We start from the raw sequence: 72,089 nt of genomic DNA, 5'->3' as shown, positions 1-72,089 counted from the left end.
ATGGAGATGATTCTGGGGAATATAAACCAGCAGTAGATACCTCATCTAAAACTGGCTCCCTGACAATACAGCCTACAGTGTCTGATTCTGCCATCTACTACTGTGCAATAGAACCAGCAGAGTGATACCAAGCAGCACCCGACCCATACAAAAACCCTGGAGTGTTGAGAGGCTGGTGATTACAATGCTGATGGCATTTCCAGTGAGCTCTTCTGTGTAGAAGGGTAACCGCGGTTCACATTATAATGTGGTGAGTGCTGGATTTCCTGAGTTCTTGGAAGGTTAATTGGAAAGTGAGTAGGGCGACTGCAGTTAGTCAATGAAGAGTTGAAACCTCTTTGACTTGCATCCAGTTAACTGCTAATGAAGGTTCTGATAAAACAAGATGGTAACCACAACTATGAACCGCAGAGTTACATGATTACATCACATTTACATCACATGTTTCTGTTTCTCTTTGCTGATTGGTTACAGACACTTGACGTTCAAAACTTCTAAGCAGAATATTTCAGAGCAGCATTGTGAAGAGAAAAGCACCAGAATCAACACAGAGACAGAACCATTCTATTCTATTCTTAAAGAAATCAGCACTGAGCTAAAATGGATACATTAATCATGTGTATGTTTATTATCCTGCCAGGTAATTTCAACACAACAATTATTATTATTATTATTATTATTATTATTATTATTATTATTATTATTATTATTATTATTATTATTATTATCTTTCTATTAAATGTTCTTTTTCTTCCTCAATGTTCAGTCATGACAAGCGGGGATTCCATCAGTCCTCGGCAGACAGCAGAGTCACGTACAGAAGGAGAGTCAGTAACGCTCAGCTGCTCTTATACTGCAGATAGCCAATACATTTACCTCTTCTGGTATCGACAGAACTCAAACCGAGCCCCGGAATACATACTGTTTAAAGGAGCCCGCTCATGGAGTAGCTATTCCCACACTGCAGACTTTGCCAAAAGCCGGTTCACTTCTACAGCAGACAGCTCTTCCACTACAATCACCATTTCCAAACTTGCTCTGAGCGACACAGCAATCTATCACTGTGCTCTGTTGGTAGCACAGTGTGAAAACTCATTGGGGTGTTGTACAAAAACTCTCTCATCACTAACTGTAACCATGACCTGGTAAAAGATGAAAGAAAGTCATGCTGAACTGCTTCCACACACTATCATTGGCATGAGTCCATTATAAAGGAAGTGGTTTCAGTGCTGGCAAACTGTTTGCATTCTGATTCACTTTCTTCTCTGCACTCTTTGGAAATGTGTTCCCTGTTCACAGAATTGGAATAAGAGAGCAGGTTATGGTTAACCACAATGAACAATATAATATAATAAATAAGTGTTTGATACAGGACTTCATTAACGTATAAAAGTGCTGTGAAGGCACCGGATGCGAAGACTCCACTGAACACAACTCTGAGCTGAACACTCTGCAAATGCTCCACCTCAATCATTCCCTGACTTGTGATCTTAGTTCTGAGAATAACAAGAGCAAGAAACCATATATTATAGCTTACCACATCACATGGATCCACATCAATAGAATGTGCTATACCAGTAAATAAAGAGAACAAACACTGCAATCTTATTGCAACACTGATGATTATTTCTTCAGTTATTTTTCTGTTGTAATGGAGGGGTTGTTTTTGTGGAAGTTATTTTGTCAAGTTATTTTTTCTTCACTCTTCATTCAACCAATCAGCATCTCTGACAATCCACTTTGAAGACAATCCTGACCCCTACAGGCACGACAGTGAAACTACTGCTATTGTTTCATTGTGAGCCTTCATTTGAAATAATATATACAGGGAGACATTGCCCTTTGCAATACAGTGTTGAAAACATTCACAGAAGAGCAGTCAAGCTGTATCAATACAACAATAATGCATTGATCCTTTCATTCAATGTTGTGAGGCTGGACCCTCACTCGGACTGCAGCCCGCTGACTTGTCTGTGTGATGAGCTGTCGTCCGGTCACTTGAATACTCACCTGTCCCTGAAAACAAAGATGTAAAGAACTAAAAAGAAATTGTACTTCATTGTATTTCAATGTTCCACAGCCAGGAATTGCTGTTAATTAATCAGGTGATGCGAGAAAAGAAAACAAGATAATTATTGTTAACTTTTCAATTCTGATAATTTGTGTTTTGTTCAGTACGTTAAATTGACAATTGTTAGTAAATATGGCTATCACACACACACAAACATATTCTCAAGGTTGGGATGCCAAATATAAATAAAGCGTGAAGCACGTCACTCAGAGTGGATCAGATTGCTATGAAAATAACTACCTCATGGAGCTGGACTCACAATCAACACAATGGCATTCTATTATCATTCTACTAATTTCAAATAGTGGTATTATTTGGTAAAGTATTCCTGCTTCTACCGCAGCTGCCTCAAGTGCACATCACTCGTGTCGTTTTATATCATCATGACTCCAGTGAACATTCCAGTGTGGAATAGTTCTCATCTGCATCATTGGTCACGTGTGCAGCTTCTGTCTCATCTTCCAACACTGCAGTTCTTGAGCTCTTCTCATTCTGCACTCACACAGGCACCTAGCATGGGGTGAGGAAATCAGCAGCACAGTGTTCTCACTACAGCTCTTCTCACAACCATGTGGAGTCTGGAGCCCGGCATGATCATCTCTCATTTATCTGTGATTCGGTGGTACAAACACATTGATAAATTACCATAGCGAGACTGAGGGAGTGTTGTGGGTGAGGAATCGCATCGTCATAAAGAACTGTCGGTGTGTAGCAGCTGCAAGCCTGTCACGTGCCAGTACTGGTGCACGTGCCCCACGTTGAAAGCCCCTGCTTTAGACAATACGAACAGAACCGTTAGTGTGTATTTACAACATTTATTTATTTACAATGATTTACAACAAATCGGTTATTGTGTTAAATGAATAAAGCATTGAGTTAAACATCATTCTGAATATGAAAATCAAACAACATACACTGACATTCATTTACATTCCGTCCGTTATAACTGCTCGGAAAAAAAGAAAAACACATGTTACATGATTAAAAGGTTTCAATAACACCGGGTATCATTGCTGGTACTAAAATAAACACAGTTATAAAAATGTCATGTTTGACCCGTTTAAAACAACAAAACAGCAGAACTTTATAACTCTAGTTGAACTATACAGTACCAGAATGCAGAGCTCATCTTACTCTCCTACCCCGCCCACTCCTGCCATTTCCAACACACGAAGTAGAAATGATCGATTTAATCCAGAGGTCTGAACGACAGTTCAAGGGAATCCCACCAGGGGGCGGTGTAGGACAATCATTTGTTAAACGCTCATTCACAGTCAGCTCCCACTCGCCATATCTCCCGATGGAGCTGCTTTCCAACACTACCTGTATGAAAACAGTATGAGAATGACACCCCCGCTCACAGCATGAAGAAACAATGTCAGATAAGCGGTGTTACATTGTGTTGTTCCGTTTCAGTAACAACGTTGACAGAGGGCAGCGCGGGATCATGGGTTCTGATTGGACATCAGAGAAACATCCCACCACACTGTGTGTTTTGTCAAACTGCACTGCTTGGAATCTTGTTCCAGAATTGAGAGCTTTGATCAAAATTACAATGTGCTGCTGGTCCTGTCATATCAAACAGCACTGCTCGGTTATAAGCAATACATAAATAAACCAATACATCTTCTTGAATATACTTTGTTTTGGCATTTTTTTTTTTAAAATATATATATATATCATATATATATATATATATATATATATATATATATATATATATATATAAATATATATATATATATATATATATATATATTATATATATAGTGTAGCGTGCATGGGGGAAGACAGCAGCAGGGCTGGTAGGTGACGTAATCACAAACAGAGACATAAGCCTGATAAACTTTCCTTGCAAAGGAGCCAGCTCTTTTGTACAGCGGTATCGGCGCTATGCTGGAGTGCGAGAGGTCTCGGGTTCGCCCCTGCCCTCCGCCTGTGCGTGCATTGCCTCGCGCTTTTATATGCGCTGGCGTGCATTTGCATGTGTTTTATATTAGGCTCATTAAAATATTTAAAATATCTGTTTAGGATGATTACTTAAAGTGTAGGATATTTTCATAAACTATATACCTCTGTATTTTTCAGTTGGTTTGACATTGTCTTTCTTTATGATCTTTTCTTTTTTAAATAAATGAACAAATCAATAAATTATCTCTGTCATGCTTAACCATCAGCCTTCGATAAGAGACAAAGGGCTGAACTACACTGGTAAATTTACAATACAATCCGGTACATACAGGTCTTGCGAGAGCCATCACAGGTAATAGAAAACTGGGATGCTGTACGAGGTGTAGGTTTGTGTAAGGGACGGGTCGACTCTTTCTCTTCTACAGATGCATTCTTCACATTGTTTTCAGATGCAAATGTAACCAAAGGGTGGAGGGAGGTTTGAGGTTAAAATCAACGAACACAATAAAGAAAAGCGGAGTGAATATTGTGTTGTGGGTATAATTACTAGAAGGATCTCCTATAGCAGACAGGAGATTGTGTTCCTCTGAATCTGCTGTTTATTTCTTGTTTTTCATTATAAGTGTTCCAAGCAGATATAATAACTCGGTCTTAAGAAAAATATATGCTTAATTAATTCCTGTACAATGTCGTGTATTGGGCTTAGAAACTACCCGCATTAAACAGCACACATCGTTCTGTAAACTGGTTGATAAACTCAGTCAATATATGACAACAAATAAGCAATGGATACATTCAACTCAGAGATACTTTTTATTTGCGTTTCGTATCTGACACATTCAGAACTGCAGACAGCATCAACTTTATCTGCATTGAACTTATTCAAGTATCGATAACACCAACCTTTAATTATTCATATCGTAGAGATTACATGGAACAAATGGCTGAATGGAAAAGCATTGCATGTAGCAGGTACCTTGATTGAGCAGGACCCTGCTCTCCGCACCTCTCACACAGGTCAGCACAGTGAGCTCTATTCATCAATCTGTCACTCCCAGCATCCCTTATTAAGGAGGCCTTACAGATTTCCCCCGAAGGTTTATGATACATCAAAGCCTTCTTTTCCCTTTTTGACTGCATTATCGAGTCCTTAACAAGAAATACAGAAGGTTTTCAAAACTCCAAATAATTGTTAACCCCCCCCCCCCCCCCCCCCCATTTTAATGGAAACTTTTCCTTGACATATTTTCACAGGAGTTTTCCTAATCCCTTCCCAGAGATAATCGATTGATGAGGAAATGACTTTCTGCATCTCGGATTTTGAAAAAGGAAATACTATGAATCGCTTGCACTGTTTGAAAACGCAAAACCTACACATTGCTGAATGCAACCCATTGTCACATCTTCAGGCCCTGTGCAGAATATGCGAGGTACTATTAAACACTGATGCGATCAGTAATTCATTCAAGACTCTATTCTCACCTGGTTTAAGTGCTTCTTCCAGCGCATACATAACAAAAGAATAGTCCCTTAAACACGATCTGAACTGCAACCTTTCTATATGTATTTTAAATGTATTTATTTTAGTTTACTTTTTGCTAAACTACAAATTAACTTTTGTAATTTATAGATTACTCATACATAAAAATCTGAGACATGCTTCAATGTAAATGTTAGTACAATATTTCCAATCCAATTGAAAGCAATGGTCCCCATTACAATAGAATGCTATGACAACACCTCTGTGATATAATGTTGTTCTCCAGATTCCTTTGTATGTGACTTGTGGTTTTTTTTTTATTGTCCGAGACTGAATTAGGGTGACACAGTGGCATAGTGTTTAGCACTGCTGCCCCATAGCACCAGGGTCCTGGGTTCAAATCTGGTCTAGGGGTCTGCTTGGAGTTTGCATGTTCTCCCCCTATTTGCGTGGGTTTTCTCCGGGTACTCCGCTTTCCTCCCACTGTCCAAGGAAGTGCTGGTCAGGTTGATTGGTCTCTGTAAATTGTCCTGTCTGTGTGGCATTCCATCCAGAGTGTAGCCCTGCCTTGTGCACTGTGTCTGCTGGGTTATATACCATATAGGACATTTTGAACTGTTTTCAGTTTTTTTTTTTTTTATTTTATTCTATGCTTCTCTTGCTAAGTAACACAAAAGCTGCTGAAATTAATCAGCCCATCATTGTATTTTCATACACAGGAGAGAAGATTGCCCTGAGATGTAACCACAGCATTGCAAACTTTCAGAATATGCACTGGTATCTACAGCGACCCAGTAAGGCACCTGAAGTTCTGATTTACGGGTACATTTCGGCTGAGCCTAAGGGACGTTTCTCAATGGTTTTCTACAGGGAAAATCGCTCAACTGAATTTCACATCAGTAACACTGAGAAGTCAGATGCTGTGATGTATTACTGTGCTGTGCAGCCCACAGTGGGGAAGGCTGTGAGTGCCTCAATAAAAGAACACAGTGAAGTGTTCACACCCAATTAAACAGGATACTGTCAAAGAGCTCATCTATAATAGACAAGAGGTGCATGAATAGCTTTCCCTTTATTTACATGGAAAACAATTCAAGCAAGCAAGTCTACAAAATGGTGCAATTGCAATATAGAAAATGTATGTCATGATTGTTTTATATGTAACTGTACGGTTCTCTGTTATCTTTTAATTCTAAGTCTATTGTCTTTAGAGCAGGTATTTAAAAGCTGTAACAGTGACCTTGGATAAGCTGCATCTGCTAAATGTCTGCAATAATTCTAATGATATTTACGGTGGGTGCAAGTCTAGTTAAACTCAACACCAACAATGCCATTGATGTGCTGCAGGCTATTTGATGTGGGGAGAGTGATGACGAGTAATTTAAAAACTCCTTTGTCTCTATTCTTTTTTTACTCTTGATGATTGGTTAAATTAACTTGCAATAGTACTCTTAATTAACCCTTAGATCACCCTTAGTGCCAAATCAGAATAAAAAGAAATGATTAAATGATGCCCCCCTCCCCCACATGCACACACATATAGAGTAAACAAACAAACAAACCAAAAAAGCAGTGCCTTACCCGACTAGACCTATACATGCTTCCTTTGTTCCTTCTTACTCTGATTTATTAAATATATGACATAATGATCTACTGTCTGGTTTCCCAGAGGAGTACAGGATGAATTCCATCAGAGCCCAGTGATTTGTTCATTTTAGGTGATGCTAGTTCCCTCAGTATGTCCTTCTTTTTTATAACCCACTCTGGTAGCAATGTTTGTGTGTTTTCTGTTACTTTTGGACTGAATGGACTGACTTTTGGAGCTTCCATAAATCCAAAATAATATGAATAATACAATCTCAATACCTACTTTCTATTCTTGATTAACAGGTATCTATGTTTTTATCTGGTTATACCACATAACCCCTGCCTGCCCCTCCAATCATGTGAGCTGAATGAGTGACATGTTCAGAGCGTGAGCACAGAGCATGTTTGTTCTGCAGCATCATCACTGTTACTGGCAGTTCAGATTCACTTCCAGCTCAAGTCGAGTTTCAATGAAGCCTTCGAGAGGCACTAACCAGACGAGACTTACTCTTGACTACTAAAGACAAGCAGCATGTTTAAAAGGCAAATCTACTGCTGGGCAACTGCAGCATGTCTGCCATGTAAGTATAGAACAAGAAGAAAGAAACAACAACTTCAAACATTAAAGACACACTCAGATGGATGCACACAATCTACTTGCCCATGATAGAATTGTATTCTTGTCTCTTTCAGTGCTGATTCTTGGAAACACAATTCAATCAGAACATTCAGAGGTCTCTGATGAAGAAGGATCTTCAATAACTCTGAAGTGCACTTACTCAACCAGTGATACAGGATCATATTTATACTGGTACAGACAGTTTCCTAACAGGGCTCCTCAATACCTGGTGATGAGAGGAACTGGAACATCGAGAACAGTGAAGACTGAGAGTGGATTATTCACAGAGAGACACTCAACAAATGCTGATAAGGAATCTACCAACCTGACAATCTCCAGACTGGAAGTAGGCGATGCAGCGACGTATCACTGTGCACTGCAGCCTCACAGTGCTTCAGAACCACGGCACAGCTGAGCAAAAACTGACCTCACCCTCTACTGCCAGTTGATACAGACACAGAGAATGTATTTCTGTATGTGCTTGTCACAGAGACTGCCGAAGTGGGCGGCGTCAGAACCAGGAAAGGTAATGCAATACACAAAACACAGGACGGATGAAATGAAATGATGAAGACGCCTGTTGGCGCCGGTTTAATACAAAATAAAAGGTTTACAAACACGAAAAACACAGGACACGGCACTCTACGCCAAAATAAATAGACAAACAAAAACAGACTAAACTTAACAAAACGGTGCACGGACAGACACTGACAAACACGGTGAGCGGATACTTTCTCCTCTTATTATTATTATTATTATTATTATTATTATTATTATTACTACTACTACTACTACTACTACTGCTGCTGCTGCTGCTGCTGCTTATTTCCTCCGTCTCCAATCCCGTTCTCCGCTCACCGAACACCCAACCCCAGTATGTGACAACGTGCATCTATATATACTATTGTGCTGGGATTCAATTACCAATTAATTATTCACTTGAATCCCAGCACGTGAATTAATAAAGTGCAATTCCCCGTGCTCACATATTACTACATTTTACTTGCACGTGAAGTGCTGTGCAATCCTCGTGCCTAAATACACATATACATTTTTAAACACTCGTGTTACAGACCCGTTTATATCCCGTGTACCAATGTCTATACACCAACATTTAAACACACCACACGCAACACATAACAGATAATATACACAGGGGCGGGCACTTTGTTACAGTGCTATATATATATATATATATATACAGTACTGTGCAAAAGTTTTAGGCAGGTGTGAAAAAATGCTGTAAAGTAAGAATGCTTTCAAAATAGTACTATTCTGTGGAATTAGGCAGCCTCAGTTGCTTCTCTCTCTTCATGTAATCCCAGACAGACTCGATGATGTTGAGATCAGGGCTCTGTGGGGGTCATACCATCACTTCCAGGACTCCTTGTTCTTCTTTATGCTGAAGATAGTTCTTAATGAATTTCACTGTGTGTTTTGGGTCGTTGTCATGCTGCAAAATAAATTTGGGGCCAATCAGATGCCTCCCTGATGATATTGCATGATGGATAAGTATCTGCCTGTACTTCTCAGCATTGAGGAGACCATTAATTCTGATCAAATCCCCAACTCCATTTGTAGAAATGCAGTCCCAAACTTGCAAGGAACCTCCACCATGCTTCATTGTTGCCTGCCTCATTCGTGTACCGCTCTCCAGCCCTTCGGCGAACAAACTGTCTTCTGATACTGCCAAATATTTCAAATTTTGACTCATCAGTTCAAGCACCTGCTACCATTTTTCTGCACCCCAGTTCCTGTGTTTTCGTGCATAGTTGAAGTTGCTTGGCTTTGTTTCCACGTAAGAGGTATGGCTTTTTGACAGCAAGTCTTCCATGAAGACCACTTCTGACCAGACTTCTCCGGACAGTAGATGAGTTTACCAGGGTCCCACTGTTTTCTGCCAATTCTGAGCTGATGGCATTGCTGGACATCTTCCGATTGCGAAGGGAAGTAAGCATGATGTGTCTTTCATCCACTGCAGTAAGTTTCCTTGGCCGACCACTGCGTCTACGGTCCTCAATGTTGCCCGTTTCTTTGTGCTTCTTCAAAAGAGCTTGGACAGCACATCTGGAAACCCTTGTCTACCTTTGGAGAGACCTTGCTGATGCAGTATAACTACCTTGTGTCTTGTTGCTGTGCTCAGTAAACTGTCTTCAGCAACCTCACCTTGTTAGCTGAGTTTGGCTGTTCCTCACCCAGTTCTATTCCTCCTACACAGCTGTTTCTTTTTCAGTTAATGATTGTGTTTCAATCTATATATAGAATTGATGATCATTAGCACCTGTTTGGTATAATTGTTTAATCATACACCTGACTATATGCCTACAAAATCCCTGACTTTGTGGAAGTGTAGCCAGAAGAACTGATGCTGTTTTGAAGGCAAAGGGTGGTCACACCAAATATGGATTTGATTTAGATTTTATTTCTGTTCAATCACTTTGCATTTAGTTAATTGATAAATTTAATCTATTAACATGTCTATTTTTAAAGCATTCTTACTTTACAGCATTTTTTCAAACCTGCCTAAAACTTTTGAACAGTACTGTATATATATATAGTAAAAAATGAGTGAATTAAAGCAACCCTCACAATTCATAATGTTACCTGAATTACCTTTTTGATGTCTTCTCAATCCATTGTATACAACATGATATCAAAAGTTAGTTAATTTCTTATTTTCCCACTAAATATCAAGCAAACATACTAATAATCTTTATTATATCCTCTCCTATTTAGGCTCTTTGCTTATGAATTTACATCAATTTGCACTCATAGACCAGTAATGATGCACTCAAATTTGAACCACTAGATGGCAGTGTTTACACACAGACTTTATTAGTATTTCTTCAGTGTCTCAGTATGATTCCTCACACAGCTATCCCCACTGTAGACCCAGGAACTCTGTGCTGGTGAGAATCTGGAGCCAGCCCAGTGGGAGTCCATAAACCAGCAGAGTCATTGTTATGAGATGAAGTGAAGAAGTCCTTCCTGATTATACCACCCTGTCCCATCAGTGCTCCCTATAGGATCCCTGGACCAGACTAAGCAATGGGGCACAGCCAGGACTCAAACCTGCCTTTCCCTGACTGAACCACTCCTCTGCACACCATGTGCACTTTACTCTATCAAGAGAACACTTCTCTTTCTTCTTCATTGTAGAGCAGCTGATCAAATATATCCGCACCACAATTTGAATGGGAAAAAGGGTAACTAAAAGCCATACACCATCATTTACATTTTACACAGAACTCATTTAATAATATTGGTACTAGAGGAAACTTTGATAAAACTTTTCAACAGGAAGTGAGTGTCAATGTTCTATTTAAACAACAACAACACAATAAAACCAATATATGTTCTAACTATTGATGAGTTGTTAGGTTTCATATCACCAAGCCAGTGATTCCCTGTGCTTAAGACAGATCAACCAATCACTGCCTCATTCTGAGGTGACGTTGTGCATGGCTTACCAACAGCTCAGGCTATCTGTCCACTTCTACCACTGGATGGAACAATTCAAGAATGATTACCATGTGTGGATCTTTTCTTCTGCTTGTCTTTCGTCTGGGAGAGTGATATTCACAAACACACTGGAGATACATACCACTGAAAACAGGGTCTCAATGCGGGCTAGCACAGAGACATCATTATTATTGAGAAACACAAAAATAATTTAATCTTCCTTTCTTACAACTGTCTATGGAGATTCATAGATTCATCAGACTCCACATGTTTATTCAACTGAAGGACAGACCATTGAAATGAACTGTAATCACAGTGTTACTAACTACCAGAGTATGCAGTGGTATAAACAGCCCAGGCATAATATTGTCTGCTTACAATGCAAATGAAACCTTGGGGCGATTCACTATGACTGTGAACAAAGAGAACCTCTCCACCGCTCTAACCGTCAATGCTGTTGAGCTGCTGGATTGAGAAGTTGTGTATTATTGTGCTGTGAGTGCACAGTGAGAGAGGGAGTGGAGAGACCTGGAGAGACCTACTCTCAGGGGCAGCACCACTTAACTGGACATGTGCTTTATGTTTTATAATGTAACTTTGGGGCAGGATTGTATCATTGAAAATGATGTGCAAAAGTTAATATTGATCCATTAGTGTACACCATGAATCAGAAACAGATGCACATATATAACATTCATTATTGATAAAGATGAGGTATATGTAAAGTGAGATACCAGTCCTTTACCACCAGGGGTGCTGTGTGATTAAGATTAATCAGCATTACTCAACAGAGAGGAGACAGGATTACGCTCATCTTTCAACTGCAGGACAGTGTAAAAGCACAGCACTTACACGACACTAACTGGCTTGTGTCTAAACTCATAAACCCCATGGCTGTAACTGCAGCCTTGCCTCCTGGCATTGGCTTGTGAGAGGATTCGTCCACAGTATGTGGCACATGTGACATTGTTACTTTTTAATTTGTATTGTAAACATGATCTAGAGCTTTCAAACCCCAGTTACCATCTAGAATAGACTGCACTGTGCATAATATACAGGGCTGCAGAGCCTGTGCTTGCCATGTGTGTGTGTATTTCTTCCAACAGTAGACATAATACAAGCTTTATCAACAACAAATTATATATATTTTTAAGATGATCATTTATAAAACATATTACTGTAGCTGCAAGTAAATCTAACCTTGTGATAATGAAGCTTACTGGAGCAAAGACAGCCAATCATGAGAGTGTTGTTATGTTCTGAAAACGAGGGTCTTGTGAGAATGATCTCATACTCGTGACATGAAGAATAATGTCCTTGATTTTCATATCAGCCATTTCATTTAAAAAGCATTATAGATTCCCTATCACTACAATAAACAGCTGAATCTAGAACAAGGGGGATGCTTTGTTACCACAAGTTGCTGCAGCACATATGCTTTGAAGAACAGGAAATAGCGAAACAAACCCCACTGTGGGTTCATCCACGTGATCTCAAGGGTAGGCTGGTACAGTATGAAGACAAACTTTCATATCCATATATTTTTTGTTTCTTTCTTCAAATGCACACAACTTACTCTAGAGTTCTAATATGACAAGACAGAGATGTTTCATTCATTGCATGATTCTATCAGGTGTGTTCTTAAATTAGCCATGATCAACACCTTGCTTGTTAGTTTGTTTGTGTGTTTCTCATTTATCTGTGTTCATTATTTTCTGTTGTTTTGTTTCAGGTGCACACAGTGAAGAGCAGGTGACTCAAAGCCCTGATTCACAGCGAGTTTCAGAAGGAGATTCAATCCATATAAACTGTCAATATACAACAAGCAGCTTTTATTCAATGCATTGGTACAAACAAGAGCCTCACCAGGGTTTACAATACATAAATCAAGCCACAGGCTCAGGAACAGATGGAGACGATTCTGGGAAATATAAACCAATAGTAGACACCTCATGTAAAACTGGCTCCCTGACAATACAGCCTCCCTGACTAACAGTCAGGATCTTCAGGTAGGACAGAGAGCTTCTTTGATTGCATATTATCTCTGCTCAGGATTTTATACAATGTTATAGAAGAACTCTCAGGGAATGGCTGAAAGAGGCGTGTCTCCCAGGAATGAGAAAAACAGAGAAAAGATGATCAGAAAGAAAATGACTTCAGATGATGTAAAGGTCAAGGTTCTTATAGCATTGCCTTACTGTCGACTCAACATGGACTGCAGCCGATACACACAGCAGCTGTATTGAAATCTTTTAGTCAAGTGTTTGCTCATTGGCTTACAAATATGCGACGTCTGAAACCACAAGTAACCACCCACACAGAGTGGCACCAGCATCAGAATAAACATCTTCACACAGATAGTACCCTTCAACCCTGTCCTCATACAAACAGTGAACTACAATGGCAAAACTAAGAGGATTCTTCATTGCATTCATTACACTGCCAGGTATTATTATTATTATTAACTACTGTCTGTCCTTCATCAGCTATTACTTTAAGATTGTCATTTAATTTATTATGGCTCTTCTAGTATTTCAATTTGTTCTATGTTAGACCAGCAGGTAGTAATATTGTCTCACAAGAAGTGTTTTTGAGTTTATGAGTTAGCTTGAATGACAAGTGTATCTCTGTTTAAATATATTATTATTTATTATTGACTATCTTTGATTTTCATTTTCTTCCTCAATGTTCAGCCCTGACAAGAGGTGATTCCATCAGTCCTCAGCAGGCAGCAGTCTCTGGTACAGAAGGAGAGTCAGTAATACTCAGCTGCTCTTATACTGCAGATAGCCAAAACATTTACCTCTTCTGGTATCGGCAGAACTCAAACCGAGCCCTGGAATACATACTGCAGAAAGGAGCCAGATCAAGCAGTAGCTATTCCCACACTGCCGACTTTGCCAAAAGCCGGTTCACTTCTACAGCAGACAGCTCTTCTACTGCAATCACCATTTCCAAACTTGCTCTGAGCGACACAGCAATCTATCACTGTGCTCTGAGGATAGCACAGTGTGAAAACTCATTGGGACGCTGTACAAAAACTCTGTCAGCACTAACTGACACACGCCCGTCACCTGGTAAAAGATGAAAGAAAGCATGTTGAACTACTTCCACACACTATCATTGGCATGAGTCCATTATAAAGGAAGTGGTTTCACAGGCAAACTGTTTGCACTTTGATGCTTTTTCTTCTGTGAAATCTTTGAAAACATGTTCTCTGTTGAGAGAAATTAAATTAGAAAGCAGGGTCTGGTTAACCACAATGAACTGCAAAAATATAATGAATACATGCTTGAACAGGGACTCCCTTAATGAGTGAAACCAGAGCAAACATTACAACTCAATCATTACCTGACATGTAGTCCTAGTTCTAAGTATTATAGTTTACATGATGTTTTCACACAAAGACAATTACTTGTTATGTGTGCGGCAGCTTTAGAATGAATTACTTTGTCTTCTTTCAATCCAATTTTCACACAGTGATGCTCTGAAACACTGAGTGGTGACCTCTGCAATAATGGGAGTGTGAAAAGCAGATGGTGATATTGTTTGAATTGACACTCTTTAAAGAATGGAAAGGATGAGAGAGAAAGAATGTGTCAATGTTTCTCATTTTAAAGAAGATGATGATGTATGTTCTGGAATGGCCTTCTCAGTCTCCAAATCTTAACTTTATTGAAATGCTGTGGACTGATTTAAAAAGAAAGGTAGCAGAACACAATCCAACCAGCCTGTCCAATCTGTAGGAAATCTGCAAGCAGGACTGGTCCAGAATATCATAAGAAAGGTTTGAATACCTGGTAAAAATGACCCAAATTGACTTAAAGCTTTGATTAATGGTAAAGGTGTCCATAGAAGGCATTCATCGTGGTGATGCAATACCTTAGTCACAGAGCGGTTACATTTAAGACATATTGTTTGTTAAATTAGATCTACTTGTTCAATGGCACCTCTTCTAAGCTATTTCAACACTCATTCTTACTAGAACATAAAGGTTAACATGTTCCAATGTTTTTACTTATTGCAGGTATAGGCTGCCAATGCCTAGGTCTACAAATGTATAGAATATGTGGATGATTGATAATTATTATTATTACAATGAATACAAACCCGCACCATTTCTTTATATATATATGATATATATCTATATTATATATATATAGATAATATAATATATATATCTATATATACTGAATGATTTCTTTTTTTTATATATCTACACATCCTACCCATAACTTCAAAGTGAAAAATATAACATCACACAAGAAATTTGTATAAAATGTCATGAGAAAATAAAAACGACTGATATAAAGGCTTAGTTGGATATGTGTTGGATTAGCGAAAGTTGTCAGGTACTTGGAATCGCCACTGAAAAGCAACACCCCAAGTTCAGAGCTGCTGACTACTGAGAACTTCCACAGTACAAAGTTGTAGTTTCACTGGATTTGTACTAACAAACTCTTCAACTGCTCGTCCAATTTATTTTACATTAACGGTCCCTATACCATTGCTGTGAATCAAAGGGGAGGTGATACACCAAGATTAGCTCAGGTGTATAACCAATCGCCTTATATATATATATATATGATTTATATTTAGGCACAATCTATATATATATCAAAGCAAAGAATATATACTATGAAAGGCACAGATCAGGGGATGATTGATATATCACAGCTGCATAAATATATGTTTTCACTACACTCGGGGTTGTGTCACACTGTACTCCCCGCCACTACTTGTGTCTGTAAATTTACACGACTCTTTGGAGCATTTATGTGGCAACGTGTCCCGCCCCTGTCTTAAATATGGCAATTAATCATATCTTAACATTTGAACATATAGTCATTGGTACATGGGATATAATGTAACACGAGTGTTTATAATGTATTTATTGTTAGGCACAAGGATTGCTACAGCACTTCACATGCAAGTAAAATGTAATGTATGTGAGCACAGGGAATTGTACTTTATTAATACTGCGAATCCAATTGAATGATTGATTAGCAATCAAGTCTTGGTACAGCTGCATAAAAGCAGCATGTTTTCACTCACTCGGGGTTGTGTGTTCTGTGAGTGGAGAACAGGATTGGAGACAGAGGTAATAATAATAACAATAATAATAATAATAATATAATCAAAATAATAATATATTAATACTGCATAATAAGAATAATAATAGTTAAAATAGAAGCTCACATGTTTTATTGTCAGTTTTGTTTGTCATAACACATTTTGGCTAAAGTGCCATGTCCTGAAAAAAATATTTACAACCTTTTTTTATATTAAATAAAGGTTGATTGAACAATACAATATAAAAGAAAATTCCCCGTCATCTCTTTTAAAAATCTAGTATTGGTGGCAGAGCTTTCAGTTACATGGCCCCTAAATTATGGAACAATTTGCCAATTTCTGTAAGGGAAGCACCAACAGTTGCAGCTTATTAAAATAAGACTATCTTTTTAGATGAAAAAATAGAATGTTTCACTTTATTTTAGATGAAAACAAATCTTTATTTACACACAAAGACAGACAATTCATACACTTTGCGAACTAAACCCGGAACGAAACACTTTATGGAGATAATTCTTATTTCGAACTAACTTTTTTATGTTATATTTCTTTTAAGGGGCACTCCGTAGTGAAAAGTTCGCTGTGAAAGACTGTAGAATAATATAAAAGAAAATTCCCCGTCATCTCTTTTCCAGAGTATCATCTGACATCTTCCTGCAGGGGGCGACATTGTCACAAGCGCAGACTGTGAAAGTACTGTGACACGCCGGCACATCTGGGAGGAGACTCGGGAGAGGCTTGAAGAGTTTCAGTCCTCTGTAAAAAGAACATTGTTAAGCATTGCCGGAGGGTGAATTCACTGTTCAGCTGTATATAATGGCCTGTAATATTCTGTTTATTGTGACTACAGTACATTGGATTGGTAAGATATTTCATGTATTCATTTATTTGTTTAATCATTGATTTATTTCATTTGTGTCTATGTTTGAATCTTTCTTTTCAGGTTGCATCGCTGAAGACATGGTGAATCAGTCTCCCGACAATCTGAATGTTACGAAGGGGCAAACAATTGAACTTGGCTGCCATTACAGATCTAGTAGCAATTCTCCTGACTTTGTCTGGTACATACAATACCCAAATGAGTTTCCAAGGTACATCCTTCAAGGGATGTGTTTGGTTACAAGGATAATGCCACCAGATTCAAACAGCTTTTTAACACCACTGTCAACAAAACCTCCTAAAGTATCCCTTTAACAATACAGCAGTCAGAGCTGTCTCACTCTGCCATGTATTACTGTGCGCTGAGGCCCGCAGTGACAATGAACAACTGCAGAGCTCCACAAAAACACAGGAGACATATGATGTAATGGTTCCTGTGTTTACAAATATATAGCTAATAACTAGGTGTTCTGATTTTAGGGTTTTCCCCGATTGAACCCAATTCTGGACTTTAACCACTGGACCACACTGCCTCTAATGCATAGAGAAAGAGCTGTTGCCAGTGATGGTAATTACATTTTTACCCAATTCTACCCAAATATTTATTCTTAATTATATATTTAAAAATCATCCGATTTCACATGATTTTTTCATTAAATAATAATTTCCATCCAATTTTTAAAATACACTCACCGGAGTTCAGAAAAAAAATAACTTGAAATTCGAACCCCTGCTAATAGCTAGAGTTGTAGTCGAGTCCTCAAACCTGGAGAGGAGTGGAGTCAATCACGAGTCCTGGATGTTGGATGACTAAATGTATCATTATTGCCATGTGTCCTGTGTTTTCTGCTGCTCTCTCACTATCTCTGTGTGTTTATGCTGCTCTGTTTTTCTTCAGATTAGTTTCTAGTCTATGGGGATATTTTGGGGTACAGTGACAGAGGAAGCAGGCTTTCTTCAGGGTTATACTTCTCTCATTGCTGTTCTAATAAGGAGCAATAATTGAGCTTTAGTTTTTGTATTAAACTGCTTTGTTTGGATGTTTGCATATTGCTGGTTTTCTTTTGTGTTTGCTTTCTTTATTAATGCACAGCATATTTCTAGATTTGCAAAGTGGCTGCAGCATACTGTAATATGAAAGCAAATCTCAAAGCACATATTTGCAAAGAGTTCTCATACAACAGGCCTGCAGTCCTTTATCCAGATAATGGCCCTATTGCCCTCTTATACAGATGCTGGTACCAGTCATTTCTCCTATTGCTTATTATTCCTTTTTTATTATTAAATTCAGCATTTATTTATTTCAATGGTTTTCAACCAGTGGGTGGTGAGGCATGCTTAGTTGGGTCACCACAATTTGGCCGTTCAGAAGATTGCATTTAACAATTATTACTAACATATAATGATAACATTTCATGGCATCCCCAGACTCTGCATTAGGAGTAACTTCTGCACTAATCCTTGTTGCTCTGAGCCACAGCGCTGTTATTATTATTCATGTTCCCTTTAGTCTGCTGTACAGACTTTGGGTCACATTCAACAGAATGAAAGACTTCTGAAGTAACATTTTATCATTAGTCAAAGTTAAAATGGGTTGCATTCTATTTTTTCTTGTGGGTGGGTCATTGGGTTCAAAAGGTTGAAAACTACTGATTTATATTATTATTATTATTATTATTATTATTATTATTATTATTATTATTATTATTATTATTATTATTATTATTATTATTATGATTATTGTTGTTGTTGTTGTTGTTGTTTATGAATTCGTAATCACAGACCTCATTACAAAATGATCATATCATTAAACAAAGTAATCCCATATTAAAGAATATTAAACATTAAATATGTTTCAAAATCAATCAGGTATAACCTGATGATAGATTTGATCCTCCAGCCTGCCAGTCAGCACAAAGCGATGTGTAAACAGTTCTCATTGAAATAGTAACTCATTTGTAAATAAGGCAGGGAAACACAGCTCTGAATCTTCACTCCACACTGGTGGGAGGGGTTACTGTACTGCACTGGCACAATAAGAAGCTGCTTCACAGCTCTGAATCTTCACTCCACACTTGTGGGAGGGGTTACTGTACTGCACTGGCACAATAAGAAACTGCTTCACCGCTGCTTTAATCTTTTTTTCTTTCTGATCACTCCAACAGCCCCCATCATGAGCACAAAGTCTGGATTCTTATACCTACTGATAAACACACTGGTTTATTTACACTGTGAGTATCTGAGGATGTATTACTGTTCATTTCCCCTGTATTGGGTTCTATACATTTGTATCTAGGGCTTGTCATTATGTACAAATGCTGCTCAATTCTGACATGAAAGTAATATGCATGTAATACATCTTTACCAATATTATTATACTACTGACATATGAGATGTGAAAGAAACCAGACAAAATGTACAGGGAATTCGACAGCTGACTCTTCAAGTTGTCTCTTCTTTTTAAACTTGTTTCTGCAGGTGTGAGATCTCAGGATCAAATATCTCAGACACCACCATCACTGACTGTGAGTGAAGGGGAGACTGCAACCCTTCACTGCATCTACACAGCTTCTAATTTCAGGAGTCTTCAATGGTATAGACAGAGGTCAAACAGAAGCCCAGAGAATGTGATGATTTTGTTTTCAGACCCAGTGAAAGACTCACAGTTCAGTGGGTCGCTGGACAAGGTGAAGAGCTCTGGGGTTTTTAATGTGAGCAATTCAAAATCAGAAGAATCTGTGACCTATTACTGTGCAGTGGAGGCACAGTGTTTGAAAGCTGTGAGAGTACCTGACAGAAACACAGAGTGGAACTGAAGAGCCTGCATCTGGTGGATCTGCATACGAAGCAGGACAACAGCCCTTTAATTGGACATTAGACATTAGTGACACATACATTTTGTTAACAAATAAATAAATACATGGATAAGAAATCAAAACATGAACAAAATGTTGGCACTTGTTTGTATAACATGTTATTTTGTTAAAAATTCAAATAACAATGTTAAAATGATCAGAAATTACCAACCACTCTCAATATGTTCTGCGCAATTATGTTTCCACATGGATTTACCATGGTACATATTGCAACTAAATAAAAAAATAAATAAATGAGTCAAGAAGCTGAGAGAGGAGAAGGGAGACAGGTCATTCCATGAGAAATCAGTCACTATAGAATACAACACATATATAATAATAATAATAATAATAATAATAATAATAATAATAATAATAATAATAATAATAATAATAATAATAATACATGTTTTTTCTTCTATATGATTTGATAATTGTTCAAAGATTAAGAAAGAAAAGTTGTAGAAATGTTTGCACCTGTAACACACTCTTACCGAAGCCTCGGTGCCAAACCCAACAAAGATACAATTAAAACATGAATTGTTGTAAAAGTAGAATAGACAATTGAAATTCAACTCGATGATGTAAATAAATACGATTCCCAACATAGAGACGGACGTACTACCGGCACAGAACTTTCTTATTTCTTGACTAATTCATATATTAAATGTATACTGCAGACTCAGGATATCATGGAAAATGAAATGTTTTGTTACAAAATATTCCTCAGCTAGACATTTACTTATTTATGATCAATGTGCTTTACAGTTGATGATTTCAAAGATTTCAGGGATAAAGTGTGCTCAATTGGGTTAGTTTAGATCTTAAGTGGGACAAAACCCAGAAAACCGTTTAACTTGGGCAAAGGAGTTCATACATACATACATACATATTCAGCCAACTTTTTCCTGGCCTTGCCTCTTGGTGGGAATTTTGGTCTCCCAGAGACACTGGAAATAACTGAGGTACGGGGTGAGGGCAATGTTGTTCAAAGTATATATAACTATATAACTATATATATATAGTTATATTAGACTTGTTAAAATATTTAAAATATCTGTTTAGGATGATTATTTAAAGGATATGATATTTTCATAAAACATTTACCTCCGTTGTTTTATTATTAATCAAAAGTGCACTCTTTATTATCTTTTTTTTTTTTTTTTAAATAAATTTAGTAATCAATAAATAATAATCAATAAATATGTCTCGCTGAGTAGAGTGCAGGTGGATAATTACAGCAGATAGAGATTCATGTGTCCTGTTTTCTCTAGTAGAGTGCAGGGGGATAGTTAGAAACAAGTATAAAAAAATGACATGATTGTATACTGTAACAACCCTGGCGATGGCAGCATCCTGGACGTTGTGTTTGTCTTGTTTGTTATGTCCTGTTAATGTCTCGTGTATTGTGAGGGTACGGGGCACGGCCGTTATTGTGTGTGTGTGTGTGTGTGTGTGTGTGTGTGGGCATAATAATAGGAGCATGCTATAGACCGCCAGATTCAGACGGTGAGCAAAATAATCTGTTATACAATGACATTAGAAATGCGTGTAGCAAAGGAGAAGCCATACTAATGGTGGATTTCAACTTCCCCCAGATAAAATGGGAAAACCCGATGGGTAGCACGAAGGATAAAATAGAAATGGTGGAAATGACAAATGACTGCTTCCTAACACAATTTGTCAAGGCACCGACTAGAGGGGAGGCATGTCTTGATTTAGTCTTTTCAAATAACGAAGATAGAATAACTAAAACAGAGTTCAGAGAACCACTGGCAAACTCAGACCACAACATGGTCTCATTTGAAGTGTTTTTTAAATCCCCAAAAGTAATGACTAAAGGTAAGGTTTACAATTTTAGAAAAGCAAACTATGAAGGTATGAAATGGAGACTAACAGAAGTAGATTGGAGTAAAATAGAGAAAACACCCACAGAAGGAGGATGGTTGTTCTTCAAAAATGTAGTACTAGAGGCGCAAAACAATTATATCCCTCAAGTAGACAAATCTAAATGTAAAACTAAATTGCCAAAATGGTTTAATAGATCAATTAAAAAAAATATTCAGCAAAAAAAGGCACTTTACAGAGCATTAAAAAAGGACCAAAAAGAAAGTACGCAGAAAGAGTACACAGAACTGCAAACGCAAGTCAAAAAGGAAGTTAGAAAGGCCAAGAGAGAAATAGAAATGAACATTGCTAAGGGAGCTAAAACCAATTCCAAAATGTTTTTCCAATATTACAACAGCAAGAGAACATTCAAAGAGGAGATTAAATGTTTAAGAGATACAAATGGCAAAATCGTAGAGGAAGAAAAAAAAATAGCAAATATGTTAAATGATTACTTTTCACAAGTTTTTACAAAGGAAGATACTGACAACATGCCCCACATGTCATCCAGTTCCTATCCAGTTTTAAATAACTTTAGCATAACTGAGGCAGAAGTGTTAAAGGGACTAGGAGCTCTTAAAATAAACAAATCCCCTGGGCCGGATGAGATCCTCCCAGTAGTACTCAAAGAAATGAAAGAAGTAATTTACAAACCGCTAACCAAGATCATGCAGCAGTCTCTTGACACAGGGGTGGTACCGACAGACTGGAAAATTGCAAACGTAATACCGATCCACAAAAAGGGAAACAAAACTGAACCAGGTAACTACAGACCAGTAAGCCTGACTTCTATTATATGCAAACTTATGGAAACTATAATAAGATCCAAAATGGAAAATTACCTATATGGTAACAGGGTCCTGGGAGACAGTCAACATGGTTTTAGGAAAGGGAGATCGTGCCTAACTAACTTGCTTGATTTTTTTGAGGATGCAACATCGATAATGGATAATTGCAAAGCATATGACATGGTTTATTTAGATTTCCAGAAAGCTTTTGACAAAGTCCCGCACAAAAGATTAATTCTCAAACTGAACGCAGTTGGGATTCAAGGAAACACATGTACATGGATTAGGGAGTGGTTAACATGTAGAAAACAGAAAGTACTGATTAGAGGAAAAACCTCAGAATGGAGTGTGGTAACCAGCGGTGTACCACAGGGATCAGTATTAGGTCCTCTGCTATTCCTAATCTACATTAATGATTTAGATTCTGGTATAGTAAGCAAACTTGTTAAATTTGCAGACGACACAAAAGTAGGAGGAGTGGCAAACACTGTTGCAGCAGCAAAGGTCATTCAAAATGATCTAGACAAGATTCAGAACTGGGCAGACACATGGCAAATGACATTTAATAGAGAAAAGTGTAAGGTACTGCACGCAGGAAATAAAAATATACATTATAAATATCATATGGGAGATACTGAAATTGGAGAAGGAATCTATGAAAAAGACCTAGGAGTTTTTGTTGACTCAGAAATGTCTTCATCTAGACAATGTGGGGAAGCTATAAAAAAGGCTAACAAGATGCTCGGATACATTGTGAAAAGTGTTCAATTTAAATCAAGGGAAGTAATGTTAAAACTGTACAATGTACTAGTAAGACCTCATCTTGAATATTGTGTGCAGTTCTGGTCACCTCGCTATAAAAAAAGATATTGCTGCTCTAGAAAGAGTGCAAAGAAGAGCGACCAGAATTATTCTGGGCTTAAAAGGCATGTCATATGCAGACAGGCTAAAAGAATTGAATCTGTTCAGTCTTGAACAAAGAAGACTACGTGGCGACCTAATTCAAGCATTCAAAATTCTAAAAGGTATTGACAGTGTCGACCAAAGGGACTTTTTCAGCCTGAAAAAAGAAACAAGGACCAGGGGTCACAAATGGAGTTTAGACAAAGGGTCATTTTTTTGTTTTTGTTTTTGTTTTGCTTTTTTGCAGGTGGATAATTACAGCAGATACAGATTCATGTGTGCTGTTTTCTCTAGTAGAGTGCAGGTGGATAATTACAGCAGATACAGATTCATGTGTGCTGTTTTCTCTAGTAGAGTGCAGGGGGAGAGTTAGAAACAAGTATAAAAAATGACATGATTGCATACTGTAACGACCCTGGCGATGGCAGCATCCTGGACGTTGTGTTTGTCTTGTTTGTTACATCCTGTTAATGTCCCGTGTATTGTGAGGGTACGGGGCACGCCGTGTGTGTGTGTGTGTGTGTGTGTGTGTGTGTGTGTGTGTGTGTGTGTGTGTGTGTGTGTGTGTGTGCGTGTGTGTGTGTGTGTGCGCGTGCATGCAAAATGAGGTCTTGAAGCGTTTCTCTAACTTTTGATAACCGTTCTTTTAAATGTTATTCTGAACATATTCACACTGAGTGTAACATAAATTCAACTGACACCTACATCTCACTCTCTTCAGTGCTGAAAGGGTAACTTAATATCCTTATTTAAAGTTTGAAGACTTATTTGTAAACATAGCCTACTAATTTGCATTCGACGTGCATTATTATAATTATAGACAAATAAAGAAGGACGACAAATTAATATTATGTAAGAAAAACCAATAAAATAACAGAGAATTATAACTGTAGTTGAACTATGCAGTACCAGAATGCAGCGTTGCTCTTACTCTCAATGCTCATTCACAGTAAGCTCCCAATTCGCCTGGTGCAGCTGCTTTCCAACACTACCTGTATGAGAACAGTATGAGAATGCCCCCATTCCGCCCGTCCGTCCCCGTCCCCGTCCCCGTCCCCGTCCCCGTCCCCGTCCCCGTCCCCGTCCCCGTCCCCCCTCACACAGCATGAAGAAATGATGTCAGATAAGCGGTGTTACATTGTGTTCTTCCGTCTCAGTAACAACAAGGACCTCGGCCAATCTGTGTGAATGCAGCCCGTGTATTGAGGTATATGCAGGCAATGTGTGTTGATAATGAATACACTGTACACAGAATCAGATACATTAAGAGACAAAAAAAAAAAAAAAAAAAAAAAAAAAAAACTGAACACAATGTTGTGACTCTCACGAAATTCTACTGAACTTTTATACCGGGAATAAAAGGCTATTTATTTATTTATTTTTTTAAACCGTTTCCAGCGCTCTGCAGAATCCACTGTGTTACTGTGTAATCCTAATGCGCTCCCTGCTTGGATCTGTCTGTCTGTGTTAAACAGTATTGGAACACAACTCATGACATGAAAGAACCTCGTTCTGGTGCTTCACTGCGTAATGAAGTTACTGCGTTCATGGGTTCTGATTGGACAGCAGAGAAAGATCCCGAAACACGGAAGAAACGCCCACTGATCCGCTCGGAGGTGCGGCTGCAGACTGGCATTCAGTACTGAACAGAAACCAGCAGAACAGAGACGGAGAACTCATTCAAACTGAATGAACAGCGATAACCATGCTGTATGCAGGTCTCCTCACTGCAGTCTTCTATTTAACCTTTGGTAAAGATGTATTTTATTGTAATAACAGTTTTGTGGATTCAGCTGCAGTTACTAAATCGTGCATTATTATTATTATTATTATTATTATTATTATTATTATTATTATTATTATTATTATTACGTTGTTGTTTGTTTGTTTGTATTTACAGACTGCAGTCGTGGAGATGAAATTAATCAACTCAATGACACGATTACCTCGAAAGTTAGCAGCGACACGAGGATATTCTGTAATTACTCCCTGAGCAGTAGCGTTAGCACTGAGAATCTGTTCTGGTACAAGCAGACTCCAGGCAGCTCTCCTCGATATCTGCTTCATCGCATGAAAGTTTCTACTGAAGAACTCCGATCAGATAAAACTGAGGCCAGGTTTTCCAGTCAGTTGGACACATCGCAGAAGATGACTAGTTTAACAATCGTGAACACGCAGCTGTGTGATTCTGCAGTGTACCTGTGTGCGCTGAGTACCACGGTGCTGTCTTTACATTACTGCCTTCTACAATAACACAGCCCATTCAGAGCGCACTAATGAACCCCTTCACTGGAAAAACACACAAACAACATCACATGTTTGTTTTATTTGTGCTGTTGCGGGTAAAACATCTCAGTTACAATGTGAGTGTACAGTATGTTATTATTCGGTTTTTAAGAGAGTGAGGCGTTTATATCAGCAGTCGAATAACTGGGAATATTGATAAAAAATAATCGTAAAAAGAACTTAAATTAAATAAAATAATGTCTTATTTCTTAAGATAAATGTACGCTTTTATTACTATTTATTTAATTTGTATTGATTGTATTTATTTTTTAGCTTGTTGCTAGTGTTGTAGTTTCGAAGTTAGAAGCCACATTACAATGTGCTGTTGGTCCTGGCATATCACACACACACACACACACACACACACACACACACACACACACACACACACACACACACACACACACACACACACACACACACACACACACACACACACACACACACTGTCGATTCCCTTTAACCCGTAGTGGCAAACTAGGCATGGATGGGACTGGCAGAAAGGAGAGTCAAATATTAGATTTATTTGTTTTCTGTGCTATCAGCAGTAAATGGCTCTTAACAAACACAGATCTAACCTACAAAAATAAACATTACATTGTACAGGAAACTCAACCTATACAAAATCTAGTGAACAACCTAACAATGCGCACATATCTGCGCTTCAATACAACGTCAAACAGGTTCATGCTTGTATCAATATAAGGGAATCGATTCACGTTTAATCACAGGTACGGATATCCGGATTCAAAGAGGTTTGCTTTTCGTTCATTTTATACACGCTGGGGTGCGTTTACATCTGTTTTATTCAACAGCAGATTCGATTTGCAGTTAGGCTCAGAAAACATATTTGAAATGTCAATTTAAATTTATGGGATATTTTCATAATATTCTCCACCGTGCTTTTATCAACATTGCAATTGGTTCGACATATTCCTTCTTTCTCCTGTTTTTAAACTAAATGAATAAATACAGAAATCATCCCTGTCCTGCTTAACCCTCAGCCCTCTACAGTGGTAAAGTTACAACACAGTGCGGTTTGAGGTTAAAATCGATGAAGAATATTCTGTTTTGGGTATCATTATTACAAGGGTCTCCAATAGCAACCACGAGATTTTGTTCCTCTCAATCTGCTATTTTTATTTAATTGGAAATGTCGCAAGCAGACATAATAACTCAGTCTTAAAAAAACAAACAAAAAAAACAAAAAAACAAATGCCATTTGCGTTTCGTGCCTGACCAGTTCAGCACCGCGGACAGTGTCCTTTATCCTTTTTGAATTTGATCAAACCTCTATTTACCCATATCACAGAAGTTGAATTGGACAATGGCTGAATGGAAAAGTATTGCATGTAGCAGGTACCTTGATTCAGCAGGACGCTGCACACTGCACATCTCACACAAGTCAGCACAGTGAGCTCTATTCATCAATGTGTCGGTCCCAGCAGTCCTTATTAATGGAGGGCTTAGAGCTGTTTCCTGGAAATTTTTGATACAGCAAACTTTTCTTTTACATTTTTGACTGTACTGTCAAGTATTTTGAAAAATAAAGAAGGTTTTCAAAACTCCAAAGAATTGCTAAAAAGAATCCCGCTATTTTTCTGGTTAAAACACTTAAACTCAAAACCTACTCATTGCTGAATTAAGCCCATTGTCACGCCATCACGCCCTGTGCTGAATATTCGAGATCTTACTGAACACTGATGCGCTCAGTAGTTAATTCAGGGCTCTATTCTCACCTGGTTTAAGTGCTTCTCCCAGCGCGTAAATAACACAAGAATAGGTTCCTTAAAGATCAACCTGCACAAGATCTGAACTGCAACGTTCAGTTCAACATCATCCGAATGCAAATGAACTGAAGAACCAGCAGGTGGCAATGGAGGACAGCATCTACACCGTGCAGGGGGAGGGGCACTGGTTTCCATGACATCGCCTCTATATAAACACATGTTCCACAGTTTCAGCTTCAGATTGCACAAAAGAGTAGATGGAGGTTTGTCGTGTTGAGAATGGAACAGGAACGTACTTGGGTTATTGTGCTGCTGTTCTGTTTAAGCATAAGTAGGTTCATGTATACATACTGGTTATGCAATTTGTCAAACACGTGTGTCAGTCTATTATACGATATCTACGATATAAAAATGAAATGGATTTTAAAGTCGTACAGTTTTGTATGGCAATACAGAAATGGAGATTTATATTATACAGTCAACAATGCAGTTGGTATCAAATGATTATTGGAAAAAGCAAAGTGAGTTCAAATCATTGACACACATGTAGAAGGGAGTTCACATTATCTATAGGTGGATGCTATCATGCCATGTTTTATATGTTTGTAAGTATGCTTTCCTATAATCTTTTTCATTCTGTTTTTTGTCTTTTCTTTTAGAAACGACCCGAGCAGACTCAGTGACTCAACCTTCACATCCAATTGTTCTTAAACAGAGAGAGAGCACCATTATTCAGTGCAAGTATGAAGCAGCAGTAGCTAATGGTCTCTTCTGGTACAATCAGGATCACAATCAAGCCCCGCAGCTCATACTCAGTGGATATTTTCAGGCAGAGGACATTCCACCAAGGTTTCGAAATCGTTTTTCTGCATCTCCTAACAAGACAGAGAAGACCTTTCATCTGAATATCACTGCGGCTGTGTTGTCTGACTCTGCCACGTACTTCTGTGCTCTGAGTCCCACACTGTGAGAGTCTGTATATCACTTCATACAAAAACCTCCTGCTGCCTGCCGAGTGAGTCTCGCTGGTGAAGATGGCAGTACAGCCTGTGTTCTGTGTAGAAGCTACTCAGAGACATTCTTCTTAATGTTCCCCCGCACACTCTTACGGTCTGATAGTGTAACATGTCATTTGTACGATGTTTGCGATTAATAATAAATAAATAATAACTTTCATAGAATTCATTTATAAAGAACAACAATGTGCTAGATGTTTACATGCATTTAATCTGTCATAAAGACAAACAACTTTTAATAAACATGTATATAAAGCGTTATATAAATACATTTTAACGAACTGTCTAGCCCCCATATACACGTGCACTCAACACGTGCAACTCACCATTAACAATATTCACATTATTTTTGGAAATATCTGCCTTGCTACCTCAGTGTTTTCAGATACTGTGTCAAGATTGATGGATTGTTTTTTTTTTTAGTTTCTTATTTAACAGGACTGCTAATTTGTAGGCTTCGTTGACTATTATATAATCTCTCTCTAACCTTGCAGTTCAAAGGAACCCCCACTAGTGTGGAATGTAGTACAATGAATTGTTATTGTTTGAAGCTCAATATTCACAATCAGACAATGTTTCTTCCATTAATCAACAAGGCACATACCAGGCAATAAGGAGATGACAATGCATTAATAGCACATAATGTGGAATACATTCAGAGATACATCCCTCAAGCCCTTTAGCCCAATGCAGTTCCATGTCAGACCAGTTGAGTCCCTTGAACAGCAACGTGCACAGCTCCCTGCTGAAAGCATTCAATGTGAATCTATTGAACCCTCCTATTAATTTCAGAATGTAGGTACAGCTGGTATTTTTCAGTCATATTGACCCACTGCAATTTCAAATCAACATGTGTTCATTATATAGCTTTTACTCTTTAAAATAAAATCTTTTAAATGAATGTAAACTCTTATAATAAATTCAAATAAATATTAATTGCATCATAACATTATATAACCATGTTTATTACACAGAAACCAAAAATGTTTGAAGCTTAATATCTGGAGAAGGGAATGAAATAAGCTTGAGCATAATGCAAAATTTCAAGTATTTAACAACAAAAAAGTGATGTGATGTTGCAAAACACCCATATTGAAGACAACATGATATTGAAATGTATTCAAAATGAAGAAGATTATGGAATTGGACATGGATCTGGAATACTAAGTGAGCACAAACATTATACTGAGATGTGTAAGCATCTTGGAAACCATGCAGAGGCAAGTAATTAAGAGCTGTATAAAAGCACACACCTGCAGGGACCTGTCACTGGCTCAGGAGGGCTCCTGTTTGCACTTCCTGTTGCGGCGACGCTTGGCTCTTGCTGAGGACAGACAGGGAAATCTTCAGAGAAGAACAAGACAGAGAAAACCTGCATATTCAAGCCAGAGTCACTTTGTTTGGGATGCCGGATAATGCAGTGGCATTATCGTCTCACTTCACAGATCATCCTAGAACTAACAACTGAATTTCACCTTTTCATCACCTGGTTGACTGTCCTCCTGGTAACATGACAGCATTAACTTTCTCCACTATAGAGGACCAGATGACCTCTTTAGTAGCATAACTAATGTTGGTTGAGGCTTTTCCAAATAACTCAATTTCATGCTGAGTGACTCAGCTGTAAGATCACCTTTTCCTCAGAAAACCTTTTCTTTTCCGTGCACCAAGAGGAATTTCTTGCCCTTCCTCTGACGTATATAGTTTTTTTTATTTGATTTTATTGCTCAACAAATCTCATACAATGCTTACTGCTCTCTGGACTCTGAACTCACCTCAGCTCTGAGCTGTGAGTGGGGCCACTAAAACAACCCGATGCACAGGCAGCACTCACTGTGACCCTCATTATCATGATTGCAGATCATTATTTGTGTGTGTTGAGTTATATGCAATGCTTAGAAAGCAATTTGGATTTTGCAGCCACAATGGTTTGCATTACATTTATCCTTACATCAGCCCAAATGTACAGAAAAATAAACAAGCTTTCTTTCTTTCTTTCTTTCTTTCTTTCTTTTTCTGTCCATCAATGAATCCACTGTCATGAAATGAAGTGAGGAGGTCCTTCAAGATTAGAAGGATGTTCAGCACTATTACAGTAAGGGTATGTTCTAACTATTGATATTCTGTTGCTGACTTTCAGTAGCTTTAAACCAATGCTTCCCTGGGCTCCAGACAGACCAAGCAATCAGTGCCTTACTCTGATGTGACATTGTGCAGGGCTCCACCCATAGCTCAGGCTATCTGGCTGTCAGAAGCATTTCTACTTGTGGACGGAACAATTCAAGAATGAGGAACACGTGTGGAACTTTTCTTCTGCTTTGCTTTTGTCTTGGTGAGTGATATTCACAAACACACTTGCGAACAAACAGGTTTTCAATTTCATTATCATTCATAAAAAAAATAAAATCATTATATCATCTTGCTATCTTGCAGTTGACTATGGAAGTTCCCAGATTCATCATACTCCACATGCTTATTCAACTGAAGGAGGGAGTGCTGAAATGAATTGCAATCACAGTGTTTCTAACTACAACAGCATGCAGTGGTATAAACAGCAACATGGTCAAAGACCTGACATCATACTGTCTGCTTATATTACAAATGAAACCTTGGGACGATTCACCATGACTGTGAATAAAGAGAAGCTCTCCACCACTCTAACCATCAATGCTGTTGAGCTGCTGGATTGTGAAGCAGTGTATTGTTGTGCAGTGATGGCACAGTGAGAGAGGGAGTGGAGACACCTGCACAATATCCTGCTCTCAGGGGCAGCTCCACTCAGCTTCACATGTGCTTTATGTTTTATAATGTAACTTTGGGGCAATATCTTGACATTGAAAATTATGTTTTACCATTTATATTAAATGTTTTAATATACACACCGACTTCATGTCGCATTCATGAATATTGAAACATGCTTTGAAAGGGAGAGGCAGCATTTGTTGCATTTGCAACCATGTGGAGTCTGGAGTCTTGCATCTTTCATTTATCTGTGTTTCAGTGGTACAAACACATTAATCAATTACCATAGTGAGACTGAGGGAGTGTTGTGGGTGAGGAATCACATCGTCATAAAGAACTGTCGCTGTGTGGAGGCTGCAAGCCTGCCACGTGCCAGTACAGGTGCACGTGCCCCAGGTTGAAAGCCACGGCTTTAGACAATATGAATAGAACAATCAGTGTGTATTTACAACATATTAAACAAAGCGGTTATTGTGTTAAATGAATATGAAAATCAAACAACATACACTGACATTCATTTGCATTCCATCCATTATATCTGCTTGAAAAAAAGAAAAACACATGTTACATGATTAAAAGGTTTCATTAACACTGGAAAAAGCCTGCCTGGCACGTATCATTACATAGCTGGTACTAAAACAGAGTTATAAAAATGTGATGTTTTAACCTTTTAAAACAACAAAAACAGCAGAACTTTATAGCACTAGTTGAACTATACAGTACCAGAATGCAGAGCTCGTCTTACTCTCCTGCCCTGCCCACTCATTGCCATTTCCCGCACACGAAGTAGAAATGATCAATTTCACCTAGGTCTGTACGACAGTTCAAGGGAATCCCACCAGGGGGCGGTGTAGGACAATCATGTGTTCAATGCTCATTCACAGTCAGCTCCGACTCGCCATGTCTCCTGGTGCAGCTGCTGTCTAACACTACCTGTATGAAAACAGTATGAGAATGACACCCCCGCTCACAGCATGAAGAAATGATGTCAGATAAGCGGTGTTACATTGTGTTCTTCCGTCTCAGTAACAACGAGGACAGAGCTCAGCGCGGGTTCATTGTTTTGCCAAACAGCACCTCTTGGAATCTTGTTCCGGATTTGAGAGCTTTGATCAAAATTACAATGTGCTGCTGGTCCTGTCATATCAGACAGCACTGCTCGGTTATAAGCAGTACATAAATAAACCAATACATCTTCATTGAATACACTTTGTTTTAGCATTTAAAAAAAAAAATATATATATATATATATATATATATATATATATATATATATATATATATACACACACACACACACACACACACACACACACATACACACACACACACACACACACACACACTTACTGTGCTTTCTAATAAAGGATTTGTCACAAACATACATCTAAACTACAATAATAAATATCAGATTGTACAGGAAACTCAACATGTACAAGACCTAGTGAACAACCAAATAATGCGCACATACCTGCACTTCAAAATGAAGGCGGACAAGGACGTGCTTGTATCAATTTAAAGGGAATCGATTCACGTTTAGTGACAGTTACGGATATCCCGGATTCAAAGAGGTTTGCCTTCTGTTAATTTTATACTCGCGGGCGTGCGTTTGCATGTGTTTTATATTAGGCTCATTAAAATATTTTAAATATCTGTTTAGGACGATTACATAAAGTATAAAATATTTTCATGAAGTATATACCTCCGTTTTTTTCAGTTGGTTTGACATTGTCCTTCTTTATGATCTTTTTTTTTTTTTTTAAATAAACGAACAAATCAATAAATAATCACTGTCATGCTTAACCCTCAGCCGTGGATAAGAGACACAGCGCAGAACTACTCTGCTAAAATTACCATACAGTCCCGTACTCCCTGAGCAGCCCTTCAGCCCTGGATAAGAGACACAACGCTGAACTACACTGGTAAAGTTACAATACAGTCCGGTACATACATGTCTGGCAGAAAACGGGGATGCTATGCGAGCTGCAGGTTTGCGTAAGGGACGGGTCGACACTTTCTCTTCTACAGATGCATTGTTCACATTGTTTTCAGATGCAATTGTAACCAAAGGGTGGAGCGAGGTTTGAGGTGAAAATCGACGAACACAATAAAGAAAAGCGGAGTGAATATTGTGTTTTGGGTATAATTATGACAAAGATCTCCTATAGCAGTCAAGAGATTGTGTTCCTCTAAGTCTGCTGTTTGTTTCTTTTCTTTCATTATAAATGTTCCAAGCAGATATAATAACTATGTCTTAAGAAAAAAAAAAAAAAAAAAAAAAAAAAGCTTAATAAATTCCTCTACACTATCGTGTATTGCGTTTAGAAACTACCCGCATTAAACAGCACACATCGTTCTGTAAACTGGTTGATAAACTCAGTCAATATTGCATGACAACAAATAAGCAATGGATACATTCAACTCAGAGAGACTTTTCATTTGCGTTTCGTATCTGACACATTCAGAACCGCGGATAGCGTCAACTTTATCCGCATTGAATTTATTCAAGTATAGATAATACAAACCTTTATTTATCCATACCATAGAGATTACATGGAACAAATGGCTGAATGGAAAAGCATTGCATGTAGCAGGTACCTTGATTGAGCAGGACCCTGCTCACCGCACCTCTCACACAGGTCAGCACAGTGAGCTCTATTCATCAATGTGTCCCACACAACATTCCGAAGGTTTATGATAACGAAGGTTTTCAAAACTCCAAAGAATTACTAATAAAAACCCTGTATTATTCCTAGTTTACACATCATTAACTCCGTCAATTAGTGTAGCTATAATTCATCATTGTCTAATACATTTTAATGAAAACTTTTTCATGACATTTTTTCAAAGGGTTTTCCCAGAGATAATTAATTCACGAGAAAATGACTTTCTGCATCTCGGTTTTTGAAAAAGGAAATATTATGAATCCGCCACTGTTCGAAAAAGAGAAATACACCTTGATGAATACAGCCCATTGTCACGTGAACACGCCCTGTGCAGAATACGCGAGGTACTACTGAACACTGATGCGATCAGTAATTCATTCAGGGCTTTATTCTCACCTGGTTTAAGCGCTTCTTCCAGCGTATAAATAACATAAGAATAGGTCCCTTAAAGATCAGCCTGCACAAGATCTGAACTGCAACGTGCAGCTCAACACCATCCCAATGCAAATGAACTGGAAAACCAGAAGGTGGCAATGGAGGAGAGCATCGACACCCTGTAGGGGAGGGGCACTGGTTTCCATGACATCGCCTTTATAGAAACACACGGTTCACAGTGCCAGCTTCAGATTGCACAAAAGAGTAGAGGGAGGTTTGTCGTGTTGAGAATGGAACAGGAACGTACTTGGGTTACTGTGCTGCTGTTCTGTTTCAGAATAAGTAGGTCCATGTATACATACTGGTTATGCAATTTGTCAAACACGTGTGTCAGTCTATTATAAGATATCGTACAAGTACAATACGAGGCTTTCTTATTTTAAAGACTTAAAATTAAATGAAGTTTAAAGTCTTAGTGGTTAGGAATAAATTTCAAACAGAAATAGTGATTTATATTACACAATTGGTTATTGGAAAATGCGAAGTGAGTTCAAATCATTGACACATAGAAAGGAGTTCATATTATCTATAGCTGTGATATCATATCTTGTTTTATATGTTTGTCAGTATGCTACCATACAATCTTATTAATCATTTGTTCCGTCTTTTCTTTTAGAAATGACCCAAGCAGATTCAGTGATTCAACCTTCACATCTAATTGTTCTTGAACAGAGAGAGGGCGCCACTATTCAGTGCGCTTATGAAACAGCAACCACTCCAGAAGCTCTCTTCTGGTACATCCAGGACCCCAGTCAAGCTCCACTGGTCATACTGAATGCATATTCTCAGGCAAAGGACATTCCACCAAGGTTTCAAAATCGTTTCTCTGCATTTCATGACAAGACAAAGAAAACCTTTCATCTGAATATCACTGCAGCTGTGCTGTCTGACTCTGCCACGTACTTCTGTGCTCTGAAGCCCACACTGTGAGAGTCTCTATATCACTTCATACAAAAACCTCCTGCTGCCTGCCGAGTGAGTCTCGCTGGTGAATATGGCAGTGCAGCCTGTGTTCTGTGAAGAAACTACTAGAGAAAACAGCACACATGAATCTGTACCTGCTGGTAACTATCGCCCGCACTTTACAAGATTAAACAGCACACATGTATCTGTACCTGATGGTAACTATCCCCCTGCACTCTACTAGAGAAAGCAGCACACATTAATCTGTACCTGCCGGTAACTGTCACCCTGCACATCAACAGGTATTGTACTGTATATAGCCTCAATATACACAGGCACACCCCACCTGGTGCACAAACACCTGCAGGGTATAAACACAGCAACAAGAATCACATAACTTCCTGTGCAGAGTGCAGAGCACAGACTGGGAGCCCCACGCACAATGGAGAATAATCTACTGCTACACATACTCCTGGGTGCCTTCATACAATGCACGAGATAAGAGTTCATTTAACGAACCTGCACTGGTTGAGCTCTATACAACAGCATCTCAGCTTGTCTCTATATCCAGCTTAAACTCACACTATTAACAAGTACCATAGCTTTGCTATTTATATAAACCAGTAATGGAACTAGAGGCAGACAATTAGGTGAGCCCGACATCAACCATAACTCACAAAATAAGAATAAAATACCTATTATTTTAAATGTCTTTATTTTAGTTTAGTTTTTGCTAATATAGAAATTAACCTTCATAATCTATAGATTACAATTACATAAAATCCTGAAACATGCGTCATTGTAAATGTCAGTACAATATTTACAATCCAATTGAAAGCAATGTTCCCCATTACAATATAATGCTATGACAACACCTCTGTGATACAATTTTGTTTACCAGATTCCTTTATATGTGAGTTGTGTTCTTTTTAATTGTCTGAGACAACTAATCTGAATGAGGATCTTTCTTTACCTGCAGTTTCCATTGTGGTCTCGAAAGCTTGTGTATTTTATAGACATATTCAACTGATCAAAATAAATCTTTGTTGCACTTCTGAGATAGAACATACTAACCGTGAACGAAACAGAGTGATGACGCAATAAAGCGTTGCACTGTGTAAGGGGCGGGGCACTGGTTTCATGACATCACTGCTATAGAAACGCGCTCTTCACAGTTTCAGCTGCAGATTGAAGCAAACGGTGGAGGGAGATTTGTCGTTAGAAAGTTTTGACAATGGAAAAGGAATGCGGTGTTTTCAGTTTAATGCTTCTCTGTTTAATCCCAGGTAATTAAAATGCTACACAATTAGACACAGCGTTTGACAAGATCGTGGCAATGTCTTTCGTGCTACTTTATCTGGAGTCTGTTCCAGCATTTTACAGTTTGTTAACATATAGAAAGCATAGCTATGTATTTCCTTTGTGGTTGTAATGATTACTTATCTGTCTATTTACTGTAAGGCAGCTTGTATCTGGAGTCTATTTCATTCTAATTTCATAGTGATTATCTTTCTGTCTCCTCATTTAGAAATGATCCAGGGAGATACAGTGACTCAACCTTCAAATTCAGCTCTTGTTGAAGAAGCAGAGGACACCACTATACACTGTAAATATGATTTTACACCAGGCAGTACTCCCTATCTCTTCTGGTACATCCAGGATCCCAATCAAGCCCCACAGCTCATACTCAGTGACTATTCTCAGGCAGAGTACATTTCACCAAGGTTTCAAAATCATTTCTCTGCATCTCATGACAAGACAGAGAAGACCTTTCATCTGAATATCACTGCGGCTGTGCTGTCTGACTCTGCCACGTACTTCTGTGCTCTGAAGCCCATACTGTGAGAGTCTCTATATAACTTCATACAAAAACCTCCTGTTGCCTGCTGAGTGAGTCTCGCTGGTGAAGATGGCAGTGCCTGTGTTCTGTGTAGAAGCTACACAGAGGCATTCTTCTTAATTACCCCCCTGCGCCCTCTTACAGTCTGGTAGTGTAACACTAATACATATAAGAACATGTCATTTCTATGATGTTTGCTATTATTAATAAAATAAAAAAAAAAAAATCATATAATTAGTTTACAGAGATGTTAACATGTATTTAATGCATCAAAAAGACAAACAACATTTAATAAACATGTATATAAAGCGTTAAAGAAATTAATTTTTAAATGAACTATCTTGCCCCCATATCCATGTGCACACAACACCTGCAACTCACCATTAACAAGCTTCACAGAATTTTTAGGAAATACCTGCTGCTACCTTCTTGTTTACAGATACTGCGTCAAAATTGATGGATTGTTTTTTGTATTGTATTTCACACGACTGCTAATTTATAGGCTTTGTTAACTGTTACTATAACCTCTCTGTTACCTTACAATTCAAATGAACCCCCACTAGAGGTCAGTGGAGGGCAATGAATTGTCAGTATTTGAAGCTCAATATGCACCATCAGACAATGCTTCCTTCATTAAACAAAAAGGCACATACAAGCAATAAGGAGATTACTATACATTAACAGCACAGAATGCGAAATACATTCAGAGATACATCGCTCAAGCCCTTTAGCCCAATGCAGTTCCATGTCAGACCAGTTGAGTCCCATGAATTAGATTTAATATTTTAAATGAATGTAAACTGTTATGATAAATTAAAATAAATATGCATTGCATCATAATGTTACATATCCATGTTTATTACACAGAAACCAATATATTATTGAAGCTTAATATCTGGAGAAGTGAACAAAAGAAGCTTGAGCATAATGCAGAATTTCAGGTATTTAACAAAAAAAAAAAAAACACCTTTTCACGATGTACTAATTATAATTATGGAACATTAATTATCAATAATACTTCTTTATAACTTTACAAAACAAATGTGGTTGTATTCAAACATAGGGCATGAAGGAGCTGATTTAAGGATACATGCAAAGTGATCTGCTGCTGCAAAGCACCCATATTGCAGACAAAATTATATTGAAATGTATACAAATGAAAAAGAGTATAGAATTGGACGTGGATCTGGAATACTAAGCGGGCGCAAACATTATAATGAGATGTAAGCATCTTGCAAACGATGTAGAAGTGAGTAATTAAGAGCTGTATAAAGGCACACACCTGCAGAGACCTGTCACTGGCTCAGGACGGCTGCTGTTTGCACTTCCTGATGTGGCGACGCTTGGCTCTTTTTGAGGAAAGGCAGAAAAATCTGCAGAGATGAGCAAGACAGAGAAGACCCGCATATTCAAACCAGGGACACTTTGTTTGGGATGCCGGAGGATGAGGTGGCGTTATTGTCTCTGCAGGTCATCCTAGATCTAATAACTGAATTTCACCTTTTCACCACCTGGTTGACTGTCCTCCTGGTAACACTGACAGCATTGACTCTCTCTACTATAGAGGACTATATGACCTCTTTAGTAACATAACTAATGTTGGCTGAGGTTTTTCCAAATAACTTAGTATCATGCTGAGTGACCTCAGCCATAAGGACTCTCAGCTGCTCCTCAGAAAACTTTTACTTTTCTTTTCTGTGCACCAAGAGGACTTTGCTGTCCTTCCGCTGACATATTTTCTTGTTTGGTTTGATTTCCTTACTCCACAGATCTCTTACAGTGCTTACTTCTCTATGTACTCTGAACTCACCTCAGCTCTGGGCTGTGAGTGCTGCCACTAAAGAACCCGATTCACTGGCAGCACATATTGTGACCCTCATTAGCATGATTGCAGTTCATTATTTGTGCCTGTTGAGTAATTTGCATTGCTTAGAAGCAATTTGGATTTTGCAGCCACAATTGTTTGCACTACACTTATCCTTACATCAGCCCCAATGTACAGAAAAATAAAAAAAATCTTTCTTTCTTTCTTTCTTTCTTTCTTTCTTTCTTTCTTTCTTTCTTTCTTTCTTTCTTTCTTTCTTTCAATATACAGTGTCTCTTGTGACACCACTACCAAGACATTACCCTGTGTAGACCGAGAAGCTTTATGTTTGTGAGATACTGGACCCTGAAGTGCAAAGACCAGCCCAGCAGGAGTCCAAAAACCAGTGAGTTCACTGTCATGAGATGAAGCGAGGAAGTCCTTCAAGATTAGAAGGATGTTTGACACTATTACAATACAGGTACTGTATGTTTTAATTAGTGATATTTTGTAGTTTTAGACCAATGTTCCCCTGGGCTCCAGACAGATCAACTAATCAGTGCCTTATTCTGACGTGACATTGTGCAGGGCTCCACCCAGAGTTCAGGCTGTCTGTCTTTCAGAAGCATTTTTACTTGTGGATGGAACAATTCAAGAATGAGGAACACGTGTGGAACTTTTTCTTCTGCTTTGCTTTTGTCTTGGTGAGTGGTATTCACAAACAGACTTTATAATTTACAGTATAATTGTAAATCTCAAGAAACTACTCACTTCTAAATCTTTTGTAGTCATTTTTGTATTACTTTAGTATAAATACATGTTAATTTGGATTCATATGTTGTTTTTTTCTGACTTTATGTGAACAAAAAGACACAAAAGCGCCTGTTTTCTCATTGGAAATAGTGATATTTCAAAATATCAATGTCCTGGTCACAAAAGCAAAGTTTGTGGTGAATAATAGCCATTTTCTATACTTTTGAGGCATAAGCAATTAGGAAATAACACTTACTACCCAGGAACAAAAATTGTGTTACATAGTGTAATAGAATAGTTGTATAGACAGCAGAACATACCTTGTTTTAATGATGTATTATCAGAAAACAAAGTGAAGACAATGAAATAAATTATTTTGATATCAATCATTCCATATTGAAAGCATTACAGATTCACAGTCACTACAAGGAAAAGCTTAAGCTATAACAAGAGAGGTGGTTACTTTGTTACCAGAACATGCCACAGCACATCTGTTTTAAAGAAAAGGAAATAGCTGTGACAGACACCACTGTGAATGAATGCACATAATATCATGGGTAGATTGGTATGAAGAGAAAGGTGCATATTGATCCACTTGTATTTCTCTCTTCAATTTAACACCTTGGATTACTTCAATGACAAGACTGACATGTATCATTCTGTGCTTGATTTTAAGAGGTGTGTACTCCAAAAAAACATGATCATCGCTTTTCTTGTGTGTGTGTGTGTGTGTGTGTGTGTGTGTGTGTGTGTGTGTGTGTGTGTGTGTGTGTGTGTGTGTGTGTTTGTTTATAATTTGTTTATATGTGTTCTTTAAAGACCATATGTTTTCTTTGAAGATCAGGTGACTCAAAACCCTAATACGCAGCGAGTTTCAGAAGGAGAATCGGTTCAGATAAACTGTCATTATCAGAGAAACAGCTTTGATGCAATGCACTGGTATAAACAAGATCTCAACAAGGGTTTAAAATGCATCAACCAAACCTGGGGCTCAGGAACACATGGAGATGATTCTGGGGAATATAAACCAGCAGCAGATAACTCATCTAAAACTGGCTCCTTGACGATACAGCCTTCAGTGTCTCATTCTGCCCTCTATTATTCTGCAATAGAAAAAGCACAGGGATACAAAGCAGTGCCCAACCCATAAAAAAAAAACCTTGGCGTGTACAGAGGCTGGTGATTACAATGCTGATGGCATTTCCAGTGACAGCTCTGCTGTGCAGAAGGGTGACCACTGTGCACTTTATAATGTGGTGAGTGCTGGATTTCCTGAGTTCTGGGAAGGTTCATTGGAAAGTGAGTAGGGCGACAGCAGTTAGTCAATGAAATTGAAACCTCTTTGATTTGCATCCAGTTAACTGCTAATGGAGATCTTGATAAATGTTACATGATTACGTCACATTTACATCACATGTTTCTGTTTCTCTTTGCTGATTGGTTACAGACATTTGCCATTCAAAACCTCTAAGCAGAATATTTCAGAGCAGCATTGTGAAGAGAAAAGCACCAGAATCAACACAGAGACAGAACCTTTCTATTCTGTTCTTAAAGAAATCAACACCTAGCTAAAATGGATACATTAATCATATGTATGTTTATTATCCTGCCAGGTAATTTCAACACAAAAAGAACGATTATTAGTATTATTGACTGTCGCTTAAATGTTCTTTTTCTTCCTCAATGTTTAGTCATGACAAGAGGGGATTCCAGCAGTCCCATACAGACAGCAGTCTCCAGAACAGAAGGAAAGTCAATAACTTTCCGAGCAGCATTGTGAAGACAAAAGCACCAGAATCAACACAGAGACAGAACCTTTCTATTCTGTTCTTAAAGAAATTAACACCTAGCTAAAATGGATACATTAATCATATGTATGTTTATTATTCTGCCAGGAAATTTCAACACAAGAAGAACGATTATTATTATTATTTACTGTCGCTTAAATGTTCTTTTTCTTCCTCAATGTTCAGTCATGACAAGAGGGGATTCCAGCAGTCCTATACAGACAGCAGTCTCCAGAACAGAAGGAAAGTCAGTAACGCCCAGCTGCTCTTATGTTGCAGATAGCCAAAACATTTACCTTTACTGGTATCGACAGAACTCAAACCGAGCCCTGGAGTACATACTGCAGAAAGGATCTCACTCATATAACGGTTCTCACACTGCAGACTTTGCTAAAAGCCAGTTCACTTCTACAGCAGACAGCTGCTCTACTACAATCACCATTTCCAAACTTGCTCTGAGTGACACAGCAATCTATCACTGTGTTCTGTTGGTAGCACAGTATGAAAACTCACTGGAATGCTGTACAATCACTCTGTAAGCACTATCTGGCACAGGCCCATGACCTGGTAAAAGATGAAACAAAGTCGTGTTGAACTGTTTCCACACACTATGATTGGCATAAGTACATTATAAAGGAAGCGGTTTCAGTGCAGGCAAACTGTTTGCATTTTGATTCACTTTCTTCTCTGCAGTCTTGGAAATTTGTTCCCTGTTCTTAGAACTGGAATAAGAGAGCAGATTGTGGTGAATCACAATCATCAATATAATAAATCCATGTTTGATACAGGACTTCGTTAAGGTATCAAAGTGCTGTGAAGGCACTGGATGTGAAGACTCCACTGAACACTGTAAAAGGATTGTAATTCTCCACACATTCGTTGGCCCTTTCAAGCAGGACCTAGGACACACAATTGGAAGTTTTCAAACTCTTATGCGCTTGTGGCAGGGCAGGGCCCTGTTTGTAAATATTGTGGGGTGGTGATTTGGTGGTGGTTGGCAGGGATGGGGTTAATTTCCTATCCCTGCCAAAATACATGTGAGAATGTGGCTGGAGCTGATTGAATAATTGATAATTAGGCTCCAGCCACATGCTATAAAAAGGGGAAATTACTTTGTTTGGTGGAGGTGTTTTGGGTTGAATGTTACTTTGTTATGAAGTTCAGTGCAGGCTCTGCCCAGCCTGAACAGTTTTGTTTAAACTGTTGTTTTGGCCCTTGTGCTAGTTATTTTGTAAGTGTATTTGTGTGTGAGATTTTTGCTTTCTTTGACATTTTTGTGGATTAAAACAGCGCAGCAGCGCTTTTCACTGCAGTTTATTGTCTTAGAGTCTCTGTCCTCCCAGGTATCCTACCACAGCGCTATTTTTAATAATCACAAAAATCTAAAAAAATTAACACAAACCAAACACCTAGCTCTTCCTAGAGCACTACCTAACACACACTGTAACCTAATCTATAAACAGGACAGATAAGCTGTTTACCTGTAACAAAAACATCACTCACAAAAAGTCTTCTTCACACTACCTTTTTTTGTTTCAGTTGAAATCACTATCAACCAGGCTCCTCACACACCAGCAGCCCTGATCACACTGGCTGCTTTCTTTAAATACCCTGCACTTGGCTTTAGTTTACAATACACACCAGGTGCATGGGATAACTAATAATTAAACCATTAACACATATATACATTCTCATGTTTTTAGTTCTCCAGCGGTACATACTAGCTGGAGGGGCTGGAGATGAGAATAAAGCACCAGGTGTTGAAGATCGATTCTCGGCTTCAGGAGGCAGGTTTGAGCTGCTGACAAAAACATGTCTGTCGTGTTGATGAAAAAGAGACGCCTGTAGTCTGCTGCTCGTTCTGTGTGACTGCAGCCTCAGCTTGTCTGTAAACACTACAAAACCATCATGATGTGCCACTTGTTCATACATAGATAAAAGAGAACAACATATTAAAGTAAAATAAACAAACTCCAAGTTTTAGTTCTCGCTCCTCTCTTCACTCACAACAGACACCGGTGTCTCTGGAAGTGGGGTTTGAAACTTAACCCCAGAAGAACTAATGACAACATTTCCACAATATGAGAGACAAATATTTTAACTGTTTGAACCAAGTGTAACAACAGAGCAAAAACCAAACAAATTTATCAAATTGACAATCAATTTGATTAGGAAGGAAATAATTCATGTTGTATCGTGCCTAACTGCACTCAAAACAGTGAATTATTTTGACTCTTTCAAAGCATCATTGTTTATAATAATAATAATAATAATAATAATAATAATAATAATAATAATAATAATAATAATAATCTTTTTTTTATAGAGCACCTTTCATACCACAAGGTTGAAGGCCTGCACAAAAACAAAAAAGTAGATAAAAAAACACATAAACATTCCATTAAAATTAATAAAACTGCATAAATTGATGAGTAAAAATGAAATAGGTTAAAATAGGTTAAAATGCAAACACATACATACACATACATGTAGACAAATACATAAACCTACAAACACACACACACACACACACACACACACACACACACACACACACACACACACACACACACACATACAGATGGAGAGAGTTTCACAACTGTGGAGTCCGAATGCAAAAATCAATCTCTCCTTTCCTCTTGAGCCTCACCCTCGGAATACAGTGAAGGCCACTTTCAGTCAACCTCAGTGCACGCCGAGGCTGATAAAGAGACAACATCTCTGAGAGGTAATCTGGTGTGATTCCATTTAACACTTTAAATGTAAGCAATAGAACTTTAAATTTGCTATTTCACTGGAAGCCAGTGCAGAGAAGCAAGCACAGGAGTTATAAGTGCTCTCTTTTTGGTTCTGGTAAGGACCCTTGCAGCTGAATTTTGCACAAGCTGCAGCCTTAATAATGCTTGGCTAGTAAGTGCAAAAAAAGAGCTTTACAGCATTCCAATCTACATGAAATAAAAGCATGGCTTAATCTTTTAGCATCAGATAAAGACAGAAATGGTCTAATGTTGATAATGTTTCTTAGATGATAAAAACATACTTTTGTAATCTTTTAATATGTGACTCAAAACTTAAGGTAAGAACAAAAATAACACCCAAATTTCTCACATCAGATTTCAAATTAGGACTTAGCCCCTCAAATCAATTTTTGATAGGTCAATTTGATGATGAGAGCCTTCTATCATCACTTCTTTCTTATCAGAGTTTAATTGCAGAAAATTTAAGGACATCCAAGTTTTGATGTCAGTGATACACCCAAGTAAGGCTCATGTTGTGGTATTGTCACCGGGTTTCACAGAGATGTATAGCTGTGTATCATCAGCATAACAGTGAAAATGTTCTCCAAGTTTATAAATAATCTGGCCCAGAGGTAACATGCATGAAGAAAATAATATCGGGCCAAGAATCGACCCTTGAGCTACACTACAGTTTATATCTCCTAAACCTTAGATGGACTCCTCCAGCGAAACAGAACATATATCCTTTACAAAACATATATTGCCCCCTTTTTAAGACTGTACAGTCATCCAACCAGCCAATGTTTGTTCAGAAATCTACATACAGTTTTTTTTTTTTTTTTAATCTAACAGTACGGTTGCACAGAATGAACTGATATGAACTAACAAGATCTTAAAAATAAACGAATTGTATTAAGTTTACAATGGACATGAAATGGAAAGTTAAGCACAGCGTTGACCAGGAGTAATGTGTGGTTCCTGTCCGTACAACCCAAAAAGAAAATAGAGAAAAAAATATTTTGGTTTGAATATTGCAGTTGGAACACCTAACTGGGAGCGTACTCCAAATTTTGGGCTTTTGGTATTATTGAAGGAAGAAACATAAATCCTGCTGTGGTTAATTGGTCTTGGTTGAATACATCAACTGGGAAACTGTGCACTTCATTCTATTGAATATGTGCCCTAAGTCACCAAACAGATAGAACAACACACCCGCAGTACACGGGCAGAGCTTGACCGGCTCCTTCTTTTTGACTACAGTCCTACCTGGATTTCAAACACCAATGTCGTTACCAGAACACATGCTATTTCGCGGAGAAGCAACATTTTGTAAACAGGAGTAGAACAAAGATTCGCGTTTCAGAAACACCCAAGTGAGTCTGACACATAACAACGAAGTTTAACAAGAGGAGCCGTCCAAACTTTATAAAGAAAACCTGAAATTCACAAAACAACAGCAAACTGTCCTACAGCTGTGCATTCGTTTCTTCTCTTGACAATTCAGCACCACGGACAGCAAGTGACTTACCTCCCTGCTCAGCAACCGCCGCAAACTACAGATTCGATCACATCCCTCACAGGAGCTTACCCCGTATCTTATTTTTCGATTGTTTTCAGAATTGTGGCACGTCTGTTACCTTTCGAATCATATTGACCAGGTACAAATTCAAAACAAATTGAAACAGCCTTGAATTGATAGAATGTTTTATTTATTTATTTAGCTTTGCTTTTACTCTTTCAGCTTAAATATTACAAATGAACGGAACCTCTAACGTATTATCTAATGAGCACGAGAGTATCTGCTGAGCACGATTTAGTGCTTATAACTTGTAAGAGATTGTGGTAACCTCGTATTATTTTCTCCTCTTATGACATTTCTCTCCCAGTCTTTGCAATGCTGTTATTTTGGTAGATGAGCCATCATCGGCCCCAATAATACCTCGCAAATCATTGAGACATGACTCAGTTTACTCCTTATCGTGAAGACTTTCTTTGGGTTCTCTTGTTGGTCGGCGAGAGCTAAGGTGTATGACGGAGCACTGTATAATGTAAAGGATATATATATATATATATATATATATATATATATATATATATATATATATATATATATATATATATATATTCTTTACTATCATTCGGGATTAATAAATTGGCAATCATGAAAAATGACTCAAATTATTCCTTTCCAATTTGCTTTTGTAAAAGCGCTTAGTGTTTAAGAAAGTAAATAGAATACAATCGGATGCAATAAATAACATAGGTACCCGACTCTAAAAGCACACCAGCTTTGCGTAGTTGTTATGCTATGAGCAGGAAAATACGGTGATTGTCTGCTAACCGATACACCGAGAACAGCAGGTGAGCTGCAGGCAACAAGATATGACGTCCTGCTCACGAGATGCTGTGACGTGCTCAGGTATTGTACGTTAATATTTGGAGAAGTGAATTAATGAAGATTGAGCATAATAGTGCAGGAAAAAAACTGTCTGAAGTTTACAGACGAAATGACGCAATAAAGGGTTGCACTGTGTAGGGGGCGGGGCACTGGTTTATTGACCTCACTGCTATAGAAACGCATCCTTCACAGTTTCAGCTGCAGATTGAAGCAGACGGTGGAGGGAGGTTTGTTTGAAAGTTTTGGTAATGGAACGGGAATGCGCTGTTTTTACTTTGATACTTCTCTGTTTAATCACAGGTAAATAAACTGCTACACAATTAGACACAACGTTTGACAAGATCGTGGCCATGTCTTTGGTGTTATTTTTTATGTAGTCTGTTTCGGCATTTTACAGTTTGTTAACATATAAGCAGCATAACTATGTATCTCCTTTGTGGCTGTAATGATCATTTATCTGTCTATTTACTGTAAGGCAGCTTGAATCTGGAGTTTATTTCATTCTAATTTCACAGTGATTATCTTTCTGTCTCCTCATTTAGAAATGATCCAGGGAAATACAATGACTCAACCTTCAAATTCAACTCTCGTTAAAGAAACAGAGTACACCACTATACACTATAAATATGACAGCACTGCTTCATATCTCTTCTGGTAGATTCAGGATCGCAATCAAGCCCCACAGCTCATATTCAGTGACTATTCTCAGGCAGAGGACATTCCACCAAGGTTTCTGTGGCAGGCTGGCGAGTGGATAATGGCCCAGAGACAGACTGCAGTTCAAAAAAATAAATACTTTTATTATAAATAAACACACAAAATAAAAGTGCACAAGGGCAAAACAAAAGGATTCAAACACAAATAAAGCAATACAAAAAAACATACTTACAAAAATAAGGTTTCCAGGCTGGGCAATGGCTTTACTGGATTCACAATTTCAAAAATAAAAATACAAACCACCAACCACCAACCACCTTTTATGTTTGGTGGCTGGGCACTGATTGATTGTTAATTAAGTTAATCATTTAATCAACTAATCAACCCCAGCCAACTGAACATAATAAACCCAGGCAGGTAGGGGAAATGAACCCCATCCCTGCCAATTTCTAAACGGCAGAGCTTTGCTCTGCCACAGTTTCAAAATCGTTTCTCTGCATCTCCTGACAAGACAGAGAAGACCTTTCACCTGAATATCACTGCGGCTGTGCTGTCTGACTCTGCCACGTACTTCTGTGCTCTGAGTGCCACACTGTGAGAGTCTCTACATCACCATTCAAAAACCTTCTGCTGCCTCCTGAGTGAGTCTCGCTGGTGAAGATGGCAGTGCAGCCTATGTTCTGTGTAGACGCTACTCAGAGACATTCCTCTTAATGACGCCCCTGCACCCTCTTACAGTCTGATAGTGCAATGTTGATACATATTACAACATGTCAGTTGTATGATGTTTGCTATTAATAAAAAAATGAACTTTCAGAGAATTTATTTACAAAGCAACAACTATGTGCTAGATGTTTACATGTATTTAATGCGTCAAAAAGACAAACAACTTTTAATAAACATGTATATAAAGCGTTATATAAATACATTTTTAAACAAACTATCTACCCCGTATATCCTCATGCACACAACACGTGCAACTCACCATTAACAACCTTCACATTATTTTTAGGAAATACCTAGCTTGCTACCTCAATATTCTCAGATACTGCATCAACATTGATGGATTGTTTTTTGTATCTTATTTCACACAACTGCTAAATTCTATGCTTTCTAACTATTATATAACACCGTGTAACATTTTTTTTTATTTTTTTGGTTCCTGGGTAGTAAGTGTTATTTCCTAATTGCTTATGCCTCAAAAGTATAGAAAATGGCTATTATTCCCCACAAACTTGGCTTTTATGACCAGGACAGTGATATTTTGAAATTTGCCTATTTTCCCGAACATTCCAGATAGATTCAGTGCTGAGTAAACTTGGAGTAACTTCTATAACTTTCTAGAACTTTCCACTAATATAAATAGTAGTATAAATACAGGGGCATTAAGCCCACCAGTTCAGTTTAGTTCCAGCTGCCTAAGTGGATACATGTCTGCATTTTTCTGAGATGGCATCAAGAGGCTGCAATGGTGGCATTCCTGATGGGTCTCCAAGGCGGTTTTACCAAGTTTCCCTGCTATCTTTGCCTTTGGGAAAGCAGGCACACCAAGGCGTACTACCACAGGCGGGACTGGCCACAGCGGACCGAGTTCTCTGTGGGGAGGAACAACGTCAAGTGGGAACCACTGGTGGACCCCCAGAAGGTGCTGATGCCACCACTGCACATCAAATTGGGCCTTATGAAACAATTTGTCAGAGCTCTAGATAAGGAGTTGGCAGCCTTCAATTACCTTCAAGACTTCTTCCCTAAGCTGTCTGAGGCAAAGATCAAAGCCGGTGTCTTTGTCGGATCACAGATAAAGAAGATCCTGGAGTGCAATGAATTTCCCAAGAAGCTCACTAGTAAGGAGAAAGTGGCTTGGAACAGCTTTGTCGCAGTGGTTCGGGGCTTCCTGGGCAATCACAAGGCCGAAAACTATGTGGAGCTGGTTGAAACTCTGGTGAAGAACTATGGCAAAATGGGCTGTAGGATGTCCCTCAAAGTCTATATCCTTGATGCTCATCTTGATAAATTCAAGGAGAACATGGGAGCGTACTCGGAGGAGCAAGGAGAACACTTCCACCAGCATATACTGGACTTTGAACGCCGCTACCAAGGACAATATAACAAGAACATGATGGGAGACAACATTTGGAGGCTGATTCGTGAAAGTGATTTACAGTATAATCATAAATCTCGAAAAACTACTCATTTCTAAATCATTTGTAGTAATTTTTGTATTACTTTAGTATATATACATGTTAATTGGGATTCATATGTTGTTTTTTTTCTGACTTTGTGTGAACGAAAAGACACAAATTCACCCGTTTTCTCATTGGAAATAGTTAAACTCCAAAATATCACTGTCCTGGTCACAAAAGCAAAGTTTGTGGGGAATAATAGCCATTTTCTATACTTTTGAGGCATAAGCAATTAGGAAATAACACTTACTACCCAGAAACACAAATTGTGTTACGTAGTGTAATCCTTACCTACCTTGCATTTCAAATGATACCCCACTAGGGGGCAGTGCAGGACAATGAATTGTCGTGTTTGAAGCTCAATATGCACCATCAGACAATGCTTCCCTCATTAAACAACAAGGCACATACCAGGCAATAAGGAGATGACAATACATTAATAGCATATAATGTGAAATACATTCAGAGATACATCCCTCAAGCCCTTAAGCCCAATGCAGTTCCATGTCAGACCAATTGAGTCCCATGAACAGCGACCAGCGCAGCTCCCTGCTTAAAGCACTCAATGTGAATCTATTGAACTCTCCTAGCATGTTCAGAATGTAGGTACAGCTGGTATGTTTCAAATCATACTGACCCATTGAAATTTCAAATCAACATGTGTTCATTAGATAGATTTAATATTTTAAATGAATGTAAACTCTTATAATAAATTAAAATAAATATACATTGCAGCATAACATTGTATAACCATGTTTATTACACCAAAAAACAAAATTGTATTGAAGCTTAATATCTGGAGAGGGAATGAAGCTTGAGCATAACATAATGTAACTACGATACAATAATTGTTAATACCATTTCTTTATAAATGTCTTTTTTTACATAAAGTAAAAAGACATTTGTAAAGAACAGGTATGTTCTAACTAAAATGTCTTTTTTCTGTTGCTGACTTTTAGTAGCTTTCTATAAATATACAGTGTCTCTTGTGACCCCTCCTCCAAGCCATTCCCCTGTGTAGACCCAGAAGCTCTATGTTGGTGAGATTCCAGACCCTGCAGTACAAAGACCAGCCCAGCAGCAGTCCATAAACCAGTGAGTCCACTGTCATGAGATGAAGTGAGGAAGCCCTTCAAGATTAGAAGGATATTCACCACTATTATACTACAGGTATGTTCTAACTATTGATATTCTGTAGCCTTAAACCAATAGTTCCCTGGGCTCCAGACAGATCAACTAATCAGTGCCTTATTCTGATGAGACATTGTGCAGGGCACCGCCCACAGCTCTGGCTGTCAGAAGCATTTCTACTTGTGGATGGAACAACTCAAGAATGAGGAACACGTGTGGAACTTTTCTTCTGCTTTGCTTTTGTCTTGGTGAGTGATATTCACAAACACGCTTGAGAACAAACAGGTTTTCAATTTCATTATCATTCATGAACAAAATAATCATTATATCATCTTTTTATCTTACAGTTGTCAGTGGAAGTTCACAGGTTCATCAGACTCCACATGTTTATTCAATTGAAGGAGGGAGCGCTGAAATGAATTGCAATCACAGTGTTTCTTACTACAACCGCATGCAGTGGTATAAACAGCAACATGGTCAAATCCCAGGCATAATTCTGTCTGCTTTCAATACAAATGAAACCTTGGGACGATTCACCATGACTGTGAATATAGAGAAGCTTTCCACAACTCTAACCATCAGTGCTGTTGAGCTGCTGGATTGTGAAGCTGTGTATTATTGTGCAGTGAGAGCACAGTGAGAGAGGGAGTGGAGACACCTGCATAATATCCTGCTCTCAGGGGCAGCACCACTCTGGTGCACATGTGCTTATGTTTTATAATGTAACTTTGGGGCAAGATCTTGACATTGAAAATGATGTTTTACCAGCAGGTGGTGCAGTGTGATTAAGATTAAACACCATTACCAAACAGATACTGCAGGAGGAACGATTACACCCATCTTTCAACTATGTTGTGAATGCTGCACAACACCTCCATCACACTAACTGGCTTGTGTCTAAACTCACAAACCCTAGCGTTGGAACCTCGCCTCAGGGCATTGGCTTGTGAGAGGATTCATCCACAGTATGCACACCCCTAACATTGTGTTCTTTTGTATTTCTGTTGTAAACATCACTCAGAACTTTGAAACCTCAGTTACTATCTAGAATACACTGTATCATCCATGCTATATACTAGTGTGTCCCAGAAATACAATGAATCTTGGTTGTAAATCTCCCTCCAGACCCGCGAGGGCGCTAAGCAGTGAGGACAGAGTTCTTTGGACAGGCTGGCCTGACAGGTCTTTCCCCGGGTCGGGAAGTTGGTCAGTCTGGAAAGAGGCGAGTCTCCATTGCAAGAACACATTGACCCGGAAGGAAAACGATGTAGCAGATTGTAAAGGCAGCTGCATTTGTTTACCAAGGGGTCATGAGTGACAGCATATAAGGGGGGCGGAGAATCATAATCTGTTCCTTCACATTGATTTGTAGTGAATAAGAGCCAGAAGGACAGTAAACAGTATATCTAAAACTGAAACCGCGAGCCTTGTGTTTTTGTTTAATTGTAATTGTCTTGTCTTGTACGTTACCAGACAATTAATACAGTTCTGGAGTTGTTGCCAGGGGCCAGCACGAAACCGAACAACACTGCACCTTTAGCACAAATATAAACTGCATCATCATCCACCACGAGCACTACTGCACACATCCAGGACTGGTGAACGGGTTGGTACTATTGTAGGACGGATATTGGTTATAATTTGGGACAGTCTGTTCTTGTTATATACCCCATGCTGTACACATTGGTGTGTACTGCTGGGGAACTATTGTTTGGACAGAACTGGAAATACAATAAAAACATTTCTAAAACTGGATTACAATTATCTCTGTCTGCTTCTTTCACACACTGCATCACCCCTGCACCTGTCTACAATAAAACACTTTGCCACACAGTGTAGTGACATCTGTGCCATTAAATGGGATGCGTTAAAATGCCCTTGATTTTGATTTCAATCAAACCATATTGAAAGCATTACAGATTCATGATCACTACAATGAACAGCTTAAGCTATATCAATCGAGGTGGTTACTTTGCTACCAGAACATGCCACAGCACATCTATTTTAAAGATCAGGAAACAGCTGTGACAAACACCACTGTGAACGAACGCTTATGATCTCATGGGTAGATTGGCATGAAGAGAAGATGCATATTCATCTACTTGTGTTTCTCTCTTCAAATTAACACGCTGCATTACTACAATGACAAGACTGAAATGTCTCATTCTGTGCCTGATTTTATCAGGTGTGTACTCCAAAAAGCCATGATCATCGCTCTGCTTCTGTCTGTGTGTGTGTGTTAATGATATGTTTAATCTGTGTTCTTCATTTTATGTTATTTTGATTCAGGTGTGCACAGTGAAGACCAGGTGACTCAAAGCCCTAATTCACAAATTTCAGAAGGAAAATTAGTTCGGATAAATTGTCACTACCAGACAAGCAGCTTTAATTCAATGCACTGGTATAAACAAGGTCCTAACCAGGGATTAAAATACATCAACCAAGCCTGGGGCTCAGGAACACATGGAGACAATACAAGGAAATATAAACCAGCAGTAGACACTGCTGGCTGCTAAAACTGGCTCCCTGACAATATAGCCTTCAGTGCCTGATTCTGCCATCTACTACTGTGCAATAGAACCAGCACAGTGATACAAAGCAGCGCTCGGCCCAAACAAAAACCCTGGAGTGTAGGGAGGCTGGTGATTACAATGCTGATGGCATTTCCAGTGACAGCTCTTCTGTGTAGAAGGGTAACCACAGTGCACATTGTAAAGTGGTGATTGCTGGATTTCCTGAGTTCTGGGAAGGTTCATTGGAAAGTGGGTAGGGCGACAGCAGTTAGTCAATGAAGAATTGAAACCTCTTTGACTTGCATCCAGTTAACTGCTAATGAAGATGTTGATAAAACAAGATGGTCACCACAACTATGAACTGTAGAGTTACATGATTACATCACATTTACATCACATGCTTCTGTTTCTCTTTGCTGATTGGTTACAGACATTTGCCATTCAAAACTTCTAAGCAGAATATTTCCGAGCAGCATTGTGAAGACAAAAGCACCAGAATCAACACAGAGACAGAATCTTTCTATTCTGTTCTTAAAGAAATCAACACCTAGCTAAAATGGATACATTAATCATATGTATGTTTATTATTCTGCCAGGAAATTTCAACACAAGAAGAACGATTATTATTATTATTGACTGTCGCTTAAATGTTCTTTTTCTTCCTCAATGTTCAGTCATGACAAGAGGGGATTCCAGCAGTCCTATACAGACAGCAGTCTCCAGAACAGAAGGAAAGTCAGTAACGCCCAGCTGCTCTTATGTTGCAGATAGCCAAAACATTTACCTTTACTGGTATCGACAGAACTCAAACCGAATACATACTGCATAAAGGATTTCGCTCATATAACGGTTCTCACACTGCAGACTTTGTTAAAAGCCGGTTCACTTCTACAGCAGACAGCTCCTCTACTACAATCACCATTTCCAAACTTGCTGTGACACAGCAATCTATCACTGTGCTCTGTTGGTAGCACAGTGTGAAAACTCATTGCAACGCTGTACAATCACTCTGTCAGTACTATCTGGCACAGGCCCATGACCTGGTAAAAGATGAAAGAAGGTTGTGTCGAACTGTTTCCATACACTATGATTGGCATGAGTACATTATAAAGGAAGCGGTTTCAGTGCAGGCAAACTGTTTGCATTTTGATTCACTTTCTTCTCTGCCGTCTTGGAAATTTGTTCCCTGTTCATGGAACTGGAATAAGAAAGCAAATTGTGGTGAATCATAATCATCAGCATAATAAACCCATGTTTGATTCAGGACTTCGTTAAGGTATCAAAGTGCTGTGAAGGCACTGGATGTGAAGACTCCACTGAACACTGTGAAACGATTGCAATTCTCCACACGTTCATTGCCCCTTTCAAGCAGGACCGAGGACACACAATTGGAAGTTTTCAAACTTTTACGCACTTGTGGCAGGGCAGGGCCCTGTTTGTAAATATTGTGGGGTGGTGATTTGCAGGGATGGGGTTAATTTCCTATCCCTGCCAAAATACATGTGAGAATGTGGCTGGAGCTGATTGAATAATTGATAATTAGGCTCCAGCCACATGCTATAAAAAGAGGGAAATTACTTTGTTTGGTGGAGGTGTTTTGGGTTGAATGTTACTTTGTTATGAAGTTCAGTGCAGGCTCTGCCCAGCCTGAACAGTTTTGTTTAAACTGTTGTTTTGGCCCTTGTGCCAGTTATTTTGTAAGTGTATTTGTGTGTGAGATTTGTGGGGGGGTTTTTGACATTTTTGTGGATTAAAACAGCGCAGCAGCACTTTTCACTGCAGTTTATTGTCTCAGAGTCTCTGTCCTCCCAGCTATCCTACCACAGCGCTATTTTTAATAATCACAAAAATCTAAATAAATTAACACAAACCAAACACCTAGCTCTTCCTAGAGCACTACCTAACACACACTGTAACCTAAACTATAAACAGGACAGATAAGCTGTTTACCTGTAACAAAAACATCACTCACAAAAAGTCTTCTTCACACTACCTTTTTTTGTTTCAGTTGAAATCACTATCAACCAGGCTCCTCACACACCAGCAGCCCTGACCATACTGGCTGCTTTCTTTAAATACCCTGCATTTGGCTTTAGTTTAAAATACACACCAGGTGCATGGGATAACTAATAATTAAACCATTAACACATATATACATTCTCACTTTTTTAGGCAGGGAAGCGATTAACATCCTCCCTGCCGTATTACAACACACCCCTGAGCTGAACATTCTGCAAACGCTCCACCTCAATCATTCCCTGACTTGTGATCTTAGTTCTGAGAATAACAAGAGCAAGAAACCATGTATAGTGGCTTACCACATCACATGGATCTACACCAATAGAATGTGCTGTACCAATAAATGAAGAGAACAAACACTGCAATCTTATTGCAACACTGATGATTGTTTCTTCAGTTATTTTTCTGTTGTAGTGGAGGGGTTGTTTTTGTGGAAGTTATTTTGTCAAGTTATTTTTTCTTCTCTCTTCATTCAACCAATCAGCATGCAATAACGTCTCTGACACTCCACTTTGAAAATAATCCTGTCTCCTACAGGCACGACAGCGAAACTACTGCTATTGTTTCATTGTGAGCCTTCATTTGAAATAATATATACAGGGAGACATGGCCCTTTGCAATGCAGTGTTGAAAACATTCACAGAAGAGCAAACAATCTGTATCAATACAACTATAATGCATTGGTCCTTTCATCTTTCATTCAATGTTGTGAGACTGGACCCTCACTCGGACTGCAGGCTGTGGACTTGTCTGTGTGATGAGCTGTTGTCTGGTCACTTGAATACTTACCTGTCCCTGAAAACAAAGATGTAAAGAACTAAAAATAAATATTGTACTTCCCTGTATCACAATGTATAGCAGCCAGGAATTACTGCTAAATCATCAGTAGATGAGAGAAAAGAAAAAAGAATTATTGTTAACCTTTCAATTCTGATTATTTGTGTTGTTTAATATGTTAAATTGACATGTGTTTAGTGTATATATATATATATATTGTGAGCGGGTAGGTGCACACGAAGAAAACAGACAGTAGTTTCCAAAACAAAGCAAGTCTTTATTCCAGTATTCTATACAGCTGGCTCTTATATTGCAATGTCCAAAAGAAAGTAAACAGTTCAAACAAGGTTTCAAACAAAAACCAAACCACCAAAGCAAAATTGCTGATGTAAACCAACCGGACCAATAACCCTGTCCAGTTGGTGAATAGGTAATTCCACCTGGGTTTTGGGTTTCTCCTAGCTTGCTTGGTTCCTTCTTTAGGAACCCTTCTCCTACCCTTATTCTGCAGTCCAGTCCCTTTGCGAATCTCAGCAACGGACAGGCCGTTCCTCATAGCCCCTGCAGAGAACAGGGCATTGCAGATGCAAAGGACCACTACATTATCCCATTCCGATCTTATTGTAGATAATCCTCAGAAGTTCTCAGGCAGGCAAACAAAACAAACAACCCAACAGACTAGCGGCACATGCTCCCTTTTACCTGCCAGGCATTTGGCCGTTACAGGCTACAGGTGTGGGCCAATTAAGGCCAATGATAGTCTAACAATAGTCAAACCCTAATTGCCTACCTAACCACACCTGCAGCCTGTCGGACCGTTAACTCCTTGACATCATGGCAGGCATGTATGCTGCCCACAGGTCCATCTGACCATTACTGGCAACCTCTGTGGGATCATACCAAGCCTGCCATGAACAACTCCTGGTGGTAAACTTGTGAGCTGGCTCACAACATATATATATATATATATTCTCAGGTTTGGGATGTCAAATACAAATAAAGCGTGATGTCACACAGACTGGATCAGATTCCTGTCAAAATAACTACCTCATGGAGTTGGACTCACATAATCAACACAATGGCATTCTATTATAATTCTACTAATTACAAATAGGGGGATTATTTAGCAAGGTATTCCTGCTTCACACTGCAGCTGCTTCAAGTGCACATCACTCAAGTCATTTCATATCATCATGTCTCCAGTGAACACTCCAGTGTGGAATAGTTCTCACCTGCATCATCGGTCACGTGTGCAGCTTCTGTCTCATCTTCCAACACTGCAGTTCTTGAGCTCTTCTCATTCTGCACTCACACAGGCACCGAGCATGGGGTGAGGAAATCAGCAGCTACAGTTACAGCTCTTCTGCTCATTCTGATAGGTGTGTATGCAGGGCTTGGGTTCAATTCAAATACTCACATTATTCTCATAGGAGCACATAGATATTCTATATCTTCATTGAACTGTATTTCAGAGACAAGTCTTGGTGATTCAGTGGCACAGTGTAAAGCTAAGATATTAACACTTGAAGGGAATGAACCAATATTAACTTATCAATATAATACAACAGACAGCAGTCCTTATCTATTCTGATATAAACAAAGCCCTGGGGAATCTTCTGAATATATACTGCAAACCAACCAGTATCTGAGTGATCCCTCAAGTGAGTTTCCTGCCCGTTTCTCAGCTGAGCTGAACCCCATCAGCCGAACAGTGCCTTTGAGAATACAGCAGTGTGAGCTCAGTGACACTGCAGTGTATTACTGTGCTCTGAGGCCCACAGTCACATGAACTTTACACCTCGCCCTGCAGCAACCACCTTCTGTACTTTGCACTTCAGCATTGCATTGGAAATGTGAATGCTTTAAACTGTGGCAAGCAGCTGTGATGTTAAATGTGTCATTGTTTTAAATTAACCTTTCCCAGACTGCATGGTAAAACTAACATTGTCTGTATCTTATTGCAGTATTGCTAATTCTGTAGATACCAATATAAAAAAAAGAAAGCTGTTTAAACCAACAAATTGAACAATAAGATATGTATTATTATATTTTTCAAACATGATTTGTCTCTAGACTTTGATGCAGTCTGACCCATGGAATGATGTTAATAAGACAAAGCCATGGATTGCAATGAATGGACAAGCTCTGCAGGTGCACCCAACACATCGTACCCTGAGTATCTGCAAAGATAGTAGAAGTGCTTTCTTCTACCTCACACTTGAAATTGATATCTAACATTATTATCAGGATTATTAAAAACATTACATTGTGCTTCTAAACAACATGGTGTGCTTTATTTCTGCAATTTAGCATAGGAAAGGGATGGTTTTAAAACTATCCATATCATTGAAGATCTTTCTCTAAACTATAAACTATATATTGATATAGATGGAGCAACACATAAATTCCCTCCCTCTAAAATCCTTCCTGCAATAAAGGATGAACTGAAGTCTGTTCATGAAGAGACACAACACTAGATATGTGTCCCTGATTGTTACACTTCTCAAACACCAGGCATCTCATAAAAGGCCATCACATATGTGAAGTCCCTCCTCAAAATGTCATGCATTTCCTAGGAATACAGACTGAGTAACGTTTGGATACGAATAGTCAATTAACCCCACTCAGACTCCTTGATAACTAAATATCTGTGTATCCATGAATAGATAACCATGTCCTATTAACAGCAAGTCATCTCTCAAGTGTATTTAATTTGGGGGTCTCCTATTAATCTGGCCTGTCTTGTACTTGGCAGTCACAACTGCTGAAACTCTGTTTTTTTTTTTTTTTTTTTCTTACAGATGTTTAGTGAATGACAAACACAGTGACACTGAAGGGAATGCAGAGGTGCTTGTGTAGTATGTGAAATTGAGAGTAGATATGTAGAGACACAGTACACCAAGTTTCATGTGTAGTGGTTCTTATGCGTTGCAACTTACACATTATTGTTATTACTGGCTTTGTATCTGAGATGTTTCATTTTTGGTTGATATGAGTTACAGAATAAAATTATGTTTATTTTAATTAAGGGTGAACTGTTTGACAAATGTCTATACTGCCCTCTTGTGGACAAGACTATGTTGGCAGGCCCATTATTCTTAACATAGTAGGTATATTATTGGATAAGAGCAAACACAGCCATTGCAACATGTAATGTTAGGCTTAAGATACAGCTGAATAATACATCTGACAAACTTAATGAAACAGGTGAATGAGTAAACCTGCTCATTACTAACTGCTTAGAGTTCTGTAGAGCTAAATAACTGAGTTTGTATTATTCTTCTTTATTTATTTTTATTCCATATATATTACATTTGTGTTGTTATTGATGTACTAACATGGATTATCCTATTCTACACAGTACATTTTATTAAAATATATAGAACGGAGTCGCCTATATATACTGAGATACTGAGAATGACTGGTGACTGGCACTTGTAATCAGATCATCTGCAATAGAATTTATTAGCACATGTAGTTTTATTTTCAGCCAGTAGGTGGCGGTACAGTACACTCATTTCAGTAAAATCAGGTCAGCCCAGCAAAAGGAGATGAGGCAGCATACACATGCAGTGCACTAAGTATCCCAGTTAGAATAACAGGTTTAAACAGAGGAATACACAGACCCCTCATCGATATTCATCACTACATTAATTCAATACTGCAGAGTGCTTGCAGACATGGACCTGCTTCTTCTTCTGTGCACACTTCTTGGAATTATAGGTACAATATATCACTGTGCGCTGCTACATTGTAGGCCTCCTTATAATAACAATTTACAAAATGATAATTCTGACCACACGTTATTGTGTTGCAGCCTAAAATCACCTCTTGTTCCCGTTCCACAGGTTCCAGTTTTGAAGATCGAGACTCTGTTACACAATGGCCTGCTGCATTGCATGCACAAGAAGACCAGTCGGTTACAATACACAGCAATTTTACCCATTCAGCTTCCAGCAACATATACCTGCAGTGATACCGTCAGGACGCGGAAGAGCGAGTCAAATACATTCTCCAGCGGTACAGACTAGCTGGAGGGGCTGGAGATGAGGATAAAGCACCAGGTGTTGAAGATTGATTCTCGGCTTTACTTGACGCCTCGAATAAATACACATATTCAAACATCAGTGTGATACAGATGTGAGACTCTGCAGTTTTCTATTGCGCTCTGAGGCCCACAGTGAAGGAGGCAGGCTTGAGCTGCTAACAAAAACGTGTCTGCGGTGTTGATGAAAAAGAGACGCCTCTAGTCTGCTGCTCGTTCTGTGTGACTGCAGCCTCAGCTTGAATGCAAACACTACAAACAAATCATCATGATGTGTCATTTGTTCATACATAGATAAAAGAGAATAACATATTAAAGTAAAATAAACAAACTCCAAGTTTTAGTTCTCGCTCCTCTCTTCACTCACAACAGACACCGGTGTCTCTGGAAGTGGGGTTTGAAACTCAATCCCAGAAGAACTAATGACAACATTCCCACAATATGAGAGACAAATATTTTAACTGTTTGAACCAAGCGTAACGAAAGAGCAAAAACCAAATAAATTTACCAAATTGACAATCAATTTAATTAGGAAGGAAATAATCTGTGTTGTATCGTGCCTAACTGCACTCGAAACAGTGAATTATTTTGACTCTTTCAAAGCGTCATTGTTTATAATAACAATAACAATAACAATAACAATAATAATAATAATAATAATAATAATAATAATAATAATAATAATAATAATAATAATAATCTTTTTTTATAGAGCACCTTTCATACCACAAGATTCAAGACCTGCAAAAAAAACAGAAAAGAAGATAGCAAAACACATAAACATTCCATTGAAATTAATAAAACTGCATAAATTGATGAATACAAATTAAATAGGTTAAAATAGGTTAAAATGCAAACATATATATACACATACATGTAGACAAATACATAAACGTGCAAACACACACACACACACACACACACACACACACACACATATATATATATATATATATATATATATATATATATATATATATATATATATATATATATATATAAATTATAAAAGCTAAATTATATAAAAATAGGTCTTAAGTCTAGATTTAAAAGTAGATACTGTGAAGGTGAACCCCTGACATGGTCGGGGAGAGAGTTTCACAACTGTGGAGCCCGAACGCAAAAATCAACCTCTCCTTTCCTCTTGAGCCTCACCCTCGGAATACAGAGAAAGCCACTATCAGTTGACCTCAGTGCATGCCGAGGCTAATAAAGAGACAACATCTCTGAGAGGTAATCTGGTGCCATTCCATTTAATACTTTAAATGTAAGCAGTAGAATTTTAAAATCAATTCGATATTTCACTGGAAGCCAGTGCAGAGAAGCAAGTACAGGAGTTATATGTGCTCTCTTTTTGGTTCTGGTAAGGACCCTTGCAGCTGAATTTTGCACAAGCTGCAGCCTTAATAATGCTTGGCTAGTAAGTGCAAAAAAAGAGCTTTACAGTATTCCAATCTACATGAAATAAAAGCATGGCTTAATCTTTTAGCATCAGATAAAGACAGAAATGGTCTAATGTTGGTAATGTTTCTTAGATGATAAAAACATACTTTTGTAATCTTTTAATATGTGACTCAAAACTTAAGGTACAAACAAAAATAACACCCAACTTTCTCACATCAGACTTCAAATTGGGACTTAGCCCCTCAAATCAATTTTTGATAGGTCAATTTGATGATGAGAGCCTTCTATCATCACTTCTTTCTTATCAGAGTTTAATTGCAGAAAATTTAAGGACATCCAAGTTTTGATGTCAGTGATACACCCAAGTAAGGCTCATGTTGTGGTATTGTCACCGGGTTTCACAGAGATGTATAGCTGTGTATCATCAGCATAACAGTGAAAATGTTTGTTATCTTTTTAAGACTGTACAGTCATCCAACCACCCAATATTTGTTTCAGAAATCTACATAAAGTTTTTTTTTTTTTTAAGCTAACAGTACGGTTGCACAGAATGAACTGATATGAACTAACAAGATCTTAAAAATAAACTAATTTTATTAAGTTTACAATGGACATGAAATGGAAAGTTAAGCACAGCGTTTACCAGGAGTAATGTATGGTTCCTGCCTGTACAACCCAAAAAGAAAAGAGAAAAAAATATTTTGGTTTGAATATTGCAGTTGGAACACCTAACTGGGAGCGCACTCCATCATCGGTCCCAATAATACCTCGCAAATCACTCAGACATGACTCAGTTTACTCCTTATCGTGAAGACTTTCTTTGGGTAAAACAGCATTCACTTGTTAGTCAGCGAGAGCTAAGGTGTATGACGGAGCATTGTATAATGTAAAGGGCATATATATATATATATATATATATATATATATATATATATATATATATATATATATATATATATATATATATATATATTTTTTACTATCATTCGGGATTAATAAATTGGTAAACATGAAAAGTGACTCAAATTATTCCTTTCCAATTTGCTTTTGTAAAAGCGTGAATTAAGAAAGTAAATAGAATACCATCGGATACAATAAATAGCATAAGTACCTGACTCTAAAAGCACACCAGCTTTGCGTAGTTGTTACTCTATGAGCAGGAAAATATGGTGATTGTCTGGTAACCAATACACCGTGAACAGCAGGTGCGCTGCAGGCAACAAGATATGACGTCCTGCTCACGAGATGCTGTGGCGTGCTCAGGTATTGTACGTTAATATTTGGAGAAGTGAATTAATGAAGATTGAGCACTGGTTTATTGACATCACTGCTATAGAAACGACTTCCTCACAGTTTCAGCTGCAGATTGAAGCAGACGGTGGAGGGAGGTTTGTTTGAAAGTTTTGACAATGGAACGGGAATGCGCTGTTTTTACTTTGATACTTCTCTGTTTAATCACAGGTAAATAAACTGCTACACAATTAGACACAACGTTTGACAAGATCGTGGCCATGTCTTTGGTATTATTTTTTCTGTAGTCTGTTCCGGCATTTTACAGTTTGTTAACATATAGGCAGCATAACTATGTATCTCCTTTGTGGTTGTAATGATCATTTATCTGTCTATTTACTGTAAGGCAGCTTGAATCTGGAGTTTATTTCATTCTAATTTCAGTGATTGTCTCTCTGTCTCCTCTTTTAGAAATGATCCAGGGGGATACAGTAACTCAACCTTCAAATTCAACTCTTGTTAAAGAAACAGAGTACACCACTATACACTGTAAATATGACAGCACTGCTTCATATCTCTTCTGGTAGATTCAGGATCCCAATCAAGCCCCACAGCTCATATTCGGTGACTTTTCTCAGGCACAGGACATTCCACCAAGGTTTCTGTGGCAGGCTGACGAGTGGATAGAGGCCCAGAGACAGACTGCAGTTAAAAAAAAAAAAATATATATATATTATTATAAATAAACACACAAAATAAAAGTGCACAAGGGAAAAACAAAAGGATTCAAACACAAATAAAGCAATACAAAAAAACAAACTTTCAAAAATAAGGTTTCCAGGCTGGGCGATGCCTTCACTGGATTCAAAATTTCAAAAATACAAACAAAACAAAAACCACCAACCTGCTTTCTCAGCTCCCCTCCTCCCAAATGAGAAGTAGAGGCCTCCTTTTATGTCAGGTGGCTGGGCACTGATTGATCGTTAAGTTAACCATTTAATCAACTAATCAACCCCAGCCGCCTGAACATAATAAACCCAGGCAGGTAGGGGAAATTAACCACATCCCTGCCAATTTCAAACAGCAGAGCTTTGGGAGCTCTGGCTCTGGGAGCGGCAGCTCCTGCCTCTCTGGCTCTCGGGACGGCGGCTCCTCCCTCTCTGGCTCTCGGGACGGCGGCTCCTCCCTCTCTGGCTCTCGGGACGGCGGCTCCTCCCTCTCTGGCTCTCGGGACGGCGGCTCCTCCCTCTCTGGCTCTCGGGACGGCGGCTCCTCCCTCTCTGGCTCTCGGGACGGCGGCTCCTCCCTCTCTGGCTCTCGGGATGGCGGCTCCTCCCTCTCTGGCTCTCGGGACGGCGGCTCCTCCCTCTCTGGCTCTGACTCTGCCACGTACTTCTGTGCTCTGAGTCCCACACTGTGAGAGTCTCTACATCACTTCACACAAAAACCTCCTGCTGCCTGCTGAGTGGGTCTCGCTGGTGAAGATGGCAGTGCAGCCTGCGTTCTGTGTAGAAGCTATTCAGAGACATTCTTCTTAATGACCCCTCTGCACCCTCTTACGGTCTGATAGTGTAATATTGATACATATTACAACATGTCAGTTGTATGATGTTTGCTATTAATAAAAACATGAACATTCATAGAATTTATTTACAAAGCAACAACTATGTGCTAGATGTTTACATGCATTTAATGTGTCAAAAAGACAAACAACTTTTAATAAACATGTATATAAAGCGTTATATAAATACATTTTTAAACAAACTATCAACCCTGTATATCCCCGTGCACACAACACGTGCAACTCACCATTAACAACCTTCACATTATTTTTAGGAATTACCTGCCTTGCTACCTCAGTGTTCTCAGATACTGCATTAAACACTGATGGATTGTTTTTTGTATCTTATTTCACACGACTGCTAATTTCTAGGCTTTCTTAACTATTATATACATTTTCCTAAGTGCATTTCAAATGATACCCCACTATGGGGCAGTGCAGGACAATGAATTGTCGTGTTTGAAGCTCAATATGCACCATCAGACAATGCTTCCCTCATTAAACAACAAGGCACATACCAGGCAATAAGGAGATGACAATACATTAATAGCGCATAATGTAAAATACATTCAGAGATACATCCATCAAGCCCTTTAGCCCAATGCAGTTCCATGTCAGACCAATTGAGTCCCATGAACAGCGACCAGCGCAGCTCCCTGCTTAAAGCACTCAATGTGAATCTGTTGAACTCTCCTAGTATGTTCAGAATGTAGGTACAGCTGGTATGTTTCGGGTCATATTGCCCCACTGCAATTTCAAATCAACATGTGTTCATTAGATAGCTTTTACTCTTTAATATAAAATATTTTAAATGAATGTAAACTCTTATAATAAATTAAAATAAATATACATTGCAGCATAACTTTGTATAACCATGTTTATTACACAAAAACAAAAATTGTATTGAAGCTCAATATCTGGAGAGGGGAACTGAGCATAATATAATGTAACTATGATACATCAATTGTTAATACCATTTCTTTATAAATGTATTTTTTTTTACGTAAAGTAAAAAGACATTTGTAAAGAACAGGTATGTTCTAACTAAAATGTATTTTTTCTGTTGCTGACTTTCAGTAGCTTTCTATAAATATACAGTTTCTCTTGTGACCCCACTACCAAGCCATTCCCCTGTGTAGACCCAGAAGCTCTATGTTGGTGAGATTCCGGACCCTGCAGTACAAAGACCAGCCCAACAGGAGTCCATAAACCAGTGAGTCCACTGTCACGAGATGAAGTGAGGAAGCCCTTCAAGATTAAAAGGAAGTTCACCACTATTACACTACAGGTATGTTCTAACTATTGATATTCTGTAGCCTTAAACCAATGGTTCCCTGGGCTCCAGACAGATCAACCAATAAGTCCCTTATTCTGATGAGACATTGTGCAGGGCTCCACCCACAGCTCAGGTTGTCTGGCTGTCAGAAGCATTTCTACTTGTGGATGGAACAACTCAAGAATGAGGAACACGTGTGGAACTTTTCTTCTGCTTTGCTTTTGTCTTGGTGAGTGATACTCACAAACACACTTGAGAACAAACAGGTTTTCAATTTCATTATCATTCATGAACAAAATAATCATTATATCATCTTTTTATCTTACAGTTGTCAGTGGAAGTTCACAGGTTCATCAGACTCCACATGCTTATTCAACTGAAGGAGGGAGTGCTGAAATGAATTGCAATCACAGTGTTTCTAACTACAACAGCATGCAGTGGTATAAACAGCAACATGGTCAAAGTCCTGACATCATACTGTCTGCTTACAATAGAAATGAAACCTTGGGACGATTCACCATGACTGTGAATATAGAGAAGCTTTCCACAACTCTAACCATCAGTGCTGTTGAGCTGCTGGATTGTGAAGCTGTGTATTATTGTGCAGTGAGAGCACAGTGAGAGAGGGAGTGGAGACACCTGCACAATATCCTGCTCTCAGGGGCAGCACCACTCAGCTGCACATGTGCTTTATGTTTTATAATGTAACTTTGTGGCAGGATCTTGACATTGAAAATGATGTTTTACCAGCAGGTGGTGCAGTGTGATTAAGATTAAACACCATTACCCAGCAGATACTGTAGGAGGCACGATTACACTCATCTTTCAACCATGTTGTAAATGCTGCACAACACCTGCATCACACTAACTGGCTTGTGTCTAAACTCACAAACCCTAGCGTTGGAACTGCACCTCGCCTCAGGGCATTGGCTTGTGAGAGGATTCATCCACAGTATACACACCCCTAACATTGTGTTCTTTTGTATTTCTGTTGTAAACATCACTCAGAACTTTGAAACCTCAGTTACTATCTAGAATACACTGTATCATCCATGCTATATACTAGTGTGTCACAGAAATAAAATGAATCTTGGTTGTAAATCTCCCTCCTGACCTGCGAGGGCACTAAGCAGTGAGGACAGAGTTCTTTGGACAGGCTGGCCTGACAGGTCTTTCCCCGGGTCGGGAAGTTGGTCAGTCTGGAAAGAGGCGAGTCTCCATTGCAAGAACACATTGACCCAGAAGGGAAACGATGTAGCAGATTGTAAAGGCAGCTGCATTTGTTTACCAAGGGGTCATGAGTGACAGCATATAAGGGGGACGGAGAATCGTAATCTGTTCCTTCACATTGGTTCGTAGTGAATAAGCCAGAAGGACAGTAAACAGTATATCTAAAACTGAAACCGCAAGTGTTGTGTTTTTGTTTATTTGTAATTGTCTCGTCTTGTACGTTACCAGACAATTAATACAGTTCCGGAGCTGTTGCCAGGGGCCAGCACGAAACCGGACAACACTGCACCTTTAGCACAAATATAAACTGCATCATCCACCACGAGCACTACTGCACACACCCAGGACTGGTGAACCGGTTGGTACTATTGTGGGACGGATATTGGTTATAATTTGGGACAGTCTGTTCTTGTTATATACCCCATGCTGTACACACTGGTGTGTACTGCCGGGGAACTATTGTTTGGACAGAACTGGAAATACAATAAAAACATTTCTAAAACTGGATTACAATTATCTCTGTCTGCTTCTTTCACACACTGCATTACCCCTGCACCTATCTACAATAAAACACTTTGCCACACAGTGTAGTGACATCTGTGGGAATGTTAAATGGGATGCATTAAAATGCCCTTGATTTTGATTTCAATCAAACCATATTGAAAGCATTAAAGATTCATGATCACTACAATGAACAGCTTAAGCTATATCAATCGAGGTGGTTAATTTGCTACCAGAACATGCCACAGCACATCTATTTTAAAGAACAGGAAACAGCTGTGACAAACACCACTGTGAACGAACGCACATGATCTCATGGGTAGATTGGCATGAAGAGAAGGTGAATATTCATCCACTTGTGTTTCTCTCTTCAAATTAACACGCTGCATTACTACAATGACAAGACTGAAATGTCTCATTCTGTGCCTGATTTTATCAGGTGTGTACTCCAAAAAGCCATGATCATCGCTCTGCTTCTGTCTGTGTGTGTGTTAATGTTTTGTTTAATCTGTGTTCTTCATTTTATGTTATTTTGTTTCAGGTGTGCACAGTGAAGACCAGGTGACTCAAAGCCCTAATTCACAAATTTCAGAAGGAAAATTAGTTCGGATAAATTGTCACTACCAGACAAGCAGCTTTAATTCAATGCACTGGTATAAACAAGCTCCTAACCAGGGATTAAAATACATCAACCAAGCCTGGGGCTCAGGAACACATGGAGACGATTCAGGGAAATATAAACCAGCAGTAGACACCTCATCTAAAACTGGCTCCCTGACAATACAGCCTTCAGTGTATGATTCTGCCATCTACTACTGTGCAATAGAACCAGCACAGTGATACAAAGCAGCGCCCGACCCATACAAAAACCCTGGAGTGTAGAGAGGCTGGTGACTACAATGCTGATGGCATTTCCAGTGACAGCTCTTCTGTGTAGAAGGGTAACCGCAGTGCACATTATAATGTGGTGAGTGCCGGATTTCCTGAGTTCTGGGAAGGTTCATTGGAAAGTGGGTAGGGCGACTGCAGTTAGTCAATGAAGAATTGAAACCTCTTTGACTTGCATCCAGTTAACTGCTAATGAAGATGTTGATAAAACAAGATGGTCACCACAACTATGAACTGCAGAGTTACATGATTACATCACATTTACATCACATATTTCTGTTTCTCTTTGCTGATTGATTACAGACATTTGACATTTCAACCCTCTAAGCAGAATATTTCAGAGCACCATTGTGAAGAGAAAAGCACCAGAATCAACACAGAGGCAGAACCTTTCTATTCTATTCTTAAAGAAATCAACACCTAGCTAAAATGGATACATTAATCATATGTATGTTTATTATCCTGCCAGGTAATTTCAACACCAGAACAACGATTATTATTATTATTATTATTATTATTATTATTATTATTATTATTATTATTATTATTGACTGTCGCTTAAATGTTCAGTCATGACAAGAGGGGATTCCGGTCCGGTACAGAAGGAGAGTCAGTAACGCTCAGCTGCTCTTACACTGCAAACAGCCAAAACATTTACTTCTACTGGTATCGACAGAACTCAAACCGAGCCCCGGAATACATACTGCTTAAAGGAGCTCGCTCGAATAGCGGTTCTCATAATGCAGACTTTGCCAAAAGCCGGTTCACTTCTACAGCAGACAGCTCTTCTACTACAATCACCATTTCCAAACTTGCTCTGAGCGACACAGTACTCTATCACTGTGCTCTGAGGATAGCACAGTGTGAAAACTCATTGGGACGCTGTACAAAAACTCTGTCAGCACTAACTGGCACAGGCCCATAACCTGGTAAAAGATGAAAGAAAGTCGTGTTGAACTGCTGGCAAACTGTTTTGATTCATTTTCTTCTCTGCACTCTTTGGAAATGTGTTCACTGTTCATAGAACTGGAATAAGAGAGCAGGTTATGGTGAACAACAATGAACAAAAACAAACAAAAAGCAAAAAAACAAAACAAAAACAAAAAACAGTTGTCACATTTGCAACGACGTGGAGTCTGGAGCCCTGCATCATCATTTCTCACTTATCTGTGATTCAGTGGTACAAACACATTGGCTGCGTTCACCTACGCATATTTTCCTAATGCTGTGCAGATTCTGCGCAGATTTTCTGCAAAACCTGTCCAAGTTCGCCATCTGCGTGAACTCATCTGGAAAAGACGTCAGCAGGTCACGCATCTCCCGAGTGCAGATTCTGTGCAGATCGCGCATCTCCTGACAGATACAGCACTGGAGCAGCCAAGGCTTCAAACAAAAGAGGAGCGTAGGTGACAAAGAAGTGTGTCTGCAAGCAAACCCGATCCTCACTCTACCTGCTACTGCCGCCTAGGCAGGAGGTGTGAATAACACAGAAAAGGATCTTGTATAAGTTACCACTGTTATATAACTCAGTGGTTTTGAACTCTGGTCTTGGAGTACCCAATGTACACTGTCTCTGCTGGTTTTTGTTCCAACCAAGCTGCGCTAAATTACTTCATTTAATCCTTAACTAATAATTGCCTAATCAGAGCCTTAAATCATTTTAAACAGTTGGAGTTTCAAGTTAAGTATAAAATTGTATAAGGAACTTGAATCATTCAACATTTTATAAGCTAAACTGTTCAAAAAGTCAAATTAATCAAATTATTAGTTAACTTAAGGGTTCGATTAAGCGCCTGAGATCTCGGTTGGAACAAATACCAGCAAGGAACAGGGTAGAGTTGTACAGCCCACAGCTGAGCTGGAGAGATCTGGCATTTTGTTTATTGCAGAAGGCAGGGAAGCTGGGTTTTGATAGACATTTGTTTTTAATATCTCTTGATTTTTTTAGTGATGCACGGTTGGAGGGTTTTTATAATCTGTTAAATGCTTGGAGACTTTTAAAGATCACAAGGTCAGAAGAATCATAGAGCACATAGTGGGTTTTTGAAGAGACCCCGTTTTTTAAATGTGAGGTTTTTAGCTCTGCTTTTTTATCCACTTTGTTTCTTAAAGCCGGTTTTACTAAAGTGGGGCATTTGATTGATTTTAACCATTTTAGTGGGAAAGCCAGCAGGGTTTAAACCCCATGCACTGAATATTAGATCAGAGCGTTTCCTGGAGAAGGTGCTGAGTGATCTCCAGGCATCCCTCTGTCCGGCACTTTCCCAGTTTCTGAGCAGGTTTCTGGAGGAGCACGTAGCCCCAGAGCAGGAACCCGTGTTCCCTGCAGTGCTGGTTTCCCCTTCAGTGACAGTGGAGGAGGAGGAGGAAGAGCCGGTTGGAAAGCTGCTGTCACTTAGGAATGTCACTGAGGTGGCTTTCCACACAATAGAGATAAAGACTCTCTGTGAAATCTGTGTGAAAACCAGACATTTTAATAAGTTGAAAGACTTGTTGGACACTAAGTGGAGGACGTACTTTGGTGTCCCTTTTGATGAAGTTCCTGCCTGGAGGGTGGTGTATAAGCTTCCCTTGCCTAAAAGCTCCGGAGACCTGCAGTGGAGAGTGCTGCATGGCATTATAGCCACAAATAGTTACCTGAGCCGAGTGGAGCCGGGGGTTAGTGTCCAGTGCCTCTTCTGTCCAGCGGAGGAGACCATTTCCACCTGTTTGTTGATTGCCCTTGGCTGTAGCCGTTCTTTTTGTTTTTAGAGAACCTGTTGGCTTTCTTAGGGGTTATTTTTACTAAAAATTTGAGTGTAAAGTATAATTTTGCACGGAGGGATATGTGCTCATTGGTTAATTTTGTCCTTGGTCAGGGGAAATTAGCTATTTTAAAATCCCCAGAAACTAGCATTTTAGCCACTGGTTTTATAAATCCTATTAATATTTTTAGGGTCCTGATGGTCTCCAGGCTCAAGATGGAGTTTGCCTATTTTAAAATGGTGCATGACCTGGACAGTTTTGAGAGACATTGGTGCATTGGGGAGGGGGTATGTGCCATAAGCGAGGAGGGGGCAGCTTGTTCTTCTCATGTGAGAAAGACTCTGAAAGACTGAGATCCCACTGAACTGGAACTTTTGAAACTGGAATGAGAAATGTTTGGATCTGTTTGTGTTTTGCACCAGTGTTTTTTTTTTTTTGGCTTCCTTTTAAAGAGTGGCTTTATTTAGTTTTTTTTATATTGTCTTCGATTTCATAGAATAAAGGTATTTTAGAAGTCAAAGTCTCTCTCTCTCTCTCTCTCTCTCTCTCTCTCTCTCTCTCATATATATATATATATATATATATATATATATATATATATATATATATAGAATTACAGACTGTAGACGTGGAGATGAAATTAATCAACTCAATGACACGATGTGACGGAAAGATGAGTTCTGGTGATGAATCTTCCTCCCAACCTGTGAGGGCGCTAAAGAACGGGAGGAGAAGCATCTGGAAGGGCTGGCCTGACAGTTCGTTTCCGGGTCAGGGAAGTGGGTCAGCCTGGAGGGAAGCGCGACTCTGTTGTAAGACCGTATTGATTTGAGAGATAAACGAGAGGCAGCTGCAAGTAATAAGGCAGCTGCAACCGTTTACCTAGATATCATGCGGGATTACATATAGGGGCCAGGGTAACGCTGGTCTTTTCCTTCGTTTGGGTTAACGCTTGGAGAGAGAAGGAGCGAGAGAGGAGCTCTCGTTGTAAAGAGAACTGCGTGTTGTGTTTTGTTGTGTTTGTTTGTAATTGTCTGCGTTTTGCACCACCAGACAGTTAACTCACCGGTCCGGAGCTGTCGACCAGGGTCAGCACAATCCGGATCACCACTGCACGGAACCGTCACGAAATACAGTGTCTTCACCCACCACAAGCACGTCTGCACTCACCCAGGACTGGTGACCGTGTGTTCGTTTTGTTCGGGACTGTGTCTGTATTATTGCTATCCCCGTGCTTTACACATTGTTGTGTATAGCCGGGGATTTATTATTTAACGGTCACCAGACCTGGATTATAAATAAAAGCACCTTGTCAC

The sequence above is a fragment of the Polyodon spathula genome, chromosome 25 (genome assembly GCF_017654505.1).
Source record: "Polyodon spathula isolate WHYD16114869_AA chromosome 25, ASM1765450v1, whole genome shotgun sequence".
Classification (NCBI taxonomy): domain Eukaryota; kingdom Metazoa; phylum Chordata; class Actinopteri; order Acipenseriformes; family Polyodontidae; genus Polyodon; species Polyodon spathula.
Note: the sequence above shows the minus strand (reverse complement) of the source record.